Source organism: Akebia trifoliata, chromosome 4 (genome assembly GCF_017979445.1).
Source record: "Akebia trifoliata isolate Shusen 1 chromosome 4, ASM1797944v1, whole genome shotgun sequence".
NCBI classification, from domain to species: Eukaryota; Viridiplantae; Streptophyta; class Magnoliopsida; order Ranunculales; family Lardizabalaceae; genus Akebia; species Akebia trifoliata.
This window is the reverse complement of record NC_141378.1, coordinates 32,758,232-32,830,320: the sequence shown is the minus strand read 5'-3', so window position 1 is coordinate 32,830,320 and position 72,089 is coordinate 32,758,232. Positions and strand designations below refer to the sequence as shown.

The window sequence follows — 72,089 nt, the reverse complement described above, 5'->3', positions numbered from 1 at the left end:
CGAAATCCCTGAAAAAGCAACAAAATAGTGAACAGTTAAAAAAAATCAAAAGAAGAAGTCTCCGTTAATTTGCATGAATGGAGACATATCTCGGTGCAGAATGCAATCAAATATCACAAGATAAGATGAGAGAAATGGAAGATTTCAATTACTTGGGCCAACCTCCCAAATAAGAACGTTTCCGACTTGGAGTTAAACTTACTGCACTAGTGTCTTTTAAACTCCATTGTAGCAAGAATAATAGCGTAGATGCATTTGAAAGCCAATAAGTCATATGATCATTGTGTTGTAAAATTTACTCATTCAAATATTCAACATGACTTTCACTATCCCAATAGAAACAAATCAATGCATATCTCAAACGTACATATTCATATTAAATTAAAACAAGGTATAGTTACTTACCTTGTGCCATCGCAATTTAATCTTTGATTTAATGTGTTGGAGGTGCGTACTTTAATCCACATTCCTTGTAGACTCTGAAATCCCAATCCAATTTGATCCCCATTATTGCTAGAGTCACCTTCCTCCTTCTCTCTATGTGGATCGACTGGATTAGTGATTGATGGATATCACTTCTCTTATTTTAGTTGTTTCTCCACCAATCTTTATGTCTTTAACGTACTCAATATGGGTTAGCCGATCCCATTTTATAGATAAAGGTTGAGGGCTTAGAATCATTCTTTTAATAGGTTTCCTATCCATCAAGGTCTCCTACTAAGCTTTGAAGAATATAGAGTTCTAATTATATTGGGATTCTATTAATATTAATATTCTATTATTTTATAGAATGCTTGTGTGATTTGGAAACTAAAATCATGGTGGTCAATTGACCAAGGTCAATGGGCCACACGTTACATGGGTCTAACGCATTGCTCTCTTCATTCTGAAGCAAAAATAAATAAATAAATAAAAAATTCAAAAAGCAGACAAACAATGTATAAGGCCACCATTTTTTGCAATTATGTTTGTCAAGCTGAATATAAATTTGAAGTCCCTCTCATTCCTTTTCATAGCCAAACAAACAACCTTCTAGACATATGAAAATGCCAAGTTACCTCAATTGCATAACCAATCATCTGAATAAGACGATCAAAGACACTTACTTGTCCTTTCTGCTTCAAATGATTTCCAATGCAAAATAAGAAAATAAGCAAAATGTATAAATTGGCACCGAAAAATACGTCAAACGTAAGGACACATTTGACCTTCAGTGAAGCTAGTTCAAGCATATTTTTTTTTAATTAAAAAGCATGCTCTCAATATTTCCCTCTCCAAAAAGATCATTCATGTCACGCGGTACTTTATCCCTTTTTTCAGCATCATCTGTACAATAAATGGATGGAAAAAAATAGTAAGAAAGATGAAGTGGGACCAACTTGTATTTTATATAGTTATTAAGGAAGCCTATATATCTTATACTAACTGAAGTCTAACCTATTGAATTTTCCTCTAATGCCTTCTGTCTAGTAGACAACACAACTTCATGAGGAAGAGGAAGTAAGGGTGACCACTACTCTTACTTTGATCCAACGATCTCTGGATGAATACCTACATAGAAAACAACTGTGAAGCTCATTTATTATGGATGAAAAAAACAAAACAATGAAATAACTCTAAAAATTTGTAAATAATTGAAATCATTTAGGTGGTTTTCATGTTTGGGGAAGAATGATTGCTCAATTTGATGGATGGTAGTGTATTATACTTGTGCAATGTTTCAAAACAATGCCATAATTTATTTGTTAAATCGATGAATATTCAAGATGAACGTTTTGAAAATTCAAAAATTGACATACATCTCTTTTATTGATTTTTAGAATTTTGTCTATTGTATAATTTATCGATTTAGGGATTTCATAGTCATAATTTCTATTTTGAAAAATCTATATTTATAAATTTCTATTTTCGAAGGTTTATGATCGAAAGTTTCTATTTTGGAAAATTTATATTTGAAAGTGTTTAATGTGAAATTTCATGATTCTTTATCTTGAGAACATTCATATTCATTAATTTATAATTTAGGAATTTCTTTATTTTGTAATTTTCCAATTTCAGGGTTTTGTATTTTTTTTATTTAGAAATTCAATGATGATTTATTAATTCAGAAATTTCATGTTTTTTGAAACTGTCTATTTTGAAAAATAAGTATTTGTAAATTTCTAATTTGGGAACTCGTCATATGTTTATAATTTTCCACTTTGGAAGATTTATAATTTTTTTTAATTTCTAATTTGTGAATTCATCATATATTAAAAAATTACTTATTCGGGAAATTTCCTAATCGTAATTAAGAAATTTCACATTGTCAATTTGGAAATTTCACATTCATAATTTTCTAATTTGGAAAATTTTCGCAAATTCTTAAATTATCTGATTTAGAAAATATCTGTACATGTGAATTTTTAATTGACTTTAGAATGTGAGAAATAATTATGACTTTTTCACGGTATTCCGTTTTTATGCATAATTCGAAGAATCCTTTAAATATTTGGGAAAACTTTAGTCATAAGATTCGTTTAGTAAATCCGATAAAACTTAAAGATAATTGGATCCTAGTTTATTTTTAATCTTTACATGTCGACCGTAAGATAGTTTTGAATTATAGTAGAGATCGATCATCTCGATTAGGCGGGTTTAGAACCTAACACCTCCAAAACTCGTAATCTAATCTCGTACCCATTTATTTTATCCGTGGACTAATTCAAATCCGTTTTAGAGTTATTTTTTATTCCTAGACCTAAACTAATGGCGACTCCCATTTCTCCAAAAATTCCCAATTTACCAATTAGATTTTTACTATTTAGAGAAAAAAGGTCGAGGAGATTTCAGTGGTGATTCCACTGGGATTTTATGGTCAAACTTGACCCGGTCCAAGACTATTCCTAAGTTGACTTTTCACTCGAGTCAACCCAATTGACTCAAAGAGCTGCTTAGATTAAGCTAGATTTATTCCTTTCTTTCATCGGTATATGATCGGATGTGATTGATTATTTATTTTTCTTGATTGGTTTGATGATTGGAGGTATGTGATTTGTATGGTTGGATATTCTCGAAAAATGCCCTGAGCATATCCCATCCTATTTGCATACACCACTAGCATGCTTAATTTATGATGCATTGCACGTTTGCATGTCCCTTATAGCCAACATGGTACTAGTGCGTGGCTCAATCTCCTCGTAGGATGCGATATCATTCATGATAATCACAACTCCAATCACGTTCCTTTATGGTATATAAAATTGGAGCACCAGTACCGTTTGATAAGGTTACCCTGAAAGGTATATCGATGCACCCATGCTGAACCAACCTAAACTGTTGTCCTATTGTAAGTCACATGTCTCAATTACCAATGTAATACTAGTACGTAGTCGGTCCCCTTGTTGGATACTAAAACATTTACAAAAGCTACAACCCTAGCCTCATACCTATACGGTATGTCAAACTAGATCACCACATACCGTCTGATTGGGTACGTTCGAGAGGTATATAGGTGTTTTTGGGGTAAGGGTGACTAGAGACATTTTATTATATGTAGTAAACCTAAAGTCTAGAAGCCTTCCTATAGGTCACAACCTGAATTGATTATTGGTATTCCTGGGTTGCTTTATCCAATTTCATCAATAGGTAAGTAGGTTGACCGATCCACACCATTCAAATTAAACCCGTAATATCAGTTTGACCCAATCGGTAAAATGTATTTATTAATTTGAACTAATTGGCCCAATCAATAAATGGATCAAACTAATCAGCAACAAACTAGTTGGACCAATTAGTTTTACTTTCAAATATTCAAACCATTCCATACCAAAAAGATTTGATCCTAGGGTCAAATGTCTAATCAAAAGTTCAACCCCAACCAAGGGTAGATTCACGACTAATCTTTCTTACCCTTCTAGTCACTATAAACTTATAGTGCATTTGGACTCAATGTTTACCACCAAACTTAGGATAATTTATATTAAATTTTCAATCATGTGGTTAAAAATTCAACCTTTAAAATCAATGGTTAATCTTATTTCATCCAAACAAGTAATAATTGCTCTTAGAAGTTCTAAACCACCATTTATGCCACTTTGGGTCCATCGAAAAAGTCGTCTTGTCAGAATATCATCGTCTAGCTGAAGTAGTCAACCCTTGACAGAAGAACAGATAATTGCAATGGATGAAACAGTGTTCCGTCAGATTTTGGAATCCTTTCAAGCACAGATTATTGCTTCTGTTCAAATACAAATTGAGGTCCTAAAGGATGAAAAGAAAAAGGATAAAGCTATGGAACCTCATCCTGTGTTTGACCTCGTCATAGACCAAGAAGATGATTAATTACCCATCGACCCTGTCTTAGCTCAACGAATAACTCATGTTGAAATTGCCTTCAAGAATATGAAGGACCCAGATGATTTTGCCCTTAGATTAGGGCCAATGGCATTATTTTCTACGATCCATCTGTCAGAGAAATTTACAATGTTAGACAGATAACTTTGATAGGATTTGATGCCCTAGGAATTACTTGAAAGTATATGTTGGCATTATGCAATCTCAGGGTCTAATAAAAGAACAGATGACTTAACTTTTTCAGAGAACTCTTACAGGACCTACTTTACGTTGGCTGATGTCACTAGACTCATCTCGCGTAACATGGCACAAATTGATGAAGGAGTTTATTGATCGATATTCATTTAACATGGACATTAAACTCACAAGAAGAGAATTATGAACTACTAAGCAAAAAATCAAGAAAACCTTCACTGAGTTCATCGCTCAATGGAGAGCTAAAGCTACTCAATTGTAGGACCGACTTCAAGATGGGGAATAAGTCAAGATCATCCTTAGGAATCTCCAAATTCTGCTAAGTACTTGATGCCTCAATACCTTCCTACCTTGTAATCCCTCTTTAAGGTCGAAAATCAAGTTAAGGATGCCTACTTTTCGAGACTTTTTGATAACTCGTTTGCATCAAAGCCTAAAAATTTCAAATCCAGTACCAATTCCTTACAAGTAGCTAACACCTCTTTTACACTAACTCCTCAAGCCACTCAATCCTTACAAGTCAAGCCTTGGAGACAATTCTCCAATTTTGAAATGTCCCTTAGTGTTGTCTTCCAAAAATTGATGAATAGGAGATTATTGACACCATTCCAATTGAAGTCTTTGCCTAATCCTCTCCCTCCATATTTAGATAATGGATAATTATATGAATTCCATCAAATGCCTGGTCATATTCTTGATAGATGCATTACTTTCCACCGTGCTATTCAAGACCTTATTAAGGAAAGGTTACCATACCTGCTCCTATTGCACCCAATGTTAAAATTAACCATTTTCCTACATGTTTATTTACATTTTATTAGAGCGAAGCGCTGTTTACTTTTCCGTTCTATTATTTATTTTAGGCAGGGTAGTTACAATTGCATGGTAGGAAACTGGATATCTATTATTAACCTTGTATTTTTAATTTCTCTTTTGTTTTCAAATGAAAATAATATATATGTAGTTATTTTGTGAGTTTTTAAAGAGTCTGTGAATACCTGAAGGGATAGTGCATCATATTATCCGGAGTGGTGTATTATTCTGGGATGTACGATAGGGACCACCAAGCTCATACGTGGTTTAGGACGCGTATGACAGTGTAGTCACAACTAGAATCCGGGTTATTCCTTTCTATATTTACAAGTGAACTTGTAATGTAAAGGTGGTCGTATACGAATGATTTGTATATTTGGGAATCACCTGCACGCCTGATAAGCATAGACGAAGATGATTAGTCAGTGATCACTAACAATCTATAGTAGTCAAACGTTTTGACATATCGAAAAAAGACTCATTGCTTACAGTCACGTCAAACGGCCAGCCTAAGCTGGATAAATCGTCAACTAAACGTGATAAGTGTAGCGAACGGTTACAAAATCAGGAATTAAAAGTAATAGAAGAATTTTAACATCATGTCTCGACTAGAAGCGATCGAGTCATGAATCTTAACTCTCTAATTCCAATACTCCACCATTATGTATTATGTATATGTTGCTTATTTTGATATATAAACTGAAATGCATGTTTAATGTTTCCATTTGATCAATTAGATTTGTATAAAAAGAGAATATTATAGTGAGTACTGTTGATTGATGTAATGTGAATTTTAAAACGTTTAGTTGCTAATCCCTGGTTATATGTACTAGTTAATTGTAGTTTGTTATATAAAATTTTGTATATTTTAAAATGATTCAATATATTTCTTCGTTAATGTTAGGAGAGGTTATTGACAGAATTTGTTTGCTTCCTTACTAGGTAACCATTGTTACTCACCCTTTCCTTCTCCATTTTTTAACTTTCAGATCTGGAGCTTGGCGAGGCAAGTGTAGAACACAAGTGAGGACTATCTGGTAGGTCAGATAGACAACCAGAGTCCGTTACCTGGTGAGCATTGGGGTCATACCCCCTTAGTGGTGTCCATTCATCCAGGTAGTCTTATGGATTTTGTCCTGAACGTTAAGACTTTTGTTAGAGCGAAGAGTTTTGTATAATCTTGTATATTAATTCCTTCTTCCGCACTCTGATATATCATACGTTATTAGATATATGTAGGCGTTCACTAGTTATTATATTTTGTATGTATATATGCAGGATTGTATGTCGTTTATTAAGTGCAGGGTAGTCTTATGGATTTTGTCCTGAGCGTTAAAACTTTTGTTAGAGCGAAGAGTTTTGTATAATCTTGTATATTAATTCCTTCTTCCGCACTCTGATATATCATACGTTATTAGATATATATAGGCGTTCGCTAGTTATTATATTTTGTATGTATATATGCAGGATTGTATGTCGTTTATTAAGTGCAGGTTGAACGCCTAGGAATGCTAACATAAACAAAGGAAATCATGCCGAAATTTCGAGGTGTCACCTAGTACCTCGAGATATGATATGGGGATTTGTATTAGCGTTTGACGGGACGCCACAGATAGTATCAGAGCATAACATTAGATCCATATGGGATACAGATCTATTATGTTTTGAAGAGTTGGCTGATATCACAGATATAAGAGCGATAATCATAAAGTGTCACTAAGAATTCGATATCCGAGCTCATTAGTAGTTCCGTATTGGAATTAAGAGTTCTTCCGTGTCTAGAAGTTTATAGAGCTTAGTAAGCCTAAGATAGGATTCTTGATTTGTTCTGTTAATAATGAAAATGGAGTCTATTACTAAATTCCAAACTACGGTACTAATTCATAGTTACGTAAAAGCGATTTCGGCCTTATTTTGATAAGTGCCTTATGACGGATAAGCACAAGAAAGAGGAGTGGACGAGGTAGAGGTCGAAACACAATAAAAACAAGACAAGTTTTAGGTCAGACCACTGAACTAATAGCACAACTAATGTCATTTATGAGACAAATGGTTAAGTGTCATGTCAAGTTCAGAGAGAAGATATGAATAATACAACCACCATCACCTCGAAGCCAAATGGAAGGAAGGCAATTAGTATCCAATAAAAGATAAACAATTACGAAACTAGCCAATTCATAGGAAAAATAACCATACGTAAGGAGTGAGATTATGGACATACCAACTCAATGGATGGAAGAATTTTATAAGAAACAACAATATATACTACTAAATCAGTCGAAAGAAACAGTTGTGATATGTTATGAATGTGACAAATCGGGACATAAAGGAGAGCAATGTTCGGGTCAATGTCAACCGATTAAGGATGTGTGGTTCAGAAAGATGCTAGACAAACCAATTCAGAGAACAATAAGGTCACTAGATTTTAATCAAGTTGATAATGTATTCGTGCCACCTCAAACAGACAAGACTAGCAATCGGAAGCGAGAAATGGTACAAGACTTACCACAATTGTAAGGTGCACCACAAAAACTAAGAAATGAGGGAGTGTTGGACCTCTTTGCAAGAGGCAAATACTATTCCACCTCAGGAATCACTACCACAGGTCGTACTTTTGAAGAATTAGAGAATTCCCCAACCCAAAAGATAAATAAATCTAAGGATGTGGTTGTAGAATTTCTAACGATTACATTTATCAAGATTTGGGGGTTTTTCCGATCCGATTGAGATCCATGAGTGGGCTTTGAAGACTTGAGAGATTTTGAGTGCCATGTAATGCCTAAGAGATCAGTGGGTAATAGTGACTACATTCCAATTCGACGGGGATGCCAGTCATTAGTAACGTTTTGATAAGAATGTATTAGGAGATGGATTGTTTGAATGGGTAAACTTTGAGAGGATGTTTGTTAATAGATTTATATCCGAGACTGCTCGAGAAATCAAGCACTAGGAGTTTTTGAAATTAGTGCAGTGTAATCTATCAATTACAGACTATGATATGATGTTCACTACGTTGTCACGATATGCACCCAAGCTCATCCTGATAGATTTATAGAAGGCCCGTAGATTCTTTATAGGATTATAACCTTACGTAAATGCCAGGAGATCGATGATTAAGATTACCAATTATAGAGATACGGTGAGTTGAGCTTAGAGGGTAGAGCGAGGGAAGATGGAGTTATAGACCTCCAGGGGGCAAATTAGTCGACCTTAGACTTCTTTTCCTCCCAAATCAGATCTGGCCAAGAAGTCGATGTATTCGAGGTCAATCTCCTCTGAATCAGTGTATCCATAATATAGAACCCTTTTACTATCAAGTTGTAGAGTCCCCCATCACTAAGTTATAGAGTAGTTGTAACTCTAATGATGCCAATAAGGCCAAAGGAACCAACAAGGTAGGTTTAGAGCATGCAGGCTCCAATTTACCAACTACCTACTCCACGAAAACCTACGAAGACAAGATCGTTGACATGTTACGCATGTGATCAGGTGGGACATATTAAGAGAAAATGTCTTTCATCACAGGCGCGAGCAAGGGTTATGACCCAAGAGAAAGTACCTGTCTTCGACGAAGTTTTGGAAAATACGATTTCTAATTATAATATTAGAAATTGGAGTTCTATTCAATATTGGTTCTTCTAGATCATATAATTCTACTGAAAGTTTGCATACTTGCTAGAGTTGTTCTTCCCACTATTTATTATTCTAGTATAATATTTGGAGTGGACTAAACAACCAACCTTTCTCCTACTGCTTTCCACTTTCTATGCTATCATCCCATCCTCATCTTTAACCTCACCCTTTTTCTAGTGATTTGATATTTATTATAATTTGGAACTGCGAAGCTTTTGGAAGTGGGTAGAGTAGAAACTACTCAACTAATAGTAAGGGGGGTAAAGGAATGAAACTAATTCGGAACTAGAATGAAAAGGTGCAAGCTTATAAAATAAAAAAATAAAAAGCTAACCGTGAACCAACTAGACTGCGTTTTGATGATTGATAGGTATGTTTAAGGTGCAAGGATGGTTGTAAAGTGTGAGAAGACGAGTATGATTTATAAGACTAGTAATGTGACTATATAACAAGTGAAGGTATGGGTAATAACTAATACTATATATGATTGAGTTGAGGAACTGGAGAAATTTGATAAATGTATCGTACAATTTTGAAAAAGCATGTAGTATGTAAAAGAAAAGAGATTTAGAAGAGTATAAGTTAGAAGGTGGGTTAATATAAAATGTGAGAAAGAATAATCTTGTGACAATGTTGCATTAATGGTGACTTAATGGAATTATGAGAAAATAGATGTAGGATTTATCCCCTCGAGTAAGATTTTAAATTATAAAGGTTATGACAGAGGTTTTTAGGAAATATCACAATAAGTAAAAAAATGTGATATTGAATTGAATATAAATATAGTGGTGTGTTTGCGGTAAGACTATGCATTGAGGAGTAATATTCATAGTAAGTATGAGTAAAACATAATAGACGGTGAAATTGATGAGAGAAATAAAGATAAAGAATAGAAAAGATGTGAAAGGATTGTTGTTGATAGACATTGGTGGGGAAGTGATACAAGGTGAATTGATTGTTATCTTAGGGTTATACAAATAATGGATTAGTTGGAGTATGAGTTTGAATTAGAGTGATTAATTAATGAATGTATTGGATTGACGGAATATGGGAGACATAAGTCTACGAGTTATAAATAAGATTGACTTGGGACTAAGAATAGATGGTAATCGAAAATAGGTGTTGTTTATTATACATGTCGTGTTAGTGGAATTACGACAAAGCTCGATAAGGTATGATTTTAATTTCGAGGAAGAAATTTTTATTAAGGAGGGGAGAATGTAAAACCCTGAGTTTTTAATTTGTATCTCGAGAAAAAAAAATAGTAAAATTTTGAGAAAATCTTGAAAGTGGGACTTAGGGGTAAAACTTTAGGATGTTTCTGATCATTTTTAATGGAATCTGATCTTACAATTGGATTCAAAATGATTGAAAATCATATTTTAGCCTGTAAGCACGCTCAAGTGCGAGTTCGAATAGAAAAGTTCCAAGTTATCGGCGATCAAAACAATAGGCAAAATATCGATTTCTTCCCAAAGTTATATAAATAAATTTTTTTTATCATCATTTTTCCCAACCCATTCAAAAAAACCAGCCAACGGTTTTTTTTTTTTAAATTCATTTCTTTCTCAACGTTTCAACTCAGATTTCGTCGCGAACCGCTCGCCGTCGACGACCGATGCAGAAGGGAAAAACGTCCGCAGCCTCGTTCTCTACAAAATCCACCCAACCTTTTTTCATTTCACTTTCTTTTGCACATCGTATCATCAATAATCAGCTGTATTTATATACGGGGATTTTGAAACTTTGACCTCGGATTTCATCTGTTTCGGGATCAAACCGTCTTCTGTCGCAGAAGGGAGAAAAGACGATGGCGTCGAGATCTTCGAAATCACCAGGTTAAATCATCCACCTCGAAGTTCGATCCATCTCAATTTTCGCGTAAATCATCTCAATTTCCGTGCATGCGCTTCGATCATTTCGCACAAAGATTGTAAGGAACTCACAATTTCTATTAGTAATCGTAGACTGTGAAAATTGCATTTAGGATTTTATTAAAAATTTGTGGTGAGTTTCCAAAAATATAGAATTCAATTGGTTATTTCAAATTCACGCCAGAACTTTCATATTTGATATGCTTAATTGTATTTTATAACAAATTATACGTGGGTAGGATATTTCAACGGTTTATTTCCATCAGTTAGGTCCTGTGCACTACTCAGACCCCGTTTTGATATAAATTATTTTTTTTTTATAATATTTTTGATAAAAATAAATTCTATAGTTGAAAAATATGATATAATATTCAATAAACTCATATTGAGTTGATGAATATCAAAAAATGGATATTTTATTTGAGAGATTGAAAAATGTAAAAATCAAAAAAAGGAAGAAAGGGTATGAAATGGTAAAATGGCATAGTCACACCCGAGGGGTGATGTCTGCATTTTACATTGTTGTATTATGTGTAGATTGGTGAACAGATATCTAGGGATAATGTTACTGGTTGCATGTTTATTTACTTTCTATTAGCGCGAGGCGATGTTTACTTTTCCGTTCTGTTATTTATTTTAAACCGGGTGGGCACAATTGCATGGTAGGAAACTGGTTATCTATTCTCAACCTTGTATTTTTAATTTCTCTTTTATTTTCAAATGAAAAAAATATATATGTAGCTATTTTGTGAGCTGTTATAGAGTCTGTGAATGCCTAAAGGGATAGTGCGTCATATCATCCGAAATGGTGTACTATCCTGGGATATATGGTAGGGACCACCAAGCTCATATGTGGTATGAGACGTATATGACAGTGGAGTCACAATTGGAATCTAGGTTATTCCTATCTATCTTTATTAGTGAACTTGTAATGTAAAGATGGTTGTATACGAATGGTTTGTATATTTGGGAATCACATGCACGTCTGATAAGCATAGACGAAGATGATTAGTTAGTGATCACTAACAATCTATAGTAGTCCAACGTTCTGACACATCGAAAAGAGATTCATTGCTTACAGTCACGTCAAACGGCCAGCTTGAACCGGATAAATGGTTAACCAAGCTTGGTAAGTGCAGCGACCGACCACAAAATCAGGAACTAAAAGCCATAGAAGAATTTTAACATCATGTCCCAACTGGGAGCGATCCAGTCGTGAATCCCAACTCTCTAATTCCAATACTCCACCATTATGTATTATGTATATGTTGTTTATTTTGATATATAAACTAAAATGCATGTTTAATGTTTCCATTTGATCAATTAGATTTGTGTAAAAAGAGAATGTTATAGTAAGTACTACTGATCTATGTTGAGTTTTAAAATATTTAGTTGCTAATTCCTGGCTATATGTACCAGTTAATCGTAATTTCTTATGCAAAATTTTGCATATTTTAAAATGATTCAGTATGTTTATTCATTCATGTTAGGAGAGGTTATTGGCAAAAATTGTTTGCTTCCCAACTGGATAATTATTTTTACTCACCCTTTTCTTCTCCATTTTTTTAGTTTCAGATCTGGAGCGTGGCGAGGCAGGTGTAGAACACGAGTGAGGACTATCTGGTAGGTCAGATAGACGTCTAGAGTCCCTTACCTGGTGAGTATTGGGGTTATACACCCCTAGTGGTGTCCATTCATCCAGGTAGTCTTATGGATTTTTTCCTGAACGTTAAGACTTTTGTTAGAGCAAGGAGTTTTGTATAATCTTGTATATTAATTACTTTTTTCGCACTCTGATATATCGTACGTTATTAGATATATGTAGGCTTCCACTAGTTATTATATTTTGTATGTATATATGCAGGATTGTATGTCGTTTATCAAGTGTAGGTTGAACGCTTCGGAATGCTAATATAAACAGAGGAGACCATGCCGAAATTTTGAGGTGCCACTTAGTACCTCGAGAGCTGACATTGGGATTTGTGTTAACGTTTGGCAGGGCGCCACACATTAGATACCCATAGAAATGACCCTTTCAAAGTATTTTTGGTATAATTTCTTTTAGAATGCATTTTAGGTAAGAAAATGAATTTTGAAGGTGTATTTAATTTTTTTATTGTATTTTGGGTAGGAAAATAAATTTTGAAGGTGAATTTAAAGCATAGTAACATGTACCCTTCAAAAAATATTCTTTTGCTAGAGCATTTAATGTGAGATCTATGTGACAAGATCTGTGAGGTGTAGGAGGTGAATTTTAGCCCACTTCCTAGAGTCTATATGATCTATTCTTTGATAAATTCTATTTTAACGATGTTAGTATGTTTTGAGTTCAAATTTATTTTAGAAGACCTTACTTAAGTATTGTTGGATTCTAGAAATTTGGAAACATTAAAATCTTCATCATTTTTTTTTTAAATGATAAAGATTTTAAATTTACATCGGCTCTCTAGTTTTTTGGATCATGGCATTAGACACCAATTTTAAATTTATCTCCTTTCTTATTTACATTTTCATTGTTGAAAAGTGTGATCTTTATTAAATTTTGTGTTTGTAGGTCAATTGAAGGATATCTTCATAATAGCCTTCAAGATGATAGAGCTAAATTGGATGATCTGCATTGCAATCATGAGGTCATTGGTCCAACCCCAGTTTATTAGCAAATGGAAGGTCAACAAGTACTACTCCTTTCATTCAAATTAAGCTGTTTGTATGGTTTTGCTGGTATGGTGGATGTTTTTTGAAACATTGTTTTTGTTCTTGTTTTCCTGTTACTTTCCTTTTAATATTCTGTAATTGTACTTTAAAGCAGTTTTTTTTTTCTTTTTTAAAGTATAAGTTTATAATATTTCATTTGAAAATTCTTCTTTATTAGGTTTGGTTCTAGTTTTTGCAAACCTTGACATATATAAATATGTTACCACTGTTTTATAATTGATGACTTACCCTATGACACATATCTTTGTGGAAGATTAAGACAATGGCCTAGGAGCCCTCATTTTCAACCTCAAGCCAAAATTTTTTCATTTTTCTTCCAAAAATCGAGGATAAATTTTTTTTTAATTCATTCAATACATCATCTTCGACTATTTAGGGAAGCCCATTTGAAAACACAGGGTTATCTCAAGTATCCCAAAAATGTAGTGAGATTCTTAGGGCATAACCCATGTCTTATATGATTAGTTTCTGTATTATTATTTTAAGAAAGGTAATTGCTTGTTATTTTTGTTTCGCTAATGCGTCAAACTTATCTATGACAACACAAAAATCTCTCAACTCGAGCCTTTTTCCCTCGCTCAACCTTTAGTTAGTTATGCCAGTCCAGGTATGTTGGGACCTTTGGATCCATGATTAAATCCAACTTCATTAGAGGAATTTTAAAATAAATATTGAAGTGAGTCACAAACTTCTAGTAAAGTAACACTTCATAAAGTGATGTTGCAGGGTTTCTTCATTATCTTGGCATTAAATATATCTAGATGCCAGTTGGTTATTCCTTCTTTTTTCCCATGCTTCTCATTACCAGGCATGGTGCCATCAAGCATTCTAGATCCAAATGTGTTTCAGTTTTTTGATAGGTATGAAGACCATTTATGATGTCATCTTTCGAAGTCCTACCCAAACGCCTCATCAGGAGCGAAGCTGATATAGAAAATATAACCCCAAAATAGGATAAACTATAATACTTAATAATGATCATCTAAAATAAAATTGAATTTAAAATAATCCAAAAAATTGCTAAAATAGAATTTCTAAAAATTAAAGTGTATCTTACATGTATATTTAAGCCCTTTAAATGATCATTATTCACGCTTATAAACTTGCTCAATGACTTATAATTGTTGTCATTTGTTGCAATATTCATCATAAATAATTTTTTTTAATTAATGTAATAGTTATTTTGATTTACGTACAATTTCGGAGTTAGTGCACCTAAAAAATTGAGGCGGGCATTTAGGCATTTGACCCATCTTTTGGTCACATCATTCTATATAACCTTCTTTGGCTCATGTCTAGCATCATGGTTTTGATAATTGTTCGAGATTGAGATGACTTGCTAGAGTCATCTTGTATAGTAGAAGGCTGACATGAGATGCCAAAATTGAGATCTACTTTCTTCTTCATACTTTCAATTTTTGAATTCAAGTTCAAAGATTGAATTGGACTTAAAAATCATCCATGATCAAGATGGCTCACCCAAGTCATCTTGATATCCTAAACGAGAGAATACATGAAATAGATATTTAAAACCAAACAAAGAACTTATTGGACCCGCTTAAACCCTAAACCCTAAACTTCAGACTTAATTCCTTTAGAATCATTAATCTCTCCTCCAAGGTTCCCATTAAACCATCAATCCATTCTTTTTCGTTTTTTCAAGGAAGCTTACATTCTCATAAGAGGTGGGCATTAGTTATATTTTAGGACTATAAAACCTAGGAAAATCCTTGAATTACTGTTGAGAAAAATCCTTGCTAAGCTGATATGTCACTGGCATGATGCCATATGTAATTCTCCGGCAATCATCTTTTTGCCCTGATAAGAAACATTATTCAAGGATCCATTTTCAAATGTTTGATAAATCTAAAAACATAATGTTTGTTTTACTATCAATCTCCTTATATATGCCACTGTTGCACTCACCACCATCATTATTGTTATCTTCAATATGATGGTCAAAATAAAAATTTTCTATTTCGAAATTTATGTCTAAGCTGATGAACCAATGGCATGATGCCTTGTTTATTGGGAAAAAAACTAAAATAAAGCACTTAAACTGCTCTTAAATTTTCTCCAAAAAATTTCTTTTGACTAACCAATCACAAGGCGTCCTTCATCAGCTTAGCATATAATTTTCTAAACAGCAAATCTTTATTCTTGTTGTCACCTTCCAGTTCTTATGGAAACCACATCATTACTACCACAAGATAAATAAGAGAAATAATTCTTTAAAGGAAAGTAAAAGTTTATGGATAGTCTTACTAATAAAATCTACATCTTTCACATTGACATAGATTTCAGAATATATAATTTGACTCCACTTTATACTCTGAAAGTATGCAATTGAAAATTGTAAAACTCATTTCAAATGGTAAAAATTTAAATGAGCCATTCGAAAGTGACTTCCTACGAAACTGCGCTCAACATTGCACCGACATAGCAGTGTGCCGATAATCATAGATTTTTTCCTCGAGATTTTAGGAAAAAAATGTGGTTCTGTGCATACTGCTATGTCAACACAGTGCGGAGTGTGGTGTCATAGTAAGTCACTTCAGAATTTTCCACAATGGTAAAGATTTTATTGTGATGTGCGCACATTGCACGTGCCCGAGGGAGGGTCCCTTATGTGTTGGATTCCGGGCCCTAGCTCATTCGCTATTAAAAAATAAAAAAATAAATAATTATATAGTCCTATAATGGTCAACAATGGTCTTCTGAATAAAATTTTTCCCGAAAATAATCAAACAATGTTAACAGACCTTGTCACATAGATCTCACGTTAAATGCTTTGGTAAAAGAAGAAATCTTTTTATAACTTTTAATCAAAAGTGAAAAATTGAAACTCGAAATATATATTTTTGATACACGAAAAATTGCTAATTTTCATGTTATTTACAAGAACCATGCTAAAGTAACATTGAAATGTACATCGATTCTGAAATTCTGATGTTTTGGTGCACTTATAACCATAGATGCTTTTCACTCGTATCTTGATGAAAAGCATGTATGGTTATGTGTGCACCACCGCTTCAGAATGTACAATCGATGTACACTTTAATGTTACTTCAGCATTATCCTATTTAAAATTCTTAAAGACTTTTACTTTTTTACTTTGTTGTAATACTCTTCATAATTTTTTTTAATTAATAATATTATAATAATCATTTAGATATGTAGTCTCAAAAAAAATTCTCTTTAAAATTAATGTGCACATTTAACCTTGTGAGCCAGATTTTTTTATTTTTATTTTGGTAAGAACCTTCTAACCAAACTTCTTTTGGTTACATATAATCTTCTCTTTCTCAAATTTGATGCTTTTAAAAATCTGTTCGTGGGCCAGATGAGATGCCAAAATGGGAATTTATTTACTTCTTATTATTCTTTTGGAGGGATAAACTCATCTCCCATCAAGATCGTCCATTCACACCATCAACATGCGTCCTAAAGTGAACATGTGGCATCATTTGAAGACACTTTTTATGTGATTATTAATTTAGATAAGGGGTATTATAGTCAATTGTTATAAATTAGGGTTAGGACTCTTTTTAGGGTTTTTCTATTTAAAGTCCTTGAGGCCATTGTAAAAGAAAAGAAGAAGAGGGAGAAGGGAAAGGAAGAAGGTAGAGAAAGACGGAGGGCAGGTGAGGAGGCTATTTAAATCCTTGTTTTCTCTGGTTTTTTTTTTATTTTTTATTTCTTATTTTCTTTTTATTATTTTATGGATTGAATAATGAAATCGTGATCGAGGTAAATTTATCATAAAATCAACCTCCACACCCATGATTCCTGAACCCGATTTAGCCTATCAAGTGCATGTACAAATCAGGTTGAAAAATTAGAACTTCGGCCATTAGAACATGTTTTAACTATCGATTTGCTTTTTAAAAAAAATTTCTGTTATCTATTTCCAAACAAATCTCCTTTTATTCTGATAAAAATTATATATGGACATATCTAGAGAAGATACCATTTTAATAATGGTTAGTCTCTCTAGTTTTTTGGATCATGACGTTAGACACTAGTTTTAAGTTCCTTTCCTTATTTACTTTTTCATTGTTGAAAGTGTGATCTTTCTTAAATTTTGTGTTTGTAGGGCAATTGAAAGAAAACTTCACAAAAAGCTTCAAGATGATAGAGCTAAATTTGATGATCTGCACAGAAACTATGAGGTCATTGGTCCGATCCCAACTTATTAGCAAATCAAACCTAAGCAGGTACTATTCCTTTCATTCAAATTAAGCTGTTAGTATGATTTTGCTGGTTTGGTGGATGTTTTCTGAAATATTGTTTTATGTACTTCATTGTGGAATGTGATAGTTTGAGAGGAGAGAGAACCTTGATCGCTTCAACCCATCTTTGATGTTGAAGCAGAGATGCTTGTGCTCAAGTAATGGAGGAGGTGATCTTTCAAATATTAAAAAATAAAATTAAAGACGGGCCAGAAGTCTAACAAGTGAGTTATTACCTTATGTTTTATTTGCATTATGAGAACTTTACTCATTTTATTTTATTTCCTATCTTTCTTTTTCTTTTTTTCTTCTTTTTTTTTTTTTGTTTTTTTTTTTTGTTTTTTGTAATTGTAGTTTAAATCAATTTTTTTTTAAATAAATTTTAAAGTATAGGTTTGTAATATTTCATTTAAAAATTTTGTTTTTAAAAAGTTTTTATTTGTTTGAAAAAAAAAAAGAAAAAAAAAAAAAAAACTGAATCCGATCAAAACTCAAAAATGTTTGCTATGGTTAGGGTTTTTTATGTTATCGAAAAATCCCTAATCCAAATTACTAGGTTCAGTTCTGGTTTTTGCGAAGATAAAGTTGGAAGGCAAAGCAGTCAATAGGCACCTTTGAAACTCATTATTCAGCCACCTCATCGAGGGTCTTTACATGAGCCATCCCCAATCAAGAACAGCAAACTAGGAGCCATCCCCAATCAAGAACAGCAAACTAGGGGTGGGCCTACTTTTCTCCTTAATCATGGGAATTAATTCTAGGTTGAAAAAATTAAGGCGAAAAGTAGGCGCACTATCTACAAAGATTTTCTCCTTAATTTTTTCAACCTAGAATTAATTCCGTATTAGTGAAAATTAAAATTTCTTTCATTCCCTCTTCTTGTTTGCTTTGTTTATATTTATGATTTTTTATTATAATTTTTTCCTTTAATTTTTAGTGATTTCTTATTTACCAACAACCTGTTTGATAGTATGCCTATAAGAATTATAAGAAGCAATTTCCATCAAATTATGCACAAATGATCTATAATGCAACAAAATCATATCTGATGGCATTATACCTAAATCGATTAAAATTTCCTCTCGAACAGGTTTCCAAATCCTTCACATGTTCTATTGGCTATCATTGTGGATGGCTAGTAAAATGTTTGCTGGAGATAAACAATTCAATTTTTATGGAAGAAAATTGAAAAAATCCACTTTGGAAGCAAAAGATAGAATTAGCGATTTGCTCAATGGAATATGTGGACATATCGTCTCGTTCCTGTCACTGAAAGATGCAATAGCAACAAGTGTCTTATCAAAACGATGGCACTATATCTGGGCTTTTTCTATGAATGTTGACTTCGATTACTCAAGTTTCCCAAATATTGTACAATGGAGGGAACACTACATCATAATGCACAATAAACGACTTTCAAAGTGGCACGCTCGATGAAAGCATATCAGTCTCTCATCTTTCAGTTAATAGCAAAAATACCAACAATATAACATCAATGGCATCTCACAACGCTAACGTTATTGCATCTGCTACTACTGAGAATTGTAAGAAAATCCTTTCCTTTAATTTTGAATCTACTCAAGTAATCGGCCGCGATCATCTTATAACACGAACAAGGACGAAAACTAGTGGTTCTAAACTGGTTGAGTCTCTCCATGAAGCGTGCTATAAAAACGATACTCACAACGAAGACATTGTGGGCAGACATTGTGGAAGACGACTTATCGGATTTTGGATCCAATTTGAAGTCAAGCAAAAGATTGGCAAGGGATTGTCTGAATCTCTATCAATTACTTTCCTATCGCAAACTCACACCTCTATCAGAGCGGTGATGGCAATTGGAGCACTAACAATGGAAGAACAAGTAGCTCAAATGGCATACACCATCAACAAATTGACAAAGACTAAAGAAGAAAAAGACATTTAAATTGTCACTTTTGTCAGTCGTTTGGAGCAGAAGGACAAAGCGAATGAATTAAGCGTTGGACCCTCACAACCTCCAAGATTCACTCTCGAAATGTACATAGCTCTGTGAGAAGGAGATTACTAAGACCATTCCCGCTCAATATAGGAGCATGCCACAGTCCTCATTGGTCTATTCCAAATCCTGTACTCAATGCACATGCGTTTTCTGATAGGATATCAACAGCCAAAATTCTAACAGTTCAAGAGAAAAGGCATTCCAAAACAACATATTGCCAACTTCGTCAAAACTTGCAACAATGCCGGTACATTCGGTGACTACCATGAGGTCAATGGTCTGACCCCAACTTGTCTTATTAGCAAACCGAAGGTCAGTAGTTGCTACTCCTTTCATCCAAATCCTCTTTATTTCTTAGTGCATTTTATTACCTAAAGTTATATCATGCATGATATAAGTAATTGTTTTTCAATCAATATAATTTATAAAGATATCTTTTCCTCATTGTTCAAAGATGATTTTGAGTTTTCTTTATTTCTTTCTATTATGATTCTGGTTGTCAACGTCTTATTATATCTTACGTGATATATATTTTTTTGAATCGCAATTCCAGCAAAAATTCTTAAGTTGATGAACGTCCCAGAATTAATAAGACAAAATGTTACCAACGGCCGTGTTTGCTAGTAGTCACCATCTTTGGAGTTCGTGATAGACCATCCGCAGTTTAAGTAATTAACAAAGTAAGCACACATGTATGTTGGTGTCTTCCTCCATTTTGCTCTATAAATGAGTGGTGTTAAAACTAGAACAATATTGTACTGAGCTTCTTGGAGGTGATTGACCATCCGGAATCTAAGCAATTAACAAAGTAGGCACACTAGTACATTGGTGTATGTATTTTTATTTTTATTTTTACTATGTAAGCGAGTTTTGTTAAAAGTAAAAAAATAATAATAATAATTGCATTGTGTTTCTTGGGGCATACCCCATATCTTATATGATTTATGCATGCAATTTTAAAATCCCATCCTATTAGCCCAATACTATTCCTATTGCTTAAAAAAAGAAACTACAAGTTATCTTGTAAAATTGCTTTTAAAGTTTCTTCAATCTTCAATAGAATTTTTTCCTTCGGTAATCAAATATCTTGTAAAATTCTATCATTCCGTTCTCGCCAAATCAAGTAAATTCTACCATTGAATATCTTGGATACCTTACGTCTGTTAGCAAAAGAATCTCTTCTTTTATTGCGTACATCCTAGTCCTTGTAACACCAAATCTTCTCAAGCAACTTTTCCTTAGCCACTCGCTATAAGGGCACTGGAAAATTTGATGCTCACTAGTCTCAATGGAATCAAAACACAGAGCACACAACGTGAAGGCAAGTTCATGCCCCTTTTTTGCAGCTTATTCTCTCCGCTAAGCGAGGGATTGTGCCACATCTGTTTTTAGTATTGATGTTCTTGCACTTTTATGCATAAGTGTAAGATCTTGTGTTATAGATTGGAATGTGTTTTTCAAAAGTGAGAACGGAACTCTCATACTATTTGTATATTCTCAAATAATTTTGCCACCTCCTCAGGGAAACACTACATGGGCCGTCAACATTTAATTACAGAATTACAACCAACTATTTTATTGTTTCCTCTAGCAAACAATAAGGATAGTGTTGTCTCCCACCCCTTTCACATTATGTGAAAACTAAAAATTTTGACAAGAAAATTCAATGGGCCAAAGCCCACAAATTTTAGAACCCGAATTTTGATGACCCACATAGCCTTCGAAATTTTTTATGTTCCCCAATTCAAAGAATTAGACATCAAATTTCTCCCATCGTCCATTAATTTGACAGTTTCGGTTTGTCGAAAAAAAATTTGACAACGAAAAATTCAACACCTTGGTCCGTCAAATATCAGCTTTTTTCATGTTGTGCCAGTCCTCACTCCTATAGGGACATTGGAAACTTTGTGTTCATGATTAACTCCAACTGCATCTGAGGAATAATTTTCTACTTCAATTCATCAAAGACTGTTGTAACATTTCTAGCTAACTAAACTTCCCGAATGACCAATTATGATAGAATCACCCTAAGCATGTGACCTTATAATCTCTGAAACCAACTCCTGTTTTGGATAATACACCTAAGCGTATAAACCATCCCAACCCAAGGGATGTTAAAATAACTATTGAAGTGAGCCATAAACTTCAAAGGAATACTTGATAAAGAGATATTGCAGGGTTTCTTCTGATCCTTATCTTGGCATTGAATACATCTAGATGTCAGCCAGTTATTCCTTTTATTTTTCCCTACTCTTCAATTGGTGGGTTGTGCTATTTTCACACTTCTAAAATGCTTAATGTACCCACTTACTCATTGTACACACCTAAAAATTTACATTTCTCTTTGTACGCACTTAATTAAATTAATTTGTCCTTGCTCTCTCTACACCCTCCCAATAGGGTACCGATCCCACTTTTTCTTTGCATCTAGAAAGGTTGCAATGTCGGTTTTAAGGTTTGATCTTACTGTTTTTTCTTTTTTCTTTTTTAATCTTAACTCCTTAAAATTCAATCAAGTCGAAGCCATTTGTATGAGAAAATTTGTGTGTGAAATTTTCGGTTCTGTATGACAGTACCAAATAATTTTTGGCAGTTAATGTACTCTAGGTACCTGCCAATCATATACATAGAGATTTGGTACGGTTATGCGGAATACAAAGATTGACATGAAACGTTTTGTTCCATTGGTACATACCCAATATGTTTTGCAATGTTTAGTAGGTACCCACAGATCCAACTAAAACTTATTCGGTCTGAATCTACTGAACAAAATATATCAAAATCTCCGAGTCCATCGATCTATAATCATCTCTTTAATAGTGGTTTTGTCCATCTTAGTTGGTGATTAAATCGAAAAAAAAAGAGAGAAAAAAAAATCTGAAAAACTAATCTCCATTGATTCAACTTCTCACAAAACTCAAACGGAAATGAATATGAAGAGAGAGAGAGAGAGAGAGGAGCAAAGAAGAAGTCTGCTTGATCGATAGGATATTGACCTTGGTTTGTCAATAAATGATTTTTTAGTACACAACAATTAGGTCTTATCGCAGTTTATGGTGGATATATTCATGAGGCTAAAATTTTAATTCTATTTTAACATTTTGACATTAACTAAGGTGGTACAGTGATCATTTTAGATGTTTTCTTATCGAAAAAAATAAAAAAAAAAGAGCCACCGTTAACAAAGAGGGCGCATGAAGCATTTTTTATCCTAATGTTTCCATTATTGTTGATAGCTTTGAAGACCATTTATGATGCCATCATTCTAAGTCCTACCCAAGCACTTCAAAAGTCAAGCTGACTTTGAAAAAAAAAATTAAAATTACTCATTTATCCAAAATAGGATTAATCATCCACAATAAAATCGAACTTAAAAGAATCCAAATTTTTCTTTAGGGCAAGCTCTAAAATCAACATGAACTCTGATTTGCCCGTTCATAATCATCATGGGAAAGAAAGGTTAAAAAAGAAGGATAAGATTATTCTCCAAGAGCTTGTCAAGGACTTTCTTTAAGTAGTTGAAATTTATCTCCTTTACCTCATTAGTAGAGAAAAACAAACCTAAATTGATAGAAATGTGAGTGAAGAATTATTATTAAAATATTTCTTTTAAAAATAAAATTGTTAATGGAAAAAATAAATATATATTTTTTAAATAAAATTTTCCATTGCTTTCTTTTAAGTTCTTCAAATGAATCTCCTTCACCTCATTAGTAGGGAAAACAAACTTAAATCGTGAGAGATGAGCGAAATAAATATATTTTTTTTAATTAATTTTTAATGAACAAAAGAATGAATACTAATGAAAAAAAAAAGTTTTCGATTTACTTTTAAGGAGGTTGAGGTTTTGGGGTTTTGTTAACATGTGCCCTAAGGGCTCACGTTAAGATGCATTAAATGAACCTCCAAACTTCGCTTTCCTACCAAAAATGCTCTAAATTTTTATTTTCCTTCCAAAAGTGCTCTAACTTTTTTTCTTCTATCAAAGATACCCTTAACATGTGCCCTTAGGGCACACATTAACAATACCCAAGGTTTTATTCTTCAGTTTTTTTTTCTTTCAAAGATTTGTATTGGACTTAAAAATTGTCCGTAACCCAGTCATTAAATCGTCTAGTGCTTTCTTTTAAGTACTTCAAATGCATCTCCTTCACCTTATTAATGAGGAAAACCAAACTTAAATTGTGAGAGACAAGCAAAATAAATATTTATTTTTTAAATTAATTTTTCAATGAACAAAAGAGTGAATACTAATGAAAAAAAAAAGTTTTCAATTTACTATAGGAGGTTGAGGTTTTAGGTTTTTGTTAACATGTGCCCTAAGGGAACAAATTAAGATGGATTAAATGCACCTCCAAACTTTATTTTCCTTCAAAAAATGCTCTAAATCTTTATTCTCTTTCTAAAAGTGCTCTAATTTTTTTATACCAAAAATACCCTTGACATGAGTGAGTAACTTTTATAGATCTGCATTGAGTGAGTAACTTCTAGTCTTAGTCTTACTGTTGTGGGAGTAGCTAACTTCTAGTCTTAGTCTTATTGTTGTGGGAGCAACTCTTAAGAGTTTTCCCTCTTTTCTTTAATTTGGTAGGCCTAGCATAAGTAATTTGTGAGTTAGTGAGTAACTTCTAGTCCTAGTCTTACTGTTGTGGGAGTAGCTAACTTCTAGTCCTAGTCTTTTTGTCTCTAGTCATTAAACCCTTCCATATATAGATATTCCTTTGCTCTGTACTTATATTTTTTATTCTACCATTTGTTTATAGGTTAGATGCCTTGTTAGTATGACTTGTAAATTCAATCATTTACTTCCTCATATTTGTTTGGAGTACCTCGACTTAATTTCAACTTGTTTCAGAATGTGAACAACATTTCAATGCTATAAATGTTGGTTTGCTATAAGCTTGTATTTTGATTAGATACACGCGTATCCAAATGATACCTCTTTGGCTCTTTCAGATCTCCCCTACCTCGAACCCGAGTTTCCCATTTCGATTTCTCTCCTATAACACCAACAAATATATAAATCCAAAACCTGATATATGAAAATTGCCCTGGTTTTGATTTTCTATCATAACAAGTATTTTTCAGGCTAATTTCAATCTTGGTTCTCTTGTCTAGGAAGGGGAACTATTTTTTATATTTGGCCGAATTTAAACCAGGAAATGAATGTAAAGAAGTGGCAGATCAGTCACTCAAGGCCTATGAGGTCTCTTTTATATATATATATATATTTATATTTTATGTTCTTTGTAAATTTTCAAACTTTACAAGTGGAAATGAGAGTGGTTATGGAATTGTTTGTGGTGATTTAGGCTGCCACTAGCACTGCTTCAACAGATCTCCCACCAACTCACCCAATCAGACTTGGTTTAGCCCTCAACTTCTATGTTTTTTACTATGAGATATTGAACTCACCCGAAAGGTTTGCAAGCTTCCCTATGTTTTCCTTTGTGTATTTAATTTGGATTTCTATTTTTAAAACTTTTGCTTTTGCCTTCATTTCTATATTTTAATTCAAATTTCAAATAATAATAATAATAATAATTGAACTCTATTAAATTTCTTACTTTTAATCAATAATGATTACCCGTTAGATCGTCTTATCACTTCAAGGTTTCTTATAATGCAGGGCATGCCACCTTGCCAAACAAGCATTTGATGAGGCTATTGCAGAACTCGATGCCCTCAACGAAGAATCTTATAAGGACAGCACCATTATAATGCAGCTTCTTAGGGACAAGCTCACACTTTGGACTTCAGATTTGCCCGATGAGGGAGGTAAAGAAGAACAAGTCTTTTTTGTTCTACATTTTTTTGGCAACCATCTTACATCGTCTTTTTTGATCAATACGTTACATTTTTTTTCTCGTTTCAAGTCATCTCACATGAGCTTCTTTTTCTTCTTTCGCGACCTTAATTTTGTTTATGAGCTTTTCTTATGCTTTGAAGAATAAAATTGACTTCTACGATGTTCATAATGGTTGGTTTTACTACTTATAGAGTGTGAATATCTCTAAGATCTTTTTCACAACATCTGAATGATTAGAATATCATATACATATACCAGTAATTAAGATGGCAGATTCATTATAATTGTGGAGACTGAAAATAGAATGTTTACTATTGCCTATGAATTTAGATCCAATTGTTGCTCCAATGATTCTCTGAATCTGGACTCAGGTTCAGATTGAGGTAGAAGACCAAAAAGGTTGAAGGTTCCAAAAAGAGTGAGTAGAAGACCAAAAAGGACAAGGCTTGAGGTATTGAGAGGCGATATGAATGCACTTGAAGTAACAAAAGACATGGGGAAGCATGACTTGTTCAGCCGACTCCAAATTTGGGGATTAGGCTATGATGATGATGAAATTTACTATGGTAAGAAGTCTTCTTTAAAATCCCATCGTAATAAATGCTCCACTCTTACATCCTCCACGTCTAATCTATTGTCCTTTTGGTATTACATCTAATTTTTTAGGAAGCTTGGTAGCGCTACCCTACTCCAAATCTACTTTGCATGCCATGTGGCACACTATTTTGATAACCACATGAGAAAAAACTATTCATTTGAAATGAGTGTTAATCTGTTGAAAATTCTATTGAAACCTCATCCATCTGAAGTAATAGCATTCCAGTGGAAATGACTAGTTAGGCACATTTACATGGAATATTTCGAGTTTTGTTCACGTGCAAAGCACTTGCCTCTATGCCAGTTATTAGGTAAGCTTCTGTAAAAGCTGAAATATATTAGGATTCTGATGTCAGTTTCATTAGGATTGGGAAATTTATAAACTAGTTATTTTTTAGAGTTGAATTTGATGAAACATAATTTGATTATTTTTCTTTAAAGTGATGTCCAAAAATGAAAACCGAAGCAATATTAACTTTGATACTTGGGACTTCGTGGGTAAGTTCATTTCAACTATTCTATGGTGTCTGGAAATGACGTAACTGTAGTGGGGGCTTGATCTGTAAATGCTTAAAAAATAGAAATAAGCATGTTAGGAACTTTAGCATGAAAAATAAAAAAGGCATTGTTGTTAAATTTTTCTCATACATCAAAGAAATATGGTTTCTCCATAATGAAAATAGTGTCACTTGAACTGGCAGGAGAACAATCCAAAGTTGATAATCTTGAAGCATAGGTAAGGAGTCACCACAATTGAGAGGGTTGGTTCATGGATAGAGGGTATGTGAGGAGAACTTACTACTGGTTCATAGACTTGTGTGATTGTTGCTTGTATTTATTAGTGTTGGGAGAATCTTAAAACTCTTTTATGTCCATATTTACTGTTGCTTGTATTTATTAGTGTTGGGAGAATCTTAAAACTCTTTTATGTCCATATTTACTGTTTGAGGGTCATCACCATATTGTGATACTAGTAGTGTGACATTATAGAGAGCTTATAATGAATTTGTTTCTTGACATATATGATATATTCTCATAATTTAGATGACTAATGAACCAAGTTGGGATACAGTGCAAGGCTAGCCCTGCCAGGGCCAGAGGAAAAAGGTATTGTGAGTTCAACCACTCCCATCGTAACCAACGAAAATCCAGCACTACGTCATATTGCGGGATAAACGACTGTCTTGAACAGTCGTTTTTGACAAAAACGACTGCCCTTACAGTCGTTTGCGCAGTCGTTTTAAAAGGAGTCGCGATTAAAATGCGACTGTTGAAGAAAGTCGGAAAAAACGACGGCTTTTGACCGTCAAAAAGACCGTCGAAAAAAAACAACGGCTTTAGTCCATCATAGCACTACAACAAAAAAAATGGAAATTAGGAACGGTTTATAACTGTTCCAAAAACTCAAAATTTGGAACGACTTAAAACGGTTCCAAATCTGAAAGCACTACAAAAAAAAAAAAAATACATTAGACATCGATTGAAATCCGATGTCTATAAGACTGATGTGCTAAGTCTGAGACTTTGGACATCGGTTACAAACCGATATCTAAACTTTTGAAGAAAAAAAGAGATATGCCCATACGGATGGGATTTGACGAAAAATGTGGAAGCAATATTTTAGATCACGGATAAAACTTACCAAAGTAGATCGAAGGGCTTGTCGAAAACTGACTGATTGTTTCTTTAACATTAGATACTCTCTCGGGACAATTTGTCGTTAAAACTTTTACGTTACACGATTATGATATTAATAAGAACATAGAGTAATGAAAAACCAATACTTTCCAGCTTAAATAGGTGTTCTTCGCTGTTGATTTGAAATGGAGGGTGAATCAAACCAGAATTGGATATTAATGGTGACTGCGAAGTCTCCAACAAACATTGAGGTCTCAAAAGGTTCGAGAGTGATTCTTTGATGGCCAAGTTGGAATCTCCCCATTTAAGCAGAAGCTGGACTGCTCTAGCTGTTGCTTCCAAAAGCTGCACACTAATTAACAGTAATAAAACATGTAGTAAGTAAGCGTTATAATTAAAGAGGTGTACAATCTAATAAGGTCACAAAGCTCTCTTAAATGGGAATATAAGGTGAAACACGAAGAAGAAAAATAAGTATATTTGCTCGCAATAGTACCTCTAGTTGTGGTAAAGTGCACGCTTCTCCATCGGGGAGCATTCCATCTGTGGCACGTTGTAGAAGATCTGGAGAACTAGATAGAATTACCAACGATTCTGGGCAATCATGATTTCTCATTAGCTCCACCATTAATTTTACTATCCGTTGATTAATAATCCATGAAGAACACTGACTTGAAGAACAATTGCAGACAATGCTTTTGTTGGCGAAGCTGATACAACACTGCAAAAAGCATTGACTACCTATACAAAATAATAAGAGTTGGTCAATTTGAACGATTTGAATTAATCACCTTAGTTCAAAGAACTTGAGCTAGAAATTTGTTCTCTTACCATCAAAATGAATAGAGTAACCTTAGACGTAATTATAAAATAAATTATATATTATAAATAAGACATGATAGAACAGTACCTGTCTCCACCCCTGTTGAGAAGACGTGCTTTCGTCGCTTAGTTGTGTTTCCCGGGCTGCAACGAACTTGTGCCACAGCAAGGAAACAACAGAGAAGCATAACTCTTGTTTATCGGCGAGTGCAGACTTTAGAAGAACTTGCTGTTACCAATACAAGCAATAAATCAATTGAAAGAACATGTGAACTATATTATTTTAAGCACACGAAGCTGCAAAGTCAACAGTTTACAAATATAGATGGTGTGGGGAAGGGCTTAGACCCATAGCTCAGTTGGTTTGCCACATTGCAAAGCAACTTTGTGGTCGTGGGTTCAAGTCCAGCTTACCCATCCCAAAAAAAAAAAAAAAAATATATATATATATATATATGGCGGGGGGAATGAATGAGATCAGTGATATTGTGAGCAGAACTGTTGCAATCTAGAAGGTTGGGGAGCATATAGATCAACTGTATGTGCATGTGTTTCTTCTAGTCTGAAAACGTGATTGAAGCACCCAATAGACTAATTGGTATTATGATATCTTTGCTTTTGTCTTAATTTTTGTCATACCACTGTTTTCCATCTAATTTCATAGTGTGACTCAGGTTTATGTTCCAATAGACGCTGCAGTCATGCGTGTTGCATTTATTATCACGTACAAAGTTTAAAATATTCTCTTGAGACGATGTCTTGGGCAGGAAAAAACAAGACTTTAATTCCCACAGATGTTATTCTCAACTTAAAAAGCTTCTGAAAACAAAACAAACCTGAACAACATAATTCCCATACTGGTCTTATGCCAACATGCAAACAGATTGCAATATCTCATCCATCATGATACGTTGGGTGTTTTGGTGATGGCAATGCTCCAGTACTCTCTGTGACATGAAATTAATACTATTTCAGCATCAAAGGTAGGTTAATCTATATACAAAGAAATGAGAATCGAAGATAGGCAAATCACTTCTAACCTGTATGACACGACAGCCATATGGATGGGTGGATAATGTCACTACTTGGTCGTAGAAGGATGAAATGATAAACTAGATTGCATCTTCAGGCACGCATTCAATACACTTCTGGATGACATGGTTCCCGTTCTGGTCATGTACACAACGCATTACATGGCCATCAAGCTCTACAACCATTTTAGTCTACTGGTCCAAATCGACAACTTCTATTGCCTGCATCAATTAGTTCAAGCTTTTGATTACATTGAATCAGTCTCTGTTCAAATAAGACTTGTCCAGAAAAATAGATACATAGAATCAGAAAATGGAAAAAAATAAAGCCTTGTTGTGCACTTTCTTCTGCAGGTTGAGGAAATGAATACCGATATATAGGCCACAAATATAGAGATATCCAAACTGATCCCAACAAGATATTCAGCAGCAATAGAAAAAACAGAACTCTGAAGTCTTTCCCCTAAAATAGTTTATCTGGTTCAGGGTGTCATTTTTCCAATTAATATCGAACTTGCAATTCACACCCCACTAAACAACCCAAGAGGAATATAATCGTTGGATGCATAAGATATTGAATGTCCATATTCTAGTATAATTCAAACCTCTAGTGTGGTTTTAAAAAGAACATGTGATGGCAGGGACCCACACCATGTAACAATATTGTCCACTTTGCGAGCCGGGGCCCACTCACGGCTTTGCTTTCCCCCTTACGGGAAAAACGTGTCGGTACAACCTAAGGTCCTAGTCTCACCTATAGCCTGGGATCTCGAACAGTTCCTGACCGATGTGGGACTAAGCTTCACCCCCCTCCCTACCATTCCACCATGAAACCAGGTGCCACGGATGTGTCTGAAGCCACATGTCTAGCCAGTGGCGCACTGGCTAGAGTGTGAGAGAACAGTTATCAAGAATACTACAGAAACTGCACTTGTTCAGGAGTTGGATGATGGGTCTGTCATACACGAAATTATGAGCCTAATAATGACAAAAATCCTCCCCAGACAGTATTTTCAGCACAAGTAAATGGCTGAAAATTATTCTAAAGGTAAAGGCCACTATTCGAATTACAAAAGAATAGAGAGAAACCCGTGGAATATTTTTTGCAACTGAATCTATCCAAAGGGAAATCTCTACTCAGACTCTAAATGATCATTTGTAACTGGTATGCAATGGATTGAGACTCTATTCAATGGCTCCCACCGCAGGGACACAGAGCCAAAAACCATCATGATTGGATGAACTAAAATGGTTTTAGCTCACTATATTCCTTTAGACAGCGAGAAAATCAAATAAAATTTCCAAATAAGGTCTACTGATTAAATGGTTAAAAAAAATCAGTCATGCTGAATTTTGACTGGACATACATCAAGTTGTTTTGCTCCAAAATGTTGTACGTCAGATCACAACTCAAAAGAATGATGATAATGTACCTTTTGGATCACCCGACAACCATACATTTGAAGGCTAAGAAAACTTTTTACACGGACAAGGGAATCCAACACATGCAAACTTTTTACACGTGTTTGGTCTACCAAATATGAGATAGATCAGAATTCCATTACCCAATTCTACAAAATCACAAACACAACAAATTATTCGAAGTCGATCGGTTTTTCTTTCCAGATCAGGCAAGAACCAATCAAATGGAACTAGATATTTGCTATTATGTCCAAATGGCTTTTAAGATTTTAAAGGTTTGTGGATGATATGAAATGAAATTCTTTTGATCCTAATCATCATAAAATAAATAACAGTAAATTTTTTTCAACTGTCGTTGACTGAAAATCGGATACTGATCTCAAAAACTGGTTCTTAAAACCATGATCTTAACCATAGACAATGTGATCTTTCATTTCATTTTAAAGAAGAAAGTGTGCATAAGGATACAACACAACAGAATTATGTTTTATGAAACTAAGTAAACAAGATTGAAGAATAAAAAATGAAGATCTCCATAGTAACTCTAATAGATATTATTGTGTAAATATAACAGTAGTGTTTTTTTTTTTTTTTTTAACTTTATAAAAATGGTGAGATTTTAGAAAACCCCAGTTGTTACATCTATAGTACCCTAAAACTTGCTTTAACAATGAAGAAAACATTTGAAATCATGTGCATTATGTACTAACCATAATGAGAATCCCTTTATGAGTTGACACTTGACGTGTCTGGCTGCTGCTGAGGTACATGGTGGTGAAAATGGTTTGGCAAACTCTGCTCAATACGAATCACATTGGAAGGTAACCACTACAAGCATTAGCATATGCAAACAACAAAAGTAAAACTCAAAGCTAACAGAAACTGAAAGTAAAAGATACTTACATTTCTAAGCATTAGCATATGCCCAAGTAAAAGATACTCAAGGGTGATAAGTAATGGGGATTGTAGTTAGTGCAGTCATTTGGGTGGCTGTTTTCCATTTCCCCAAGTTGTTTACAGCAACGGCCTGACAGCAATAACATTCAAGGATTAGAGTACATAAGTAATGCTTTATAGGTTTTGAAACAGTTAAGGCAGTAGAAGAGAGGTATGGGTTGGGAAATTAACCTCAAGAAATTTACTATTCTGAGATGCAGCCCATTCTCTGACAGCAGACATTGTTATCTGCACAAAGGCCATGAAAGCATTAGTGAGACAACAAACCAAAAATGAAATTTAGCAACCTCACCAAAATGTGTTGTCTTTCCGAAATTTAAAAGCCTTAAAGACCCTTTCATTGGTTAGTTACCATTAAAATAAATTACCTCGTCAATTCTAAACTGCATTCTTTAATAGGAATTTGTTGTCAATTAAAAACAAAAACAAAAAAAACCAAAACAAAAAATCTGTGCATATAGTTGATGAATCAATGACATGATGTCACATGTATTAAAAAAAATATAATAATTAAGTGTTTGGATTTTACTAATTTCTTTGTTGATCACATGGTATCATGTTGTTGACTCATCAGCTTAGCATATTTTTCTTTTAGTAACATAACACTCGACTGAAAATCATCATCGAACCGAACGAATTGAAGGAAAAACTCCTTACACACACAGGCTTTCATCAAAAAGTTGTGTGTAGATCAACTTCTGGTACTTCTCTTCTTATCATCATCCCTTGACAAATAAGAAGGCATGGGAGCCCTTTTAAATCAGGTAATATATGTGACTCTTGCCAAAATTAACCATGGGACACATCTTCATGCCTTCTCATTGGAGTGGCAAGACATTGAGAGAATTTCCCATACGGGCTGCTGTTCAAGCTCTCATCCAGTATGCATTCATGCCCCCCATATCATTGAAAGACACACTCCACACATTTTCATTTAAGTGACTATGATTTCGAGAGATTTTCCCATGTAGGATAGCTCCTAGCATCTAAAGTCTTAAAACAGTGGTATTTGCTAGCAACAACATAATAAAAGGCCGTCAATCAATATAGATTGTTCCAAAATCTGATTCTAATTCAACATGGCATCTATGAGTACATAAGAAATATATGGAATCAATTCTTTTTAATGAATAAATCTTATCACAACTTCGAATAAGGAATTCAGAGGGATCAAATAGGAAATGATACTATGAGTCATAGAACTATAATAAAATATGCGATCAATCAACATTTATCGACTTGAGGCACGTAGCAACAAATAAATAAACAATACATACCATGTAGTTTTGGACATGTTTTTCTGGAATTGATGATAGACTGGTGTCCCATTCTCCACTTTCCACAATATCAAGTTCTTTTCCTGTGGTGTTGAGGATTTTTGAAAGGTTTGGAGATAAGTCCCATGTGGAGACAAAGTGGCAGCAAGAACATTGGGGATTGTAAAGGATCTCAACTCAAAGGGAGTAGGAGTAGGGGTGCAGCAATCATAGATTGAGATAGTGGAGTAAGATTTGATGACTATGAGTTTGGATCCATCTTCGCTGAACTTTGAAGTGTTGCAGGGAATTCTGTGTGTGTGTGTGTGTGTGTTTTTGTCTCAAACTAATTAGCATCATTTGGATTTAGTAGGTCATTGTTGCTTAAGGTTTTGGTGAATTAGTGTTCACCATTGAAAAATGAGTAATTTGAGGGGGAGTTTGGTTCCAATTGTTAGATTTTGATTTAGGTTCTGACTTATTTGTTTATTGTTAATTAGAATTAGGTTATGGAAACTGATTTTAGAATCTCATGTTGACTATATTATTTTTAACAATTGATTTTAGAATCTAGAATAAGAATATCATTTTGCGAACTTTTTATTTATTTATAGTAATTGATTTAAGATTGTCAGAATTAGATCATGGTAACTGATTTTCAGAATCTGGTTTGGCTGCATTGTTTTAATTAGTAATTGATTTTAGAAAGAAGAAGATCTCATTTTGCACACCAACACACAAACACCACAAATTGATCTAAAATAAACTTCAAAAAAAAGAAATTAAAGATGACATGTCTCCAACACACAAACACCACAAATTGATCTAAAATAAACTTTTGCTTCCCAAACAGAACTGGGGATGAAACTATAAATGTGCAAGACTATAGTCTAAAAACTAATAATTCAGATCAATTCCACTTTGTCTGATCAAACTTCCCTACATATCAGATCTAGCTCTTACATCTCTTTATAAACGACATAGATCCCACTGAATTTGAGCAGAGCCAATGTTAATGAGTGGAATTGAAGAAGAAAAAATTTGCAAACAAAATTTAAAAAAGTAATGGATCTTCTAAAATTTTCAGAAAAATAGGCATATTCAGATCTCAAATTGATGAATATGAAAGATAATTAGATCTAAAATTAAGCTTAAAGAAGGGTAAGAAAGGCAAGACCTCATGTTCAAAAATGAAATTAAAGAGATGTAAGAGCTAGATCATGATATAAAACTCCATAACCAAACTCCATCTTATTGTTAAGAACAAGGGATATAATTGCAGCTTGCAACAAAACCAAACAAAACCCTAAAACATGCTTTAACATTGAAGAAAACGTTTGAAACCCTAAATTAATTAAGGAAAATCAGAGATTCAATAAAAAACTTTAACATACCTGAATATTCGATCACAAACCAAGCAAAGGGAGGGAGATCGAACAAATCACTAAAACCTTCGATCAAACTCCGATTGATTCTGTCCTAAAATTTGCAAATCGAAACTTAGAGAGAGTCGATCTTAGAGAAAGAGATTCAACAGAGAGAGAGTTGATCTATCTCTCTAGATCGAAACTTAAAGAGTTGATCTTCTAGATCGAAACTTACAGAGAGATAGATTCGATAGAGAGAGATTCGAGAGAGAGCGAGAAGAGCGACGAGAGAGTGACGGAGTCGAGACAGAGATAGAGTTTACTTAATGAGAGTGAGAGACAGAGATAGAGTTTATCAGTGAGAGTGAGACAGAGAAGAATGAGACGAGCTTCTATAAACGAAGGTGAGAACAAAAAAAAAATTCGAGTGGCTATTGGCACCCCAACTTTTACTACTGATCGTTGAAACGACGATTAAACGACGGCCAAAGGCTATCGTTAATAACGACAACCTTTAGCAGTCGGTTTTAGCGCAATTCTAGCGTCGTCAAAACCTTAATATGACGTAGTGCAGGTGTGGGTATCAATCGAGTGCCAATTCTTCAGCTAGAAGCAAATAAGCACTTAGAAACAAGGTCCATAATCAATAAGAGTGAACCTTTTATTAAATTACCAGCAAGTCCAAATCCTGAATAGTTCTTGACTATTATTTTACATATCTCTCCTAACTTGTTTACATTTTCGACAATTTTCAGGTGGAAAGACGAGTACCTAGTGATATTTGTTCATACCTTCTTGCCATATGGACACCAGGTAAGCATATATTTCACAGTAAGCCCGATTTGGTGGCTCGTAAGCTATAACACCCCTTCCTATCCAGATGAAAATGACATAGTCCATGGTATTTGAAATATTGCTGACAAAAAAGAAACACAAATTCTGGTATGTTATGAAGGCATGATTCCATTGGTTTGATTAGCAGGACTATAGAATCATCACATGTTATTCCAGGATTATAGAATATATGTTTTTGCTCAGTATTTGTTGTTGATTAGTAGTTTCCAATGCTCAATTTCAGGTGAAACTGCAGAATCTATTCAACCACCTGAAAGATGTTGTAGTTCCTAGATTTCGGGCGACCTATGCAAGGAGAAGACATGTTTCTCATGTAATAGTATACGAGAAGAAAATTATCAAAAAGTCAGAGGAACACTTTTGGTGAGGAATTACAACTGATAGCTATCCAATAGAGAATCTAAATACAACTTGCTAGCCATTAGATGATGATTGATACTTAAATATCCTATGAACAGATACCATACAAAACGTCTATGAGAGGGAGTTTTCTGTTGAATAACACATATTTTCAAGTGAATGAGGTAAAATTTTATTACTACTCTGTACTCTCATTCGTATTCTCCCCATGCTATAGAAATTGGATTATCAAGTCTGACGGTACCAAACTGAAAAGATCATTTCTACCTAGGTGTTCACTGACCATGATTCTAGTCTTACCCCAATAGATGTTCCAAGGGCCTGGATATGGAACCTACCAAGATGAACCGTTTATTTTGGAACCTTCGTAACAACAATATTTAAAGGTGAAAAGGTTTTATACATGTGGTTGGTTTCATAATCCACTAGGAGAAGTCAAAACAATTGACTTAAACCATTGTTTTGTGTGCTAGGTTAATCAACAGAGAAAATTCAAAGCTGCTTCTGGAAAGGTAAGAAATCGCACCAATTATTAGTCATCTTAATTGCTTTGGCTAACCCCTAGATCACATGGGTATGATGCAAAAAAGATGCTCTGAAATGGCTGGAAACAATTGAAAATGGGAAAGATAATGATGAGCATCCTTCCACTTAGAAATTTTCTTAAGACTGGTTCTATTTAAAGTGGATATTTTAGCATGGATACTATCAGGTTACAACTGAGTGTTCTTGTTGTAATGGTGATCATTTATATTTCCATATATTTATTTTGAACCCTGAGCTGGTGTACCATTTCTTTGGTTGATTAGGAGCATTTACTTCTCAAACACTCCTTTGAAGGTGCGGAAGCTCATCGTGAGAGTATGCAATGTGGTGACACGAAAGACAGCTCGATTGGCAGTTGCGAGCATTGTGGGGATCTTACAGAAAATAGGGAGGGATGGGAGTGATGGCATTGCTTCCTTGTAGGCACCTATGCTTGTGTAACGATTGTAAAAGGTTTATCGATGCATTATAATTTTGGATTTGTAAATTATGACTCATTGTAATTCTTTTTGTGTATAAATTAATGTGATAGAGAACCTCGATGTTCTCTATTTAGGTCTATTTTGATCGTGGGTAATAGGTGCGTAGAAAAAAAAAATTAAATTTTTTTTTTTGTTTTTTTTAAAGTTTAGAAATTGGTTTATGACAATTTTAAATATTTATTTATAACCGATGTCCAAAGTGCGAGACTTAGGACATCAGTCTTATAAAATCCGATGTCTAAGATATTTTTGTGTTGGTATGTACTGTCATATTTGGAACGGTTTTTAGCCATTCCAAATTTTAAGTTCTGGAAGGGTTTTTAACAGTTCCAAATCATGAGATCTAGAACGGCTTCCAACCGTTTAAATTCATTAACGACGCCTCCATTAGAGACGGTCCGTAAACCGTTTCTTATTGTATTAGGAACGGTTACAAACCGTTCCTAATTTCCATATTTGTTGTAGTGAATGTACCCTATCAAACTATGGGCATTTTGTTCTCAGAATTTTTGAATTTGATCAATTTCAACCCTAGAGGATAAGGTTAACCCTGAATTAAATGTTACCCTCTTCATAGTAATTTTTGAAATAAAACCCTCGAGGTTCAAAGATAGTCAAAATATTGGCCTAAATCACACAAGTTTCAATTTTTTCAAAAATTACAAGTGTTTTCAAGTTCTCAGATGTCTTACTCAATTTTAGTTTATTACTTTTTCACCTAGAGTAGGTAGAGTAGAATTCTCAGAATATAGTTCATTACTCTTTTACCTAGTATAAGTAGAGTAGAACTCCCAAAAAATAGTTCATTACTCTTTTACCTTGAGTAGGAAGAATAGGACTTTTGAATTATACTCAGATTATACTTAGACTTTGCTCAGATTATGCTCGGACTTTGCTCAGACTATGTTAAGACCCTTAGTTTATGCTCAAACCTTTATCAGATTTTGCTCAGTTTTACTCAAATGTTTCTCAGACTTTATTCAGTTTTCATTCAAATTTTTCTCAAGTTTTGCTTAGATTTTACTTACTCTTTTACGTAACTATTTTGCTCAATTTTAATGTTTTAAAATCGTCTTCCTCCCATCATGAATGCGTAGAACGGAGGTACGCATTCTCAAAATCATGTTTTCATCATTACACTATTGCATACACGTGCACTCTCATTGCATTTGCATTAATGATGGAGAATTTTCTAAAATTCAAGGATCTTACCGAAGATTTGACACTGTTGCACACGTGAACCGTTAATAAGAGCTTATGCTAGAGGATTTGACACTATTTTAATTCAGAGAGAGTTTTACTTTTAGAGAACCGGATGTCCTAACAAATTACCGAATCAAATTGCAAAATAAACTGCCACTAGATTTGACATTCAGATGTCATACTATCTACCAAATTAGATTTGCCACCTAGTTTGCCTATACCCTCTGCCAAATAGGGGCATTTGTAGACTTTCTATTTTTGCATCCGCCTGATTCGACAATCCGTCACCCGATTACGGTGGATTCCTAATGATGAGCACCAAATATGTGAAGAAGAAGTTGCAAGCTTATGAGAGGTCCTATCCTGATTCTTTATAATTTTCCCAATCCTCGTGATTTTATCTCTCTCTTGTTTGGCACGCTCAGCGTAGAAATTACGCTTGCTTAGGATCGCCACATCCTACATTCATTTTAGTAAATACGTACGTTTAGGTTCGCCACACATTTTTGATGACCTAGAGAACTCACAACATTAGAAAAATGGGATCTCGAGACTTAGAAATAAATCACATCGGGACATAAAAATGTCACTCATTGAAATTCATGAAAATGGTCAAAATGACGAAAATGCCTTTGACGATCAATCCACATTCAAAAAGATCATTACACTAAGAGAATACCATTGGAACATGACACATGTTTAGAAACCCCTCGCGCTTAGGAGAACCAAAATTTTTCATGGGAAATGATGAATTTTTTACATAATATGACGATTTTCACAGTATGGAATGACACTGATTGATCATATAAATGATAATTTCCATTACATGGTTTGACACCTATCGATCATGATGAAATAATGAAAGTGAAATTTTAATTAAGAAAGTGGATATCGGATCCTTGTCAATTAAAATGTTAAATTATACTAATTACATCCTAATTTAAAAGTGGAATGATAAAATAAGGTGGTTGCGAATAATGGTATTTAAAAAAAAACCAATAAATTTTGAAAATCGACAAATCAAGCCAACCAATGTTAACAATTGCCACTCAATCTTTAAATCAACTTGTCATTTGACAATCATTAACTATCGAATTAATAGAACTGATCGCAAAATTTAAAATTAAACCAATTAATCGACAAATTAAAATCAATCGAACAAACCGACCAATTGATAAAATCCTTGAAACTTAATTTTTGACCGATACCCTTTAATTAACCTTGAATCTTAACGAAATGACCGATCAATTCAAAATCCCAAACAATCAGTAACAACCATCGTCCAATTTTCCAATCAACGTGAGACTTAAACTAATAAATTGAACCAACCGATCATCTAAAATCAACAATTAATCATTAATTGGAACTCAAAAAATCAATGGATGAAAATTTTTGAAAAGTGGTCTCAATCAGCCAAGTAATTTAAATGCCAATCTATTGAAATTTTGAAACATGCAACCCACTTGATTAGCCAAGGACTTTGGAAAAACTTTACTAATTAGAAGCATGAGTTCACACCCCTACACATGTCCTCACCACTAGTTCAAACAAGGAAGAATGGAAAAGGAAGAAATGAAAAGGTAAAGAGGAAACTTGCCTTTTTTTTTCTTTCATAAAAAAATTTATAAAAGAGAGAGCTCTCTCGTAAAAAGATGATTGGGGAATTTTGAAAAAAAAAGGAAAAGAGGAGAAGGGAAGAAGAGGTTCTTCCCCTTCTTGGAGCAGCCCCTGCCAGTAGCCATCAGCCATCCCTACTTTTCTCCATCTTCCTCTTTACCATTCGGTTCAGCCACCCCCACCTTTTTCCATCTCCCTTTTCACCATTCGGTTCAGCCACCCCGACCTTTCTCCTTCTCCCTCTTTGCCTCTCGATCCAACCACCCCTACCTTTCCCATCCGCCCTCTCTAACCTCACGAACCAGCATCCCATCTCTCTATTCCTTCCTCTCTCAATCTCACGAACAAGTAGCTCCACATCTCTCTCTTTCTTTCTCTCTCAACCTCACAAACAACCACTCCCACAATAGCCTCGGTAGCTCCCCATTTCTTCTCCCTTTAACACCCTTGACGTCCCTATCTTTTCTCCCTTTAATGCCCCAACAATAGCTGCACACCCACAAACCTCCATCTTCCTCTCTATTATCCAACACCCAATAGCATTATTAAACTAGCCTATTCCTTACGGTTTTACAGCCCCATTAATTCCTTATTCCTCACATTGTACAACAGCCATCAAGGCTTTCACCTCTCAATCCAGCTACGCGACAGCCATTGATAACCAACACACCTCTCTCCTACATGCCTTCACTCACACTCAGCAATCCCTCCTCGCGTCTCTAGCACAACCATTAATGGGCCGCACATTGCCCCAAAGGTGCCACAACAACCACCTAAGTCGTCATATTTTCAGGTATTTAATTCTCATTTTCTTACACTTTTTGTTTTAGATGGATTATAATTTTTATTTTTTATATATCGTCATGGTGCCTCAAATTTTAATCTTTCTTTACGAGTTCAATACCATTTAAGTCGTGGAAAAGTTGATTCATAATTTCATGTGGGTCAAAAGTTTAATTCGATAATTATTTAAGCAAGTTAAGATTTCAATTGATTTGATAATTATTTATGCATGTGATAGTTTAACCAATTTGGTAATTTTATGTGGGTTAGGAATTTTAACCTATTTTAGGATTTTTATACATGTGATAGTCTTTACCAATTTGGGAAGTTGTGTGCATGTGATAATTTTAACCTATTTAGAAATTCTTTTACATGGGTTATTTTATCAATTTGGAACTTATTTACGCATTTTAGAATTTTTACCTTTTTGAAAATCAACTTGCATTTCATGAATGTTACCAATTTGGTAGTTTATATATGCTTGTTATGAATTTGTACCGATTTGAAAAATATTGATGCATGTTAGGAATATTAATTTGAAAAGTATTGATACATATTATGAACCATAGTCTTCTTCCTTAGGATAGTATTGGATTGTAGAGACTGATTACCTTGATCAGACAGGTTCAATTGTCTAATATCTTCCGAAACATGTAACCTTACCCTTTGCCCATATCTCTTACCCGTGGACCATTAGGGACCCATTTGGAGTTATTTTGATTCCTAAACCTAAAATAGGTGACAACTCCCCATTCTTAGAAAATCCTCCTATTCATCTCTTCAGGCTTAGTGCTTTGTCAGTTGAAAATGATTTCTTGACTTCTGAAGAAGGACTTTTGAGCTAGATCTTCTCTTGAATTAGAATCCAAGTCTCTCTTGAAGAGTTTCTCTTTGTCTTTGGAGGACGACTAGAGAGCTTTTGTCTTTTGCGAAAAATTGATCCAGATCCCCTTAACTTAAGGAGGCTTTGGTATTTATAGACTTAAAAATAATTCAACTTTTCAATTATGCCCTAATTTAAAAAGCTTTGATTGGTTTGTCTAAAGGCAAAATTCGTCCAAATCTGATTTAAAAGATTATATGAACTATTGGTGAGCCAAACTAATTTATTTGGGTATAAGGCCCAATACTTAATATATGGATCACTTAGATTTATTTTAGACCATCGGCTTTATCTATGAAAACCCAGAACCCCAATCTTTAGAAGGTCGGTCAATGGGTCCTAATTTCAATGTATAGGCCCAAGTTTGCTTTAGAGACTTTCCTGATAATTTAGAGAGCTGCAAAGCACCTTAAAAATTTTTGATGCATACAAACACCCCCTTAAGGATGTATTCTCGGAAGGAAACTGAAGACAGTGTGTCCTTGATTGTGCTAATAAGAGTATAAATGACTTGGTGAACATAGACCTTCTTACTAGCTTCTATTTTTCAATGTGGATTGAATGGCTTTGCTACTTGAAGATTTACTTGGTGAAAATTCAAGTTTCATGAATGTATACATTTCCTTGCCATTGAGTCCAAAGTGACAGAGGAGTTTCAACAACTCAGGATGACTCAGACTAAAAGTCAATCTCATAAGTTTACCCCCATCACCTTAGTAAACAAAGGCTATTTAGGATTGATAGAGGAGATGAAATTATGTTTCAATCTCTCACGTTTAATTTTTTATTAACTCTTATTGTAATTAATTTAAATAAATAATATTTAACAGAAAGTTAGCAGTGAATTTTCATCGAAAGAATCAATTGCGCAAGGAAAATATTGGAAGAAAACTCGTCAAAATTCAAAGGGAGATTATATCAATAAACCCACGAGACTAAAGGGGAATAAAATTGTGAGTTGTCTTATGTTATGTTATCTATTTGTTTAAACTTCAAAAATCAATATCATTATTGAATCTATTGACGTTTATTTGTGGGATGAGTTATTAAAACAAGTTGAAAATAGTAAGGATCTAGCGATGTCTTGTCAATGGCACTAGGGACCCCTTAGCATCCCATATGGGTCAACACTAGCCCAATACTTCTAGACTCCTCGTAAAGGATCGCAGACATATGTCAAAGAACTCGAGTCCCAAGTACTTATACAAACATAAGCATTTACTCATTATAAGTAATACAATGAGAGGCGATGGGAAGAGATGGAAGGTCGAATGCAACGTGTTTGGGTTGAAAACAACTAGAAATTCATGTGTCACATGTTGTACCAGTTGGTTTGGAACGCATTGGTTCTAATACTAGACGACCGAAAATATGTCATTTTTGCACCTTTATACAAGTCTTTTTATCTATTAATGTTAATTAAGTATGACATTTAATGAATATATATTTTTTAATTATTTAGGTTCAAATTGAGAAAGGAAAGGGAATCGATCTGACTCCATTCTTTCAGAGCAATTCACCTTATGATCCGTCCCGTAAAAATCTTGGATCATGAAAGAAATGTAAGATGACATTAGATCAATTGAAGACCATCATTGTTGTTTAAGGAATTTATTTTGAGAGGCTCGTAAATGAGTTTGTGCGGAGGGACACGTTTGTTTATAAATACTCGTTGCCATAAAATTAGATGCACTCATCCCTGTGTAGCAAAAGATGAGATCATTATTGTCATAGATGTTATCGATAGTTACATTACTTGACCACAGGATCTTATGGTAACATACATAAAGGTAAATTTGAATTAATTTTTATTTTAGTATTTAAATATATCTATACACATATATATTTAATAAATATTTAAAATATTATGATGATAATGATTCTGATGATGACGACGATAGCAATATTAATAAATTTCACACCTATTATCAAGGAAGAATATTGATGAAGTTTTTGAAATAATTTTCAATCAATGAGTTTTTTGTGAAGTTTACCAGTTATTGTATTTCATCGAGGATTTGTTGGTCATATGTAAAATGGAAGAACTGATGACCACCATCTTAACATTATATATAAGGTAAAATATATGTACTTGTTAATTCTTTAATTAATGTTAGTTTTCTATAGTTTTAAATGTTATAAAACTTTAATTTTCCCAATTTTTTTTAGTTACTTGTACGAACAAAGTATTTTATTGAATAGCAATTGGTTTTCCTTCATCAGTCTGTATACAATAAGTATTCTATTACAACTTAACAAAAGCATGTGTCTGAGTACCTTGGTAAAAAATAACTCCTAACATGCATAAAATTACCAAATCAGTTGAAATATCAATTACACAAATATTTATGAAATTAATTAAAATCACAACGATCGTCAAACAAAATGAATGTTTTAGACAGTTGGACAAAACTATTGTTAATGACAGTCGAAAAAAATGACTATTAATGACAGTCGTTTTTCTAGATTTATAATGAAAAAATTATTTTCTGGATTTATAATTAAAAAAAAAAAAGGATCATTACATTCGGCACAAATATTGGTTCAAAAATTTAGTATAAGAAAGGAACTAAAACACGAGATTCATCAACTAAAACATTCAATCAATACGATTAGTAATAGAGAAGTGATTGACATTTTCATCTCCAAATATTTCTGAACTAAATGTACCATAGTTTTTCATTCTAGTGTCCTACCAGATAACTTCAATTCAGCCAACCTAGATTTCACATATTTTCCATTGTTGAATGTACAACACTCAAGACAAAGTAGAAGACTAAAGCAGCATGAAACAACATCCTTATATAAATAGTAAGCAATGTTGGGTACTTTGCCTCAACTTGATCTACAACATCCAGTCCACCAACAGCACGGTTAGCAGATGAAGGAGACAACCGAAATCTCTGAAAAACCAAGAAAATAGTGAACAGGTAAAAAAAAATCAAAAGAAGAAGTCTCCGTTAATTTACATGAATGGACACATATCTCAGTGCAGAATGCAATCAAATATCATAAGAGAAGATGAGAGATATGAAAGATTTCAATTACTTGGGCCAACCTCCCAAATAAGGACATTGAAGGAGGACGTTTCTGACTTGGAGTTAAACCTGTTGCACCAGTGTCTTTTAAACTCCATTGTAGCAAGAATAATAGCGTAGATGCATTTGAAAGCCAATAAGTCATATGATCATTGTGTTGTAAAATTTACTCATTCAAATATTCAACATAACTTTCATTATCCCAATAGAAACTAATCAACGCATCTCTCAAACGTACATATTCATATTAAATTAAAACAAGGTATAGTTACTTACCTTGTGCCATTGCAATTTAATCTTTGATTCAATGTGTTGGAGGTGCGTACTTTAATCCACATTCCTCGTAGACTCCGAAATCCCAATCCAATTTGATCCCCTTTATTGCTAGACTCACCTTCCCCCTTCTCTCTATGTGGATCGGCTGGATTAGTGATTGATGGATATCACTTCTCTTATTTTAGTTGTTTCTCCACCAATCTTTATGTGTTCAACGTACTCAATATGGGTTAGCCGATCCCATTTTATAAATAAAGGTTGAGGGCTTAGAATCATTCTTTTAATAGGTTTCCTATCCATCAAGGTTCCCTACTAATCTCTGAAGAATATAGAGTTTTAATTATATTAGGATTCTATTAATATTGATATTCTATTATTTTATAGAATGCTTGTGTGATTTGGAAACTAAAATCAAGGAGGTCAATTGACCAAGGTCAATGGGCCTCACGTTACATGGGTTTAACGCATTGCTCTCTTCATGCTGAAGCAAAAAAAAAAAAAAAATTTCAAAAAGCAGACAAACAATGTATAAGGCCACCATTTTTTGCAATTATGTTTGTCAGGCTAAATATAAATTTGAAGTCCCTCTCATTCCTTTTCATAGCCAAACGAACAACCTTCTAGGCATATTAAAATGCCAAGTTACCTCAATTGCATAACCAATCATCTGAATAAGACGATCAAAGACACTTGTCCTTTCCGATTCAAATGATTTCTAGTGCAAAACAAGAAAATAATCAAAATGTATAAATTGGCACCGAAAAATACATCAAACGTAAGGACACATTAGACCTTCAGTGAAGCTAGTTCACGAAGGTCTTTTTCAATTAAAAAGCATGCTCTCAATATTTTTCTCTCCAAAAAGATCATTCATGTCACGCGGCACTTTATCCCTTTCTTTAGCATCATCTGTACAATAAATGGATGAAAAAAAAAAATAGTAAGAAATATGAAGTGGGACCAACTTGTATTTTATATAGTTATTAAGGAAGCCTATATATCTTATACTAACTAAAGTCTAACCTATTGAATTTTCCTCTAATGCCTTCTGTCTAGCAGACAACACAACTTCATGAGGAAGAGGAGCTAAGGGTGACCAATACTCATACTTTGATCCAGTGATCTCTGGATGAATACCTACATGGAAAAAAACTGTGAAGCTCATTTATTATGGATGAAAAAAACAAAACCTTGAAATAATTGTAAAAGTTTGTAAATAGTTGAAATCATTTAGGTGGTTTTCATGTTTGGGGAAGAATGATTGCTCAAATTGATTGATGGTAGTGTGTTATACTTGTGCAATGTTTCGAAACAATGCCATAATTTATTCGTTAAATCGATGAATATTCAAGATGAACGTTTTGAAAATTCAAAAATTGACATACATCTCTTTTATTGATTTTTAGAATTTTGTCTATTGTATAATTTATCGATTTAGGAATTTCATAGTCATAATTTCTATTTTGAAAAATCTATATTCATAAATTTCTGTTTTCGAAGGTTTATGATCGAAAGTTTCTATTTTGGAATTTTTATATTTAGAAGTTTTTAATTTGAAAATTTCATGATTTTCTATCTTGAGAACATTCATATTCAATAATTTATAATTTAGGAATTTCTTTATTTTGTAATTTTCCAATTTCAGGGTTTTGTATTTTTTTTTTTATTTATAGAAATTCAATGTTGATTTGTTAATTCGAAAATTTCATCTTTATTGAAACTGTCTATTTTGAAAAATAAGTATTTGTAAATTTCTAATTTGGGAACTCGTCATATGTTTGTAATTTTCCACTTTGGAAGATTTATAATTTTTTTAAATTTCTAATTTTGGAATTCATCATATATTCATAAATTTCTTATTCGGGAAATTTCCTAATCCTAACTAAGAAATTCCATAAATTGCAAATTTAGAAATTTCACGTCCATAATTTTCTAATTTGGAAAATTTTTACAAATTCTTATTTTATCTGATTTAGAAAATATCTGCACACATGGATTTTTAATTGACTTTAGAATGTGAGAAATAATTATGACTTTTTCACGGTATTCCATTTTTGTGCATAATTGGAAGAATCCTTTAAATATTTGGAAAAACTTTAGTCGTAAGATTCGTTTAGTAAATCCGATAAAAATTAATGATGATTGGATCAAAGTTTATTTTTAATTTTTACATGTCGACCGTAAGATAGTTTTGGATTATAGTAGAGACCCATCATCTCGATCAGACGAGTTCAGAACCTAACACCTTCCAAAACTCGTAATCTGATTTTGTACCCATTTCTTTTATTTGTGGACCAATCCAGATCTGTTTTAGAGTTTTTCTTGGTTCCTAGACCTAAACTAGTGGTGATTCCCATTTCTCCGAAAATTCCCAATTTACCAATCAGATTTTTACTATTTAGAGAAAAAAGGTCGAGGTGATTTCAGTGGCGATTCCACTGGGATTTTAGGGTCAAACTTGACCCGGTCCAAGACTATCCCTAAGTTGACTTTTCACTCGAGTCAACCCAATTGACTCAAAGAGACACTTAGATTAAGCTAGATTTATTCCTTTCTTTTATTAGTATGTGATCGGATGTGATTGATTATTTATTTTTTTGATTGGTTTGATAATTGGATGTATGTGACTTGTATGGTTAGACATTCTTGAAAAATGGCCTGAGCCAACATGGTACTAGTGCGTGGCTCAATCTCCTCGCAGGATATGATATCATTTACGAAAATCACAACTCTAATTACGTACCTTTATGGTATATAAAACTGGAGCATCAGTACCGTTTGATCAGGTGACCTTGAAAGGTATATCGATGCACCCATACTGAATCAACCTAAACCTTTGTCCTATTGTAAGTCACTTGTCTCAATTGCCAATATAGTACTAGTACGTAGTCGGTTCCCTTCTAGGATACTAAACCATTTAGAAAAGCTACAACCCTAGCCTCATAACTATACGGTATGTCAAACCATATCACCACATACTGTCTAATTGGGTACGTCCGAGAGGTATATAGGTGTTTTTGGGGTAAAGATGACTAGAGACATTGTATTACATGTAGTAAACCTAAAGTCTAGAAGCCTTCCTATAGGTCACAACCCGAATCGACTATTGTTATTCCCGGGTTGCTTTATCCAATTTCATCAATAGGTAAGTGGGTTGGCCAATCTACACCATTCAAATTAAACCCGTAATATCAGTCTGACCCAATTGGTAAAATGTATCTATTGATTTGAACCAATTGGCCCAATCAACAAATGGATCAAACTAATCAACACCTAACTAGTTGGACTAATTGGTTTTGCTCTCAAATATTCAAACAATTCCATACAAAAAAGATTCGATCCTAGGGTTAAATATCTAATCAAAAGTTCAACCCCAACCAAGGGTAAATTCGCGACTAACTTTTCTTACCCTTCTGATCACTATAGACTTATAGTACATTTGGACTCAATGTTTGCCATCAAACTTGGGCTAATTTATATCAAATTTTCAATCATGTGGTTAAGAATTTAACCTTTAAAATCAATGGTTAATCCTATTTCATTTCAAACAGGTAATAATTGCTCTTAGAAGTTCTAAACCATCATTTGTGCCACTTTAGGTCCATCAAAAAAGTCGTCTTGTCAAAGTATCATCGTCAAGTCTAACTAGTCAACCCTTGACACAAGAAGAGATAATAGCAATGGACGAAACAATGCTCTGTCAGATTTTGGAATCCTTTCAAGCACAGATTATTACTTTTGTTCAAACACAAATTGAGGTCCTGAAGGATGAAAATAAAAAGGATAAAGCTATGAAACCTCATACTGTGTTTGACCTTGTCGAAGACTAAGAAGATGATCAATTACCCATTGACCCTGTCTTAGCTCAACGAATAACTCATGTTGAAATTGCCTTCAAGAATATTAAGGACCTAGATGATTTTGCCCTTGGATTAAGGCCAATGGCATTATTTTCTATGGTTCATCTGTTAGAGAAATTTACAATGTTAGACATAGATAAATTTAATAGGATTGGATGCCCTAGGAATCACTTGAAAGTATATGTTGGCATTATGCAATCTCAGGGTCTAATAGAATAACAGATGGCTTAACTTTTTCAGAGAACTCTTATAGGAACTGCCTTACGTTGGCTCATGTCACTAGACTCATCTCATGTAAGAATATGCCACAAATTGGTGAAGAGTTTATTGGTCGATATTCATTCAACACGGACATTAAACTCACAAGAAGAAAATTATAAACTACCAAGAAGAAACCCAGGAAAACCTTCACTGAGTTCATTGCTCAATGGAGAGCTAAAGCCGCTCAATTGTAAGGCCGACTTCAAGATGAGAAACAAGTCAAGATCATCCATAGGAATCTTACTCCAAATTATGCCACGTACTTGATGCCTCAATACCTTCCTACCTTTTAATCCCTCCTTAAGGTCGAAAATCAAGTTAAAGATGCCTACTTTTCAAGACTTTTTGATAACTCGTATGAATCAAAACATAAAAATTTCAAATCCAGTGCCAATTCCTTACAAGTAGCCAACACCTCTTTTACACTAGCTCCTCAAGCGACTCAGTCCTTACAAGTCAAGCCTAAGAGACAATTCTCCAATTTGAAATGTCTCTTAGCAGTCTTTCAAAAATTGATGAAGAGGGGATTACTGACACCATTCCAATTGAAGCTTTTTCCTAATCCTCTCCCTCCATATTTAGATAATGGATAATTATATGAATTCTATCAGATACCTGGCCATATTCTTGATAGATGCATTACTCTCCACCATGCTATTCAAGACCTTATTGAATAAGGAAAGATTACCATACCTATTCCTACCGCACCCAATGTTAAAACTAATCATTTGCCTACCTTTTAAAATCAACCCCCACTTACTTTGAACCTAGTATCCCTATTCAAACTGATTTAGTTGACCCAATTTCCTTTATTCACTCGATCAGCCTTAACAGTACATTCCCACCAGGCCAAGATGAGCATATTTACCATAAGATAGTGAAGGGGTTGAAAAACAAAGAGATTGTTGAAGCAATGGGTCATTCAACATTGGACAGGCTTGAATCAGAACATAAAGAGATAATGAAAGTGGACACGCTTAAATCATTCATCGTGAAAATATCTGAATTAACATAGAGTTTAGCATTGTGTCCCTCCATTCGGAATGATATCCCTTTTTTGAATTTTCCTTTTAGTTTCAGTTGTGTCAATCTTTAAATTTAGTTAGTCATTTCAATTATGTTAGTCCTTTTAATTTTTAAGCTTTAGTCGATCTTGTCAGCCTATGTTTTTTTATTCCAATAAAATAAAGGAGTCTACCAGTTATCATGTGCGTAATAATGAGGTGGACATAAAATCTAACATGAAAAATGACTCAGAGTTTACTAATCGAACTTAATAAATATTGAAATTAAATAATACACTCAAGAAGTGCAAATTGGTACTACATCATCCTCAGAGGAACATGAGAAAACGATAAACATACTCAAGAAATTCAACAGTGTTCTCATATGGATCTATGAGGATATATTAGTTATAAGCACTATGTTGTCTTTCATCAAAACAGATTGCACCAAAATAGATCAAGACATAAAGTCAAGGGTGAACATCAAAGTCAAAGATCATTAGTCAAGAGTGATGCAGTTGAAACCTTCGATTAAAGTGCTAAGACCCACAAGAAGGATCCACCATATTTTCACTCGAGAGAAGAAAGTTCTTATTTACAAAAGAATAAAAGATTTTCTTAAAGTTCTAAAAAAGTTGAACAATCAAATATGAAGAACTCAATCACACTTAATTTCGTAGAAAATGACTGAAATATATTTATTCTCTTACTCGACAAAATAATTAAGACATCGAGTTCTCAGAATCTTGACCAAGTCAAGTAGCATTTTATCAAAGGAGGCCTTCTTTGGTCGAACAATTTTCCTATCTTACTAAGAAAAAGATAACCTTCTTTAGCCTTTCGTAGCCTTTAAAAAATCAATAACCTTTTCTTTTCAAACTATGCCAAACAACCTTGGTAGGGTACATTTGAACTACGTTTTGACCTGAGCCTAAAAGAAAAAATAAAAATTTGGGATACGTAAGCAACCTGAGAAGATACTTCCAGCCCGGCCATGCGAAAAATTTTAAAAAATATATTCTCTTAAGGAAAGTGTCATCCAAAAGAAAATCTTCTATTGAAAGGGTAAAAATATATATATATAAAATAATGTCAAACTAGGGGCATTAGAAAAAATGAGAGATTCAAAAGAATTGACAAAAAAGAAAAGAATGCCAAACTAAGGGCATTAGAAAAAGGAGAATCAAAAGAATTAACAGAAAAAAAAAATTATCCGACTAGGGGCATTTTGGAAAGTTGAGCTTTATACCTTTTATTTTTTATACCCTATCCTAAGCCCACCTATTAATTCTTCCTGAATGCTAATTAATTTGATTAAGATATAGTGAATCAAAAAAGTTATCGAGTTGAATACTCAATATTATCAAGAAGAAAGCGAAGCCCGCTAAGTTGAAAACCCGAAAAGACAACTTAAGAAAAAGTTAGGGTATAACCATAAATAAATAAATAAAAAGCTTGCAAGGTTAAAAACTTGAAAATGCGACCTAAGCAAAAGTCAAGGCATCCAAACAAAATAAAACCCGCTAGATTGAAAACCTGAAAAGTCGATCTAGGCAAAAATTAAGACACTAAAAAAGGAAAAAAAATCCTACTAACCAGAAAAACTCATAAGGAAGCTTACACAAAAATTAGGAAATACAAAAAATTATTCAAGTCACAACATTTGATTCTCAGCCAGGAACTCACATTCGATGAAGACAATGTTGAAATTGAAGAAACTCAGAAGTTGTCTTGAACATGTTGGATCTTTAAAAGTATGTTTACTTGTCCAAGTGTTCACTAAATGAAAATGTAGAACCATTAACCACTTTGAAGAGCAATATCTTATATTCTAATAATTATTAAGATTTTAAGTCCAACTCAACCTTTTCTCAAAATAAATTCGAAAGAAAATGATCAATTCCTTATTACACATATGATAATCTTAAGAGTCATAAGAATTTAAAAGAATGTTGGTGTTTCTGTCTATCATTTATCAGAGTCCATAGCTTCACGTCCATACTTTCCAGTTGTAATCCATTCCATCAATTTCATAGTCAAGTTCCAGTTAGAGGTCAACCTTGAAGCTAAAGGAATTTTTTGAATGTCATTGTGATTCCAAAGTTTTATTCTTAATCACATGATCAAAAAGGAAAATCTTACTCAAAAATTTAAAAGTTCGACGAAGCCCAATGATAATTATGAATTCAGATTGCATGATAAGTCAATAAATGTTAAATATCTCAATCTTTGAGCTCGATAATACTAAGTCTTAAACTAACGTTAGCTTGAGAAGTGTGGTTCCAATAAGTTCGAGTTCGAGAAATAAGACTCCAACTTTTTGAATCATAGAATGTGAGTTAAAATAGTATTTTAATAAGTTCCTATAAACCCAAGCCCGAGAAGCTTGGCTTTAGTAAGTTCGATTCCGAGAAGTGAGACTCCAACTTTTTAAATCAAAGGATATGAGTTAAAGTAAGATTCTAATAAATTCCCGCAAGTCCCTCCCATAAGCTCAAGTCTGATAAGCGATGCTCAAATTTTTCGAACTCTAAAGAAAAAATTCAAATATGATTTAGTAAAGATTCTACATCACTTAATTCCGATAATAGGACTACGACCTTGCCATAATTTCAAAAGCTTCAATATCGTATGACTATTTTCATTGCGTATGAGCATTTCAATTTGAATCATTATCATCAACGAGAGAAGATTTTTAAGGCTAGACATCTTTTTAATTGATGAGAGTTTATTCTCAATGACCCAATGGAGTACTCCATAAGCATCACACTATTGCATTCACGTCCACTCTTGTATAAGTCAAGGAAAATTGTCAAAATTTGAGGATCTAACACTCTCCGTTAGTGAGAGCTCACAGTCGAAAATTTGACATATTTTAGTCTAGGGAGAGCTTACCCTCAAGGATCTAAGCACCACGAGTAATTTTCAAATCAGGCTACAAAATGAAATGTCATTGGTTTTAACATTTGGATGTCGCACTATCTACCAAAGTAGATTTCCCATCTAGTTTACTTTCACCCTCTACTAAAGAGGGGCATTTCTAGACACCTCATTTTTGCATATGCTTAATTCAACAATTCGTCACTCGACTGTGGTAGATTCCTAATTATGAGTACAAAGAACTAGAAAGCTTGTGAGAGGCCTTCTTCTAATTCCCTCTATTTTTTTTCCAGTCCTTCTAATTCAACTCTCTTCTTTCTCCTTATCACGCAACATAAAATTACACACACTTAAGATCACTACATCATACACTCGATTTAGCAAGTATGCACGATTACGTTCACTACGTATTTCAATAACTTAAAAACCTCACAACACTAGGAAAATGATATCTTGAGACTTAGAAATAATCACATTGGAATTAAAAGCAACCTCGCATCAAAATTCGCTAAAATTGACAAGAATCAACAAAATGATTAAAATACCCCTCATGAATTTTAGATTTCTAAAAACCTCGAAAGTACCTTCATTGCCTTCAGAATATGATTTTGAGTATAACGAGTCCCAAATCGATGAAAACAGAGAAATTTACGAAAAATAGCAAAATGATCGAAACACCCCTCGATGTCCGAGTTTTACATAGGAACCTTAACTCTTAGGATAACCGAAATAAAAAATTATAACTTCAATAGAATGAACAACTTGAAATTTTAAACGAAAATTAAAATTCAACCATCCAATCAAAATTAAAATTAAAATTCAATTAACCAATTAAAAGTAGATCGACTAATTCGAATAAAAATAAAAATTCAATCTACTAATCAAAATAAAAATTGAAGTTGTGATCAACCAACCAAATTAAAATTGAAATTAAATCGACTAGCCAAATTAAAATTGACATTCAATCGATCAACTAAAATTTAAATTAAAAGTTAGGCAATCCGCCAAATTGAAATTAAAATTCAAATAATCAATCATTTCGAAAATTTTAAGAATTAAATCAAATTCAAATTGAAAATAAAATCCGATCAACTAATCAAATTGAATGTAAAATCCAATCAACTAATCTAATTGAAATCAAAATCCAATCAAACCAATTGTGAGCCGAAGAATATACGAAAATAAAACAATAATAATAAGAAAAATCAAATAAACCAATTTGATCGACCAAAAATCAGCCAAAATTCCTTTAAATGGACCACCTATCATTGCCATTTATTCCGCGAGAAGTACAGGATCGTAGCTACCCATCACACCTCCTCCATGGATTCGGCAGAAAATAAAATATAGAAAGAAAGAGGAGAGCTTCTTTAACTATTGAAAAAGGAAAGTGAAGCAAAAAGGGAAGGAAAAAACCTATAAGTGATAGGACCTTCACACGTTAGAGAGGGGAGAGGATAAAGACTCACGTTTTGGACAGCAACAACAAGAAGAGAAGGGAAGAAACAAAAAACACTCTCTGCCCTCACGCTCCCACTCCTCTATGCCCTTAAACCTCTCTCTCCCACGTCTCTTCTCTCTTAGGTTCTCTCCTCTCACATAAGGTCGGACAGCAGCAGAAAAAAAGGAAGCAAAACAGAAAAAAGAAAGAAGAAAACGAGTTCAAAGGAGAAAGAAAAAAAACTTACCTGTCGCTCCTCAATGCTCCAACAGCAGCACCCATTTCTCCAACGCTCTCTCTTCATTCTCTCTTTGGACGACACAGCAGCAAGGAAGTAGAACAGCAATCAAAGAAAAGATAGGAAAAAAGGTGAAAGAACAAAACAGAAAAAAGGTAAAGAAGAGAGAAAGGATAGAGGTCCATTCACTCCTTCTTCGACCCCTTCCATTACAGACCTGATCTTCATCTTCTTTACTTCATTCACATCTGCTCTATTAACGTTCCAGTAGCACATTCTCTCTCCTTCATTAACCCTCCAATTGTACCTTCACTATCCTCTATTATCGACATACCAGCAGCATCTTTGTCAGCGCTTCTTCTTTGTCAAAGTCCCAACAGCAACACCGCGATTTCTCTCAACTCTATTTTACTACTTCCCTCAAGTTATCATTGGTTTGAGTCTGAAGGGATTGCACCACATCAACCATATCGACATAAAGGTAAGTTCATCTTCGTTTTTGATTATTTAGTTTTTATCTTTGGATTGTTCTTTCTCCCACTACGTGAAAATCCCAAATTTTTCTAAAAAAATTTGTTGGGCCTGGCCCGTCGAATTTTAAACCCGAAACTCCGCGGCCCGTGGACCACGTTTTCGGTCCATCACACGCACTCTCTGCCTCGCTCTCTCACTGTTTCTCTTTCTCTCTGCGTCTCTCTTATTGTTTCTCTCTCACAGTCGATCGATCGACCTCTCACTCTCACTGTTTCTCTCTCTCTCTCTCTCTCTCTCTCTCTCTCTCTCTCTCTCTCTCTCTCACTCAATCGACTGACCTCTCCATTGCTTTCTCACAATCGATCGATCGACCTCTCACTCTCACTGTTTCTCTCTCTCTCTCTCTCACTCAATCGATTGACCTCTCCATTGCTTTCTCACAATCGATCGATTTCTCTCCCTGTCTCCCTCGATCTCATCTCTAGATTGATCTCATCTCTGGATCGATGTCATCACTCTATATTTGATCGCTCGATCTCTCAACATTGGAAATGATGGAGTGATCTCTCGGTCTCGAAGTGATCTGTTCACTGTTGTTTTTTAAGGTGACTCTCTCTCAGGTTGATGGATCCATAGCGTTGTTCAGATTGATGAGGATGAGATCTAGGATTTTGGATTCCACAAAATATATTAATTTAGATTTTTTGTTTCCCAAATGTGTTAATTTTACACGAAACAAAACCTAAAAACAAATAAAAATTTGATTAAGGATCCAAATGATTTTATAGATTTGAGTGTTTTGATATGATTAGATCTGAATTTTTTCACCATTTTTTTTCTTCCTTGTTGGATTCAAGTAGATATTCTACGATGAGATTTTGAGAAGTTATGATTTGTTTAATTTGATTATAAAATCGGGGAAAAATTTTCTTTGTTTAGCGGCTTTAGAGCTCTTCAATCTCTGAATTTTCTTTACTTTTTGATGTTACAGGAAGCATGTGAGACAGAGAATAGCTTGGGGAAGATCTTTATTGCACGATCTGAAACGGTACAGATTTTGGATTTTAGTTTTTTTCGGATTTTAATGTTTTTTGTTAATTTAGAATTTAGAATTGATAAATTTTATGAAAGTAAACAAACTTTATTTAATAAAATTTGCATTGAAAAATACATCATAACTCTACTATTGTCCGTAGTAGTTATGTTTTCATTCTCCCCATGACCATAGTTTGATTGCATTTTTTGTATTATTTATAAAGCTTGACTAGTATCACCACTCTTACTATGCCACTCATCACGTCCAATTAGTTCCAACAAATAGTTCTTGATCAATATACGCCCCTTCCAAATTGAGCTGAGTTTACCATTGTTCAGCTCTTTGGAATGCTTCAAATTACAAGAATTAAACTAGGAGTCCTAAATAGTAGTTGAGTTAAACTTAGAGAAGTATGCTCTATTTTAGTTGGGGATTTAGGATCATACCTAGTAAATGTAATGGATTAAACTACAAATATTAAGATATTAGAATTCGTGTCTCAATGTACACGTGTTTGTATATTGTTCATTTAACATCTTAGCATCCACTTTCCTTCAACAACAATTCTGGACTAATCAAAATGGGGGTAAGAACTAAGAAATTTCTTAGTGTGGCCATATAATCATTGCCTAAGACTGGTTCATTTTGATAGTCAAACGAGATGTTTTTGTTGAGATACACTTTGGAAAGATTGTCTCGATACAAGATTTTAAACCTTGCTTCTTCATTACGAATTATACTATAAATTTGTGGAATTAGTTGGATGATCTAGAAGACTGTGTGCCAGCTTCTCTAAAACTAATCATCATCTGCCTTTGGTTCTTGTTGTGCTATTTTGTGGAGGTTTCTTCTGTTTGTTGTTAGAGAAAAGTTAGAATATTCAAAAGCAAAGTGGAGGCTTTTGATTCATGAATCCCAAGAGGATAAAGCTGAACTTTGATTTATTAGTAGAATTCATTTTGCAAAGAGTGCAAAAGTATATGGTTTGAAGAATTGGTGTGTCGATGAGACAACATTGTTATTGGTGATAGATGGTATTTTGGTGATTAGTTTTTAGTTTTGCTTCAAGTAGTTCAATGAGGTCCTCAATTTTTTTCCCTTTGCTTCTTTTGTACATTGGGTTTCTCCACTTTTTTTTTCATTTCCTCAACAATTACCTACCAAAAAGAAGGAACGAGAGTTGTATGTTCTGTTATAACTGTATGTGGAATAAATCATAACCTCTATTGTTGAAGAAGACCAAACACAATGTTGGGAGAGTACATCAAAGATTATACACAGAATAATAAGTTGTATATTCGACATAACCCAAAAACAATATAAAAACTAAAACTGACTCCATAATCAAAACATAAATTCGAAGTAAATTTGAAGTGGATGGACATAAAAGGTAGCTTTTGCATGCAAATCATTTACCAATAAAAAAATTGACAACTTAAATGTGTTAGAATTCAACATAATGGATCAAGAACAAAGTAAAGTATCTCAGATGTTGAAGGTAAGCATACAGGTATCTGTTCATTTACATCATCGAGAGTGTATGATCCCAAAACACGTTCCCCAGGCAGCTATGTGTTCCCAAATAAGGTACATTAGTAATCATTATAGTGTCCAGTCTTCAAAATAGAGAAAGGGGTCAACATACCTCAACAACAAGACGATGAGGGTAGCAAGGTTCATCCCATGCATATGGGCAAGATGTGTAAGAATGAACAGTTGTTTCAAAATTTTCACATTTTTGTTGGTATATCTGCAACCTCTACGAAATAGCAAAAAGCACCATAAACATATTTTACACGAAATGTAAAATAGAACACATCAGAAAGAGATCTTATAAGAAGGCCACTACTATGTTACAAATAGGTCACATGGAATTAAAACAAAAATAGACATCAAGTTAGAGAAGGCAGCTCTTGATATTTGGTTATTGGGTGCTAAGTACATATCAACTAAGAGTAGAGTAGATCTAAACCAGATATATAACTACTACACCTATGTTATAATACTTCAACATATATAAAATGAAACAGAGAACCAAGAAAGAGACCCCTAAGATGTTGTCAACTGAGTCATTGATGATATAGATTTTAGATTTAATTACAATAGTTTCAATTTCTGTGTGCGAAGGAAGTCATCTGCATTTTCTAGTAGGGCAGACTGGCACACTATAGCAAGCTTTCAACTTGTTTGACTACATAAAATTCTTTGAACCAAGAAATTCAAGCATATAATTTCTAAAACACCTCACATGCAAGTGCTTTAGAATTAGTACTTGAACTTGGAGAATTTTGAAGTGCTATGTGACAAATGCACATATATCAAACCAAACAAAAAATGATAGAGAGAAACAAGTCTGGCCATGCTTTATAAATGCAAATGTTGGGCAATGGGCCAGGCCAAAAATGGTCCAGAGATAATCCTAGCTTGAGCCCCACCCTTCCTCAAACATAATTGTATATTAGAGATTTAACTATAAAAAAATTATGATATAAGTTAATGGGATGAGTTGCCCGACGAGCCTAGCTCCCAAGCCTGAGCTTGGCCATCAACATGAGTCAGACCTAGCCCATCCCAATAACTAAATGGGACAAGTAACACTACCAAAAACCAGCCCATGATGAGCTGGACTGGGCCAGAACCCAGCCCATTGACAGCCCTATTAGTAGCACTATTGAGATGGAGCTCACCCAGGTAGGTCAAAGTCTATGGAAAGGAAGGAAGGTCGAAATTACGTGGATCAAGGTAGTGAAAAAGGATTTGTAGGTCTATATGTAAAGGGAAGAAATGGCCTTTGATGGTTTTGTTGTGCAATGTAGACCATTGACTGTGTTAGAATTATGTTCATACAAAATAGCCCTAGAGCTGTTCTGGGTATTGTGCGACAGCCCCTAGGAAGGCTTTTTTGAATTTCGTAGTGGACATTTATGCAATGGGGCCCACCTTATGTTATGTATGTGGGTCCCACATACTTTATTAGTTAAATTTATTATGTAGAAAAGAGAGCTGAACCTTTTTAGTGTTGTTGTGTTCGACTTTCTCTAATGCGGGATGCAACTGATAATAAGAATTACTACACTTTTATTTTGCCAATGGCGAAATCTTCTCAATCGAAGAGAATTGATGGGGACATCAAATCTTGAAGAGTAGTTTTTAATTTTTATTTAGATTTCTGTTTTAGGACTTTAATTATATGTTTTTAGGGCTTATTTTCATGTTTTACTGGCCCATGGTCTTAGTATAATATTTAGGGATAATTTATAAATAGTAGCAATGAGCAATTTGCCTTTACCTCTCTTCACTTTTAGATCCTCTTTTATTATATATAGAAATTCTCTTCACTTTTGGATTGGTTGTGGTTAGATTCTTATCACCAACATTATTATTCAAATCTTATCTTATTACAAAATTAGATAGTTTGTCACTATAAGAGATTATGTCAAGATACATTTTGTTTTCAATTTTTTGAAAGTTCCATTAAACTATGTCTTTCTACTCATTCAACTTGTAGATGTCTTCGACACCGATGATTCCAAGTAAAAAGTGGATAACGAAACCTAGGTTATCAAATGGATACCTCAAAGGTGTATATTCTTTCCTCGCGTATTTGAAATAAAATAGTCTGAGTTTGGGGGCCGATAGTTACTATTATTGTCCTTGTATCAAATGTCGTAACACGTCTTCTGGGAAGAAAAAACTAGATGTAATTTCAGAACACCTAATCTGTGACGGTATTGATACATCTTACACGATATGGAGTTTTCATGGTAAACATTGGGGTGAAAGTCATTTTATAGTTGGGGCTAGTGCATCTGATAGTCAGTATGACAAAGATGCGCACCCAAGAGTGACTGATATGTTGAATGACGCACTTGGCTATTTTCCTAATGAAGAAGTTGAAGATAATGTAGATACTTTTGTAGATGAATGTCGTGAAGGAAATGATGGCCACGTTGAAGATGATATTCAATATAAGATAATGATGGAAGATGCGATACAAATCCGTCATGTCGAGAAGAAGATACAAAATTGTCGATTACAGTTGAATTGTTGAGCATGAAAAGTAGACATCAATGGTCCTACAAGATCTTCGACGAGTTATTGCAAATGATCAAAAGAATACTACCAAAGGAGAACACTTTACCAAAGAACACCTACTTTGCAAAGAAGATGATTAAGACTCTGAGAATGAAGTGTGAAATTATTCATGCATGCCCTAATGATTGCATATTGTATTGGAGAGAGTATGAACATAGGGATAATTGTCCTCAATGTGATGAGAGCAGATGGAAACCAATTAACGAAAGAAAGTCGAAGAGCAAGTGTCTACTACAAAAAATTTTAAAATATTTTCCACTAACACCAAGATTGAAACGGATGTACACTATATCATGGATTGTAGAAATATGAAATGGCATTTCAAAGTCAATGAAAATGAAAACAAGATGTTCATGCATCATCCGAGAGATTCTATTTGTTGGAGAACAATAGATTGTAAATGGAAAGACTTTGCTGATGAGCCATGTAATGTACAGTTAGGACTTGCAACAGATGGATATAATCCATTTGGAATAAAAAATAATTCATATAGTTGTTGGTCAATTATGGTTGTTCCGTACAATCTTCCACCATCATTATGTATGCGAAAAGAATTTACGATGTTAACATTATTGATTCCTGGAAAAACTAGTCCAGGGCATGACATTGATGTCTACTTGCAACTATTAATCGCAGAGTTGAATGAGTTATGGTCGATTGAAATTGAAACGTATGATTGTATCACTAAGAGTATGTTTACCATGAAAGCAATTTTACTATGGGCTATACATGATTTTCCAGCGTATAGTCATATGTCAGGTTGTAGGACCGCAGGTAAACTTGGATGTTCTGTTTGTAATGAAGTGACCAAATCAGTCTGGTTAAACACATGGAGGGAAGTTTGCTTACATGGGACACAGAAAATTTTTAACCGATCCAATACATCTTTTAGAAGTCAATAATCACAGTTTAATGGAATGGAAGAACATAGGAAACCGAGTCTTCGTTTGAGTGGTATCGAATTATTAAACAAAATGGAAACTATTTTGACCGAATTTGGAAAAGTCCCTAACAAGAAGAGGAAGATATCTACAAATGATGAGACTCCGTGGTAAAAAAAGTCAATATTCTTTGACTTACCATCTTGGAAAGAACTTTCTATTTACCATAATATAGATGTGATGCATGTTGAAAAGAATGTGGCAGAAAACCTCCTTGCAACAATAATGAAGACTAAAGATAAGACTAAGGATGGTTGTAAAGCCCGATTAGATCTGAAAGAAATGAAGATAAAGAAAAATTTATGGCCAGTGAACATCAATGGCAAAGAGGAATTACTCACAGCTTTGTACTAATTGTCCCATCAGGAAAAAGATTTAATCTGCAAAACTCTATACAATTTGAAAGTTCCTGCGGGATACAGTTCAAATTGGAAACACAATGTGAATTTACAAGAGCTTCAGTTGAAAAATCTAAAGTCACATGATTATCACATCCTTATGCAACAACTACTTCTGGTGTTGTTAATGCATGCATTCAAAACACAGAAGCAGAAACTATTACGTGCTGTTATTCTACAATTATCATTATTTTTCAACATCTTGTGCTCGAAAAAATTCAATCGTATGGAGTTGCAGAGTATTAAAGAGGGTGTTGTAGAAATCATTTTTGTGTTTGAAAAATACTTTCCCCCTGCATTTTTTGTTTCTATGATACACGTTGTTGTGCACTTAGCAGAGGAAGCTCTAATGTGTGAACCTGTCAGATACCAATGGATGTATCCTTTTGAACGGTAATTCGATAATCTAATTTATGATTTATTTTAATTAATTTATTTTAAAAAATACTTCCTGATATATGACACATGTATCAGGATGATGAGGAGTTTTAAACGATATGTTGTTAATCATACATATCCAGAAGGCTCTATTTCATAATGTTATCTCCTAGAAGAAGCAATGATGTATTCTATGCATTATATGCTAAAAAGTATAAGTATTTTAGGAAGTCATAAGAAAGGACGTGGAAAATTCAGGGATGATGATAGTGAGCGTGCCTATCCTATCGATAAAAATGGAAAGCCATATGTTCTTATTGATGTGCAATACCAACAAGCCCACCAACAAGCCCGCAAGTGGGTAGTCTTACAATCGATTGAAAATCCAAAATGGGAAAAGTAAGTAAAATTCATACTTGATTATAATATTTAATTTAGGCTTTTACAATGAACTTACAATATTTTTAACAGGAGGTACCAAGAATACCTTCAAACACACAATCTTCAAGGACACACACGAGTAAGAAATCGTAAGGCCAATCCACAATCAAAGCCGCCACTACCTTATGTCCCTTGGGTTAGAGAACAACTAAAAGATGAAACTCATCCATCTATTACGAAGAGGCTTGCAGACGGTCCATACTTTGATGCCATTTCAATAACGTGTTTGCCGTAAATGGTTATGTTTTCCACACAATAGAATATGAAATGAACTTGACAACACAAAATTCAGAGGTCTCAATGAAGGCTATGACCAGTTTTAAGTCAAGTGCTAGGGATTTGAATATGGTGGACCAAGAAGTTACTTATTATGGTGTCATTAAAAAAATAATTGAATTGAATTATATTGACTTCACGGAGATTGTATTTTATTGTGATTGGATACGTATCGAAGTTTCAAATGGTTATGTCGTTGATCCAGAAACAAATTTGAGATATGTTAATTTATGGACATTAATGAAGAATACAAGAGAAGATGATGAATTTTTTATTCTTGCATCACAAGGAACACAAGTCTTCTATTGTAAGGATCACAGTAGACCTAAAGATGATTGGCAAGTCGTATTAGAGCTCCAAAGAGATTGAATCGAGATGTAGATGCTTTTGAGGATTCATATTCTTTTACTACAAATATGGGTGCAAATACCTTGACATCAACCCTTCAAGAAGATATTATAGAAGATGATAAAAATTAGAATATCAATAACATCTATCATATATACCATGTTTCCACATTGATGTCAGTTACTAATATTTCTGTTGCATGTTCATTTATAATATTTAATATTTTTAATGTTCTAAAATCTGATGCTTCCAAGCTACATGATTCATTGCATGACCATTTAACTTCTCGACCTGAATTATCGGGACATAGGCCTACATCTTCGCAATCAATAGATGCACCATCTTCATCAACATTAACCACAGATCATGTTTCTTCTTCATCTTCTTGTCCACGACGTCATTTGAGCTTCAATGGAAATGGACAATGCATCGGTGAGAATTTAGTTACTTTAGCTACACTTATAGGTCATTTTGTTATGACGAATATATCACCTCTATACCTTTCTTAGAATAGAGTACCCACCCATATACTTGACCTCATTTGGCATTTGATCCAGTTAATTGTTATTTATTTTATAATATTTAATATTTTTTTGTGCTCTAATAAATTATTTGTATGTTACAATTTGAATGTAGGCAATATGTCACAGAATGGGTCTTGTGATTCAAACTCTGATGCTTCCGAGTTACATGATTCATTGCATGTCCGTTTAGCTTCTCAACCTGAATTATCGAGACATAGACCTACATCTTCCCAATCGATAGATGCACCATCTTCTTCGACACTAACTACAAATCGCACTTCTTCTTCATCTTCTTGTCCACGACGTCGTTTGAGCTTCAATGGGCATGGACAATGCATTGGTGAGAATTCAATTGCATTAGCTGCACTTATAGGTCGTTTTGCTATGGCGAATGTATCACCTCTATACCCTTCTTGGAATAGAGTACCTACTCATATACTTGATCTCATCTGGCATTTGATCCAGGTAATTGTCATTTATTTATAATATTTTTATTAATGTTGACTTTTATTTACTATATCTTTGTTGTTTAATTTGATCAACTTGTTCATTTTCTTAAATAGGATCACTTTGAAATCACCGATGATCATCGGGATTTCTGTTTGCAGAAAGCTGGTAATGCTTGGAGGAATTGGAAGTACCGACTAGGAAAGAAATATCGTACATCTGGTACTACAAATGCTCAGTGCAAGATGAATAAACCTAAAAGATGGGTGAAGTAAGAGGATTGGGAGATGTTTGTAGACTTAAAGTCTACACTCGAGGAAAAGGAAAAGAGCTTGAAGTATGTGAATCTACGTGGCAAAATGAAAGCCCCACACAATACTGGTAGAAAGGGTATAGCGAATAGAGCTGAGGAGTTGGTAAGTTTTACATTATAATTAAATGTGGGTAGATACTTGATTATTTTTTATAGATATATCATATATTATTTCTATTTTATAGAGAAAAACGAGATTAGATGGTAGCCAGCAGAGTTGTACATCTCTAGTCACATTGGTGATGAGTGTTTTCAAACACTCAATTATACACACATTTTTCGGATATTTATCTTGATTTTTGTACCTATTTATCCATATTAAGATAATAATCATGATAAGGCTCAAATCACCACGTTGCATGTTAATTAGGCTTAATTATATATAAATAAATTTATTTACTAGATAAATTTAATTAGGTGTAGTTCTTGTGCAGAAAATCAACAAATTGAAATCAAAATCTCAAGACAAAAGCATTTGAACCCACTTTGGAATGTCCTAATCCTTTGGAATGCCCTAATCCTTAACTCATATTCTCCTCTTTTGTCTTTTTGTGCAAAGAAAAGTGGAGGCTACTTTTAAACTCTTCTACACACATTTTCTCTATAAATAGAGCCTTCGTTTCTAGAGAAAAGGTCCCATCTTGGTTCTCTTATCCAAGACTCCTTTAATCCAAGGCTCTTAGCCTATTCTCTTATTTTTTGTATTTTCATTTACTAGTTATTTTCTTTTGGTTAAATAGCCTTGTAAGAAGTAGAAGAAGAAGAAGTTGTAATTTTCTCCATGAAATGAAGAAAAATTCTTTCATCTCTTATCTTCCCTCTCTTGCAATGACATTAGGCTAAGTTCCCCTCCATTGGAGAGTGGAAAAGCCTAGAGCAAGTTCTTGTGTTATTTCTAATTTTATGCCTTTCTTTTATTTAAAATGCTTATGAATTCTCTTTAAGTTTCTTGCACATTTTATTCTTAATATAGATACTTTATGCTTAGATTAGATCAAAATAAAGTATGCTTAAATTAGATAATTTGTAGTAAGAAGTTTTCAAAGAATTCTACTTTGTTTTTGTTCCCTTATTTCATTTTATTTGCAAAACTTTCCGATCTAAGGAGCTAACACCAAGCACTTATGATTGAGTTATAAAAAGGCTAGAGACTAGGAATTGCTCATTAACATATTTTAGGTAGATCCACCTCCAATGGTGTTTTAATTCATAAGTTTACTTGCTTTTAATTTTATTTACTTTAGTTTATTTTCTAGCAATTTTACATCTTCTTATAAGTTCAAAAATACAAAGAAAAATAGTTTTAATTCCTTTTAGTTAACTTGGATTTTATCTTCTTAGCTTAGTTCTATTCCTCCTTTCTCTTGGGTTCGATCCCCTACTTGCCCCACAAGTAAGATTATTATTAACTCCGGTGAGAAGAACAACGATTGTCTCATCAGAATTTTGGCGCCGCTGCCGGGGATAGGTAAAGGTATTAGTGGCAAGTTTTGATTTAAAATTAATTTCTTTCATTTTTATTTTATTTTATTTTTTTTCTTTTGGTTTCTTTCTATAAGTTCAAATGTTCTTGAGATTTTAAGAAAGAAGAAAGAAGAAAAAAACATTGAAAAAAAAAAAAAGTCATTCCCGTTTATTTTTTCACTCTTGACAGTAGAACTTAAACTGACTGTAACTTTCTGCTCCGATCTCCGATTATCTATTATAATATATCGATTTGGGGTAGAACGAAATTTTCTATATATTATGACAAAGTCAGCAAGATTGTGGTAAGTCAGATTCTGTTTTTGAGTCCGTTTACTATCATTTCTACTAACATTTCTCTTTTGCTTCTTGTAGGTGAACATTTTTTTATCTTCTTTTCTTTCAATTTCCTTGAATCTTTAGTTAGGTTTATTTTTCTGTTTTATAAACACTTGTATAAGATTTTTTGTAATTTTTTTAATTATCCAAGAAGGCTTGGATTGTAATAGACTAAGGAAGGACGATGGGTGGACAATACCGTCACGTCTCCTTAGGTTCGCACACCAAAATTGGAGTTGGTGGTCTAAGTCGACTCAAACTGTCTTCACCCCGTTTAGCACGTGAGGTAATCTCAAAACACTCACGCCTCTCTTTGCTAGTGGGTTACTCCTTGCCTTTGTATGTTATTTTTCCAATTTGCACACACTTGGAATAGTTAATTAAGTAGTAAAGAGCACTCCTCTCCTAGGGATGACATGATAAGATAAGGATTTGAAGTCATTACCAATTCCTTACTCTAATTAGGATAATCAACTCACTAGTCATCCAATCAAATTAATTAAAATCAATTAGACTTGACTATAGGACCCACGAGCTCAATAGGAGAAATTCCGCTTCAAGTTGTGCCAATTGCGTTTCTTGGTCCTTTTTCTATCTAGTAAGATCTTGCCCTTTGAGGGGATAGACTCAGTCTATTTAAGAAAGAAGGTATTTAAGAGTGCCCTTGCTTATGCATTGTGCGCCTCCTCCGATCTAGCTTTAGGCAACCTATCTAGGTCCAGTCTTTTCTTTTTGTGATTGTTTGATCGACTGTGTGATTTGCATGCTTGGTAGACGTTCACAAAACAACGTGTTAGAACCATTTGATCCTGAGATCGAACGTACCATCAGTAGGATACGCAAGACACCATCAGTAGTTATGATGGGTGATCGAGGGTGAATTCTCAATGAGCTCTTCGCTCCAGCTTTCGCATCTCCTCCTACATGCATTGTTTTACCATTGAACAATGCACCTCAGTTTGAAATTAGGGCTGCCACCATTAATATGCTCCCTAAGTTCCACGGTTTAGAGCGTGAACAACCTTACACCCATCTTAATCGATTCTTGACTATATGTCAAACTTTTAGAAATCAGAATCTAGATGAGGAGAGTATCAAGCTTATTCTGTTCCCGTTATCCTTGGAAGACCACGCAGCTGCGTGGTTGAACTCCCTAACACCCAATTCCATATCTACCTGGGATGTTCTATCCAAGAAATTTATGGCCAAATTCTACCCCGTGGCCAAAACTGAGAAAATGAAGGACTCTATTAGAAATTTTAGAGCCCGTCCTGATGATGAATTTTCCCAAACTTGGGAAAGATTCAATGATTTATTGGTCAAGTGCCCACACCATGGCATTGACAAAGCACAGTTGGTGCAAAGTTTTTATAGAGGATTAACAATGAATCAACGTACCTTAGTCGAGTCAATGCATAAGGGTCAGTTCATGAACCAGACTCCCAACCAAGCGTATGATTTCCTCGTAGAGTTAGTCGAGAGTGCTCAAAATTGGAGTACTAACCAAGAAGAATTTGATAGAGATGATCCGGTTAGAAAGACAGGCATGTATGAGATGAAGGCACACCCTGATCTCAAAAATGTTATGTCTAGTCTAGTGAGTGGGATGAACAATCTCACGAAGAAGTTAGATGCCTTTACCATTTCAGCATCCAAACCTCACCTAGACCCTCGTGCAATTTTATAAGTTACTGTCGAACCGAGTTCTTTGTGCGTCATATGCGACGGCAACGATAAATTGGTTTAGTGTTGTCCCACCTTGCCTCAAATCAAAGTTGAACAAGTAAATGCGATTAATGGCTATAGTGCTTTTAGGAAGCCAACTCCAAACTCTTTTAGCCAAACCTATCACCCAGATAATAGGTTCCGTCCTAATTTCTCATACAGACAGAACGAACCTATTCAATCTAGTGGTCTATCAGGTTACAATAGGAGTTTTCCTAGGCAATCTGGTTCTTTCACAAACCAAGCTATTGTTCCTCAAGTCCCTTATTAATCCCAACAATCTACAGATTGCAGAGCCATCATACCAGATCCCATGAACAATTACCAGCAGCCTGCCCAACAACAGTCGTCCTTAGAATCTATGATTGCCGAGTTGATAAGACAGCAACAGCAGTTCATCCAAACTCAACAGTAAATCCATCAAAATCAAACTCAGATTAACCAGGTCACTGCGCAATCCATAGCTAAGATGGAAGTTCAGTTGGGGCAGTTAGCTCTCTCCTTGAGTGGGAGAGAGAAAGGTCAATTTCCTAGTCAGACTATCCCTAACCCTAGAGGTCAACCTTTGATTCCAAACGGATCGAAAGGTCAATATGAAGTAGGAAGCCATTCTGGAGCTCCACAAGACTCAGTCCAAGCTATCCACACCTTACGTTCGGGAAAAAAGGTGGACAACAAGGTCCAACCTATTGACATGGGAAAAAAAGTCCTAGGGAAAGACAAAGTTCAAAAAAAAGTCATAGAATCTCCAATAGAGAAAGAGAAAGATTTGGAAAATCCTCCTATCATTTTGCCAATTCCAAAAGCTCCATTTCCCCATCGCCTTAGAGATTCTTAAAAAGGTAAGCAATTTGAGGGTGTCTTAGAAGTCTTCCAAAATGTGCATATCAATATCCCATTCCTAGATGCCATTAAGCAGATACCTTCTTATGCGAAATTCCTAAAGGATTTGACCACAGCTAAAAGGAAAACACCATTTCCTTGGGAAGCTATCATGGCAGCCCAAGCTTCGTCGCTCATCCAACAAACGATTGCACCAAAATTTAAGGATCCTGGATGTCCGACAATTTCCATTTATATTGGAAATCAAGTAGTCGAAAAATGTCTCTTAGACTTAGGGGCTAGTGTGAACCTTTTACCATATTCTGTTTATAAACAATTAGGTTTGGGGGTTTTGAAACCCACCGATATCACGTTGAGTCTAGTCGATAGGTCCATAAAAATTCCAAAGGGTATAGTTGAGGACGTGATAGTTAAAGTCAAAGATTTCTATTTTCCTGTTGACTTTGTTGTCTTAGACACGGAGCCAGTCATCAATTCGAACAGTCATATTCCTATCATCTTAGGACGTCCATTCTTAGCCACGTCTAACGCAGTCATTCGTTGTAGAAATGAAATTATGACTTTAGCATTTGGGGATATGAAAGTGAAACTGAACGTCTTCCACAATTTTCAAGGAATTGATGTAGATGATGGTATGGAGGAAGTGAACATGATAGATACACTAGTTAATCAAACGTATCAAGAGTTAGGGTACTCTGATCCCCTAACAAAATGTTTGGCTCACTTTGGCCTTGACTTGGACGTCGAAGAGTCTATAAGCGAAGTCAATGCTTTGCTTGAATCTGTTCCACTCTTAGATTCTGTGCGGTGGCACGCAAAAACTGAAAGTCTTCCTGTGTGCACATCCAATCTTGTTCCTTCTTATATCGAGCCTCCAAAATTAGAACTCAAGTCGCTTCCAGAGACCTTGAGATATGCATTTATTCGTAAGAATCAAACCTTGCCCGTGATCATTTCCTCTCACCTTAATGAAGTTCAAGAGGGAAAGTTGTTAGGAGTATTAAAAGAACATCAAGAAGCTATTGGTTGGAGCATAGCTGACATCAAGGGAATTAGTCCATCTGTGGTAATGCATCATATTCGTTTAGAGGATTTTACTAAGCCTTCCTTAGAACCTCAGAGATGGCTAAATCCTATCATGAAAGACGTAGTTCGGATGGAAGTGATGAAATTGCTAGATGCGGGTATTATCTATCCTATCTCTGACAGTGGTTGGGTGAGTCCTATACAAGTAGTTCCTAAGAAGTCTGGTACCACTGTGGTAGTGAACTAAAATAATGAATTAATCCCCACTTGAGTCCAAAATGGATGGAGAGTGTGTATTGACTATAGAAAACTCAACTCGATGACTCCTAAGGATCATTTCCCCTTACCTTTCATTGATCAAATGTTAGAGCGTCTGGCAGGACATTCTTACTATTGCTTCTTAGATGGTTATTCCGGGTACAACCAGAAACCCATTGCTCCAATCGATCAAGAGAAAACAACTTTCACCTGCTCTTTCAGAACTTTCGCGTATCGTCGCATGCCTTTTGGATTGTGCAATGCACCCGCTACTTTTAAACGGTGCATGATGAGTATATTTTCCAACATGCTAGAAAAATATCTCGAAGTATTCATGGACGATTTTTTAGTTTTTGGATCAAGTTTTGAGGAATGTCTCTATCACTTGACTTTGGTCCTTGTACGTTGCAAAGAGGTCAATCTAGTTCCCAATTGGGAAAAATGCCATTTCATGGTAACATCGGGGATTGTGCTAGGGCACATTGTTTCTACTAAGGAGATTGAGGTAGATAAGGCAAAGGTAGGTTTAATTGAAAAATTACCACCTCCTAGAACGGTCAAAGAAATTAGATCATTCCTAGGCCATGCAGGTTTCTATCGTAGATTCATTAAAGATTTCGGGAAAATCTCGAAACCTTTATGTGAGCTATTGGGAAAGGATGTTCCTTTCGACTTTTCAGAGTCATGTCTCTCTGCGTTCAACAAGCTCAAGTCTGAGTTAACCTCGGCACCCATTATTCAACTTCCAAACTGGAGCATTCCATTCGAAGTTATGTGCGACGCTTCAGATTATGCAATAGGCGCTGTTTTGGGTCAGCGAATTGAAAAACAACCTCATGTTATCCAATATGCTAGTAAAACCTTAAACGATACTCAGCTTAATTACTCTATAACAGAGAAGAAAATGCTAGCAGTGGTCTATGCCATTGAAAAATTCTGCCCCTACCTCATAGGATCTAAAGTCGTGATCTACACAGACCACGCAGCATAGAACTATCAAAGAAAGATGCTAAAGCAAAGTTAATCCGTTGGATTCTACTTCTACAAGAGTTTGATCTCGAGATCCGAGATAAAAAAGGGGCAGAAAATGTCGTAGCTGATCACTTGTCTAGGATAGTTAACAAGCCATCCAAGGAATCCTTACCCATCTCTGAATCCTTTTCCAATGAGCAACTTATGCAAATCACTCAAGCCAATGCTCCATGGTATGCGGACATTGTCAACTACCTAGTTACAGGTCAATTCCTAGTCAAAATAACTAGTCAAGAGAAACTCCGTCTTCTGTCAAAAACAAATTGGTATTTCTGGGATGAGCCATACTTATTTAAGTATTGTCCTGATCAAATCATTAGACGTTGTATTCTAACCTGTGAGCAAGTCAGTATCCTAGAGTTTTGCCATAATCATGCCTGCGGAGGGCACTTCAGTGGTAAGAAGACTGCCATGAAAATCCTACAATGCGGTTTTTTTTGGCCTAGTATTTTTCGTGATGCCCACGAGTTTAGCAAATCTTGTGATAGATGTCAAAGATTAGGAAAAATCTCTAAGAGAAATGAAATGCCTCAAAATCCTATACTGATCATCGAAATTTTTGACGTGTGGGGTATAGACTTCATGGGACCTTTTCCTATCTCCCAGGGTTACCAATACATCCTAGTTGCCGTTGACTATGTGTCAAAATGGGTCGAAGCTGTGGCATGTAGAACTAACGATCACAAGGTTGTGATAAAATTCATCAAGGAGACGATTTTTTCAAGATTTGGTACTCCGCGAGCTATCATAAGTGATGGTGGCTCGCATTTTTGCAACAAGATCTTTGCTGCGTTGATGAAGAAATACCTCATAACGCATAAGGTTGCCACACCTTACCACCCACAAACAAGTGGACAAGTGGAGATTTCTAACAGGGAAATAAAGACTATCTTAGAAAAAATAGTCAATCCTTCAAGGAAAGATTGGTCTTTGAGATTGAGTGATTCACTCTGGGCCTATAGGACTGCATTCAAGACACCCATAGGGATGTCTCCCTACCGGTTAGTTTTTGGCAAGGCCTGCCATCTCCTGTAGAACTAGAACATCGTGCATATTGGGCGATCAAACGCCTCAACTTTGATTTTGATAAAGCCGGTGAGAAGCGAAAGTTACAACTAGACGAGTTAGAAGAGATTAGAAATGACTCGTATGATTGTGCCAAAAGGTACAAAGAGCGTACCAAATTCTTTCACGATAGGCACATTCTTAGGAGGAATTTCATTCCTAATCAAAAAGTTTTGTTGTATGATAATAGACTCCACCTTTTTCCTGGAAAACTTAAGTCTCGATGGACTGGCCCATATATTATCCAAACAGTTTACCCCCA

General features: G+C 34.4%; 1 protein-coding gene and 3 long non-coding RNA genes across 5 annotated transcripts; 3 read left to right on the top strand and 1 right to left on the bottom strand.

Annotated features, from left to right (window-relative positions):
• The first annotated feature begins 17,148 nt into the window (after window positions 1-17,148).
• LOC147404751 (uncharacterized) lies at window positions 17,149-20,904 on the top strand. The gene is made up of 5 exons (XR_015177887.1): window positions 17,149-17,209; window positions 17,662-17,782; window positions 17,886-18,021; window positions 18,888-20,090; window positions 20,332-20,904. It is a non-coding gene; the product is annotated as an uncharacterized LOC147404751 (long non-coding RNA).
• A 3,700-nt stretch (window positions 20,905-24,604) lies between these two features.
• LOC147404750 (uncharacterized) lies at window positions 24,605-27,336 on the top strand. Of its 2 annotated transcripts, none has more exons than XR_015177250.1 (4): window positions 24,605-24,984; window positions 25,091-25,200; window positions 25,408-25,556; window positions 25,959-27,333. It is a non-coding gene; the product is annotated as an uncharacterized LOC147404750 (long non-coding RNA). The 2 variants fall into 2 exon arrangements; XR_015177251.1 differs by having other exon boundaries at window positions 24,607-24,984; window positions 27,257-27,336.
• Window positions 27,337-27,674: 338 nt separating this feature from the next.
• On the bottom strand, window positions 27,675-34,372 carry LOC147404749 (uncharacterized). The gene is made up of 8 exons (XR_015177886.1): window positions 32,226-34,372; window positions 32,001-32,124; window positions 31,808-31,892; window positions 29,685-29,897; window positions 29,481-29,591; window positions 28,495-28,873; window positions 28,319-28,416; window positions 27,675-28,174 (listed from the first exon to the last, which is right to left on the bottom strand). It is a non-coding gene; the product is annotated as an uncharacterized LOC147404749 (long non-coding RNA).
• Window positions 34,373-60,515: 26,143 nt separating this feature from the next.
• LOC147404748 (uncharacterized) lies at window positions 60,516-64,178 on the top strand. Its single transcript, XM_086437901.1, has 6 exons — window positions 60,516-60,783; window positions 61,954-62,083; window positions 62,198-62,391; window positions 62,972-63,223; window positions 63,428-63,780; window positions 63,879-64,178. Exons 1-6 carry the CDS (start codon window positions 60,516-60,518, stop codon window positions 64,035-64,037), a joined length of 1,356 nt encoding a protein of 451 aa, XP_086294027.1. The 3' UTR covers window positions 64,038-64,178.
• The last annotated feature ends 7,911 nt before the right edge of the window (window positions 64,179-72,089 follow it).

Coding starts and splice junctions, on each gene's coding strand:
- LOC147404748 (XM_086437901.1), top strand. CDS start 60,516: ATGGTTGTTCCGTACAATCTTCCACCATCATTATGTATGCGAAAAGAA. Junction 60,784..61,953: donor GTCAGGTTGTAGGACCGCAG/GTAAACTTGGAT, acceptor TAAGTATTTTAG/GAAGTCATAAGAAAGGACGT. Junction 63,224..63,427: donor TGGAAATGGACAATGCATCG/GTGAGAATTTAG, acceptor ATTTGAATGTAG/GCAATATGTCACAGAATGGG.